Source organism: Podarcis raffonei, chromosome 2, assembly GCF_027172205.1.
Source record: "Podarcis raffonei isolate rPodRaf1 chromosome 2, rPodRaf1.pri, whole genome shotgun sequence".
Classification (NCBI taxonomy): Eukaryota; Metazoa; Chordata; class Lepidosauria; order Squamata; family Lacertidae; genus Podarcis; species Podarcis raffonei.
This window is the reverse complement of record NC_070603.1, coordinates 38999435-39071139: the sequence shown is the minus strand read 5'-3', so window position 1 is coordinate 39071139 and position 71705 is coordinate 38999435. Positions and strand designations below refer to the sequence as shown.

General features: G+C 41.0%; 2 protein-coding genes across 2 annotated transcripts; both read left to right on the top strand.

The window, feature by feature from the left end:
- The first annotated feature begins 13679 nt into the window (after positions 1 to 13679).
- On the top strand, positions 13680 to 38574 carry LOC128407577 (myosin-1B-like). The gene is made up of 39 exons (XM_053376087.1): positions 13680 to 13729; positions 17602 to 17827; positions 17923 to 18066; positions 18157 to 18313; positions 19111 to 19138; positions 19237 to 19354; positions 19446 to 19538; positions 21033 to 21096; positions 21213 to 21311; positions 21420 to 21523; positions 22292 to 22430; positions 22844 to 22962; positions 23135 to 23284; positions 24116 to 24286; positions 25403 to 25709; positions 25824 to 25903; positions 26738 to 26825; positions 27466 to 27583; positions 27927 to 28050; positions 28137 to 28273; positions 28374 to 28629; positions 29425 to 29667; positions 29771 to 29947; positions 30033 to 30178; positions 30284 to 30374; positions 30469 to 30858; positions 31350 to 31476; positions 32260 to 32378; positions 32611 to 32807; positions 33890 to 34073; positions 34184 to 34349; positions 34619 to 34743; positions 34900 to 35208; positions 35299 to 35502; positions 36311 to 36436; positions 36560 to 36730; positions 37429 to 37533; positions 37872 to 37967; positions 38384 to 38574. The coding sequence occupies exons 2-39, from the start codon at positions 17624 to 17626 to the stop codon at positions 38537 to 38539; spliced, it is 5832 nt and encodes a 1943-aa protein (XP_053232062.1). The 5' UTR covers positions 13680 to 13729; positions 17602 to 17623; the 3' UTR covers positions 38540 to 38574.
- A 4714-nt stretch (positions 38575 to 43288) lies between these two features.
- Positions 43289 to 70657, top strand: LOC128407578 (myosin-1B). The gene is made up of 40 exons (XM_053376088.1): positions 43289 to 43316; positions 43543 to 43583; positions 47146 to 47381; positions 47470 to 47613; positions 48246 to 48402; positions 49319 to 49346; positions 50107 to 50221; positions 50306 to 50398; positions 51354 to 51417; positions 51511 to 51609; positions 51711 to 51814; positions 52054 to 52192; positions 53451 to 53569; positions 53677 to 53826; positions 54424 to 54594; positions 55084 to 55384; positions 56630 to 56697; positions 57659 to 57746; positions 57842 to 57959; positions 58348 to 58471; positions 58557 to 58693; positions 59557 to 59812; positions 60251 to 60493; positions 60602 to 60778; positions 60864 to 61009; positions 61157 to 61247; positions 61336 to 61725; positions 62852 to 62978; positions 63456 to 63574; positions 64192 to 64388; positions 64733 to 64916; positions 65026 to 65191; positions 65882 to 66006; positions 66929 to 67237; positions 67324 to 67527; positions 68715 to 68840; positions 68933 to 69103; positions 69195 to 69299; positions 69418 to 69513; positions 70370 to 70657. The coding sequence occupies exons 3-40, from the start codon at positions 47178 to 47180 to the stop codon at positions 70523 to 70525; spliced, it is 5811 nt and encodes a 1936-aa protein (XP_053232063.1). The 5' UTR covers positions 43289 to 43316; positions 43543 to 43583; positions 47146 to 47177; the 3' UTR covers positions 70526 to 70657.
- Positions 70658 to 71705: the final 1048 nt, after the last annotated feature.

Below are 71705 nucleotides of genomic sequence, written 5' to 3'. Positions count from 1 at the left end.
CTATGCAATTGGCAGAGCATGTGGTTTATTTGTCCTGGGTGTGCTGATTGGCTGCCACAGTGAGCATTACTAGGGATGCACTGTACACTGTGTTCCCTGTTTGCTTGTACAGTGGTACCTCGGGTTAAGTACTTAATTCGTTCCAGAGGTCCGTACTTAACCTGAAACTGTTCTTAACCTGAAGCACCTCTTTAGCTAATGGGGCCTCCTGCTGCTGTTGCGCCGCCGCCGCACGATTTCTGTTCTCATCCTGAAGCAAAGTTCTTAACCTGAAACACTATTTCTGGGTTAGCGGAGTCTGTAACCTAAAGCGTATGTAACCTGAAGCGTATGTAACCCAAGGTACCACTGTATTCCTGTACTGGTGAGTATGAGCTGCTTTCCCCAAAAAGTGCTTGGGAACTCTCCTCTGGGTAGCAACTGGTAGGCCCTGTTTCCATGGCAATGACAGCTCTCTGTGTTTTGATGGCTTCTTTTCACTCCACTCAGCCAGCATTCGCCCCTTCAAGGGATTCATTGGATCATGAACTAAATTGGTGTAACTTATGCTGGCTTCCCCTAGTTAGGATCATGCTGTTAGTCCTCTGCCCTAAATACCTCAGTCAGTTATATAAGGAATCTATAATTTGAAAGCATTCAAACAACCCTGGACCAAACAGAGTTTTTAACTTTTTACCTTACAGAACAAGAACTCTTGGACATAAGACAACATTTTAGATTCATAATAAATCAGTGAAATACTTAGGGATTTTTTTTCCTGAAGAGTAAATGAACAGTGGCAGGCACTAAAATATAATACTTTGGGAAAAGAGATAAAGAAAGATGTGAAGAGATGAGAGTATCTTAAAGTATCCTTCTTGGGAAGGATTGCAGCAATAAAAATGAATGTACTTCCAAAGATAAACATATTTTCATGACAAAAATAAAATGAAATGGCAATAGATCATTGATTATTTTGTATGTGGGGGGAAACAGGAAAAAGTTTAAAACATTATGTATTAGTAGGAAAGAAGAGGGCCTTTCCTTACCAGATTAGAAGACTTAATTGTATAAGCTAATTGTATAAAATGAATTGCAGACTAGTATATTGAGAATATATATATAGGGAAGCGGATGGCGCTGTGGTTCAAACCACTGTCCCACTTGGACTTGCCGATTGAAAGGTCGTGGTTTGAGGCCCCACTACAGGGTGAGCTCCGGTTTTTCGGTCCCAGGTCCTGCCAACCTAGCAGTTCGAAAGCATGCAATGCAAATAGATAAATAGGTACCGCTCCGGCAGGAAGGTAAATGGCGTTTCCGTGCGCTGCTCTGGTTTCGCCAGAAGCAGCTTAGTCATGCTGGCCACATGACCCAGAAAAACTGTCTGTGGACGAACGCCAGCTCCCTCGGCCTGTAAAGCGAGATGTATGCCGCAACCCCAGAGTCGCTTGCGACTGGACTTAACTGTCAGGGGTCCCTTTACCTTTACCTTTTATATTGAGAAGAAAGTTTTTGTTTAGGAGAGTTTTTGTTCAGGATCCTCCAGCACAGTGGGGGAAACTGTGGCTCTCCAGAGTCTCCCATCTTCTGAGGAGGGACTGATGGAAGTTGAAGTCCAACAGCATATGGAGGCCACAGCTTCCCTATCCCTATCCTACAGAAAAATATATTTTCAATTAGGGTACCTGCAGCATGGCCAGGCAACTGCTAGTTACCCAGCACCACCTCCTCACTGCTTTCTCCATTGTAGCACTTCTGCTCCAACTAAGCTGCCATCACCTTCTCCTCTTCCCCTTTCCAGTCATATAGGGAGAGGTTCCACTCATGCACCTGCCCACTGGGAATGGTTATACCAAATGTCCAACTTCTGTAGCACAGGGGACAACTAACAATGCATTGTCATAAGAATAGCCCTGCTTGACCAGGCCAGTAGCCTGTCTAGTTCAGCATCCTGTTCTCAAAGCCACCACTCAGACGGTGAAATTCGTAAACCCAAATTTACAAATCCAATTAAAACATCCAGTCCTCGACCCTCTCCCCACTTTCTTCAGTTACTTATGTTATATATTTCCTCACTGCACATTCACTTTGTATCTACCTACCAGTCCACATAACACCAGTCTTGAAAGACCTACATTGGCTTGAAAGACTTACATTGAAAAACCTACATTGGTTTCCGGGCACAATTCAAAGTGTTGGTGCTGACCTTTAAAGCCCTAAACAGTCTCGGTCAGTATACCTGAAGGAGCGTCTCCACCCCATCGTTCTGCCCGGACACAGAGTTCCAGCACCAAGGGCCTTCTGGCGGTTCCCTCACTGTGAGAACCCAAGTTACAGGGAAGCAGGCAGAGGGCCTTCTTGCTAGTGGCACCCACCCTGTGGAATGCCCTCCCACCAGATGTCAAAGAGAAAACAACTACCAGACTTTTAGAAGACATCTGAAGGCAGCCCTGTTTAGGGGTTTGACAGACTATTGTATTTTAATGTTTCATTGGAAGCCGCCCAGAGTGGCTGGGGAAACCCAGCCAGATGGGTGGGGTATAAATAAATAAATAAGTTGTTGTTGTTGTTGTTGTTGTTGTTGTTGTTGTTGTTGTTGTTGTTGTTGTTATCCCTGACATTCTATTTGAGTTATTCTCACTGTACATTTTTATATCCGTCCTGCTAGTGATTTAAGTTCTTCAAATAATCAATACATTTCCCCCATTCTATAATAAAACATTTCTCTTCGTGATTTCTTAACTTTCTGGTAATGTCTTGCCATTTCCTACTGCTAACATACGATTGTGGTTGAGGCTAAGGAAGAGTAACTGAGCATCTCATATTACTGTAGTGGGTGCAGGGATGTTCTCTGCAAAAGGTCGAGAGGAATGTTCTTTGAGCTTCATAACCTTTGTACAATTCGCCTGGTGGATGTGGATGTTCAGTAGTAGTAGGGTACCAGTAAATCTTTACTTGAAAGTCAGTAAGCTTGTAGGGCCCTCCAGACCGCTAGTTTTGTAGTTTTGTAGTAATAATTGTGTGTGTGTGTGTGTGTGTGTGTGTGTGTGTATATATATATATATGTATGAAAAAAATATTTAGAGGTTGAAAACTGCTGTACTAATTGAGCCTTTAAATATAGTGGGAATCCTCTCCAGCATGGAAGCATTCAAGCCCTGTTTCTTCAAAGTACAACTACCACTTTCCCCATTATTATTAGGAGCTCATAGGCAAGTGTATTCAGGGGTCCTGTGTGAAACCCCTGCATTCTCAAAAATATGCTCCCTGTCAAATCAAGTGCTGTTCTCTGTGTGTTTTTGAGTCTTCCCAGACTACAAAGGTGTGCCCACATGGAGATTATAGGAAAAGAAGGAATTTATTAGAAAAAATAACATGATTTTAACAATAAAGCTTAACAGTATACATTTACAGCACTAGGCACACATAATGCAATATTCTAACACAAGCATGCATCTAACTTAGAACTCAGTAAAGCACTCCTGAAACTGTGTTTGTAGGTGATAGAAGAGCTGGGACCAGGCATTGAGCTCAAGAATGTATACCCAAAGTGATTTCAGATGTAATGACACTTGCAATGTGGAACTATTTATGATAATTATAAATATCCAGAACGCAGCAGCCAGACTGGTGACTGGGAGTGGCCGCTGAGACCACATAACATTGGTCTTGAAAGACCTACATTGGCTCCCAGTATGTTTCCGAGCACAATTTAAAGCCCTAAACGGCCTTGGCCCAGTATACCTGAAGGAGCGTCTCCACCTCCATCATTCAACACTGAGGTCCAGCGCCAAGGGCCTTCTGGCAGTTCCCTTACTGCGAGAAGCAAAGTTACAGGGAACCAGGCAGAGGGTCTTTTCGGTAGTGGTGCCCACCCTGTGGAACACCTTCCCATCAGATGTCAAAGAAACAAACAACTACCTGACGTTTAGAAGACATCTGAAGGCAGCCCGGTTTAGGGAAGTTTTTAATGACTGATGTTTTAATGTATTTTTAATCTTTTGTTGCAAGCTGCCCAGAGTGGGCGGGGTATAAATAAATCATCATTATTATTATGGTTATTTAACAGATAGATAAAGCTAAAAGATGCAGCAAATTTAATCTTAAACATGAAACCCATGGAGGGAGGGAGGTCCAAAGGTTCAAAAGAACCTTGTACTTTAATGTTTGAAATGGTTATGTTCAAATGTATAAAATTATGAAAAAACCTCTCTCTCTCTCCACACACACCAAAGTGATTTCAGATCTTTATTAAAATAGGATTACAGGCATAGACCCTTCAACAAACCTTAGGTTTTGAGATCCAGTGGCAAGTTAAAGATGTTTCTGAGGTGTGCAGAGAGGTTGCTCAGAGGGAGAGTAAAGAGAATCTTAGAGTGTCTTAAACAGGGTGCTCAGGGAGAGAGGAACAATGCTAAAACTTGGTTTTAAATAGGCTTGCAGGGGATCCAAAAGTGTGTTCAAGGGAACTGAAAAATAGCCAATGAGAAGGGATCAAAATGAGAGAACAAAAGCACATTGGATAAAATCTAGATGAATCCTAGGAAGTGGTGGACTGAGCAGGTAGTCAGTCAAGGGTGACCCATTTGGAAAGTTGACTTGGAGGAACAGTCCTCCTGAATGGATTTACTTTTGAAAATAATGACTAGGGCTTGAGGCTGGCTATGGCTTGACTCATCCTTGAAGAGTCATTGTTCTGCCTAGTTTGCATTTGCAATTCTATAGGATTCCCAGTTGGCTGAAAGTGCCTGTCTCTGGAGTCTAAAGCTGAGGCTTCAGGATGTCAAAACCTGCACCTGGTGTCTTTGGTTTACTAATCAATTATCCCGTTCCCATTACTGCTACCTAGCTTCCTGCAGGGAGGTCGTCCCCCCCCCCCCGGATCCTCATGATCTTATTAGCAAGAAGGTCAAGTGCAGAGAAATCCACTACATAACTGTACATCAGGTACAGTTTATTTATTTATATTCTGCACCTCCCCCTCTGGAATGGGACTCAAGGTGGTCTACAAACAAAAATGCAAAACACAGATAAAACAGAAAAGCTAAAATATACAAAATACCATCATTTAAAAGTAATTAAAAACTAATAAAATTAAAGCAAAATAAAAACAAATCTATTAAAAATACAAAAGCATTAAATAATACACACATATGGTAAAGAAATGGAAACATGAATAAGGCTGGCTTTGGTATTCATACATGTTTGCATAGGTGCAAGCTGGCTGCAGAATCTTAATTAGGTATTATGCCCTTCACCCCTGGAGCCACATTCCATTGTCTCTTGAGACAGACAGATGCCAGCAACAACAACAGCTATGCCCTTCTATATCTTCAGATGGGCAGAAATCTTCTCAACCCCAGTGGGCAAAACTGAGGTCCCTCATTAGAATAATTTGGTCATCACGTGGGATCTCACTTTCTTAGAATTTTTTCCAATTCTAGTAGCCATGCACATCTGGGTGGAAGAATTTTGGAACTGGAGAGTCTGTCTCTGGGCCAACAACCAAGCGGTGGTCAGGGCAATTGCGAAGCAGTACTTGTGCTCTGAACGTGTCATCAAGTTATCGTGGGTTTTTGTGCTGCAGTGCTTGCTGGCTAACATCTTCTTTTCAGCAAGTCTGTTCCAGGCCTTGATAACAGTATAGCTGATATTTTATCTCAGGGCTGGCCTGAGATATTTCAGGGCAATCACTTCTGAGCTCTGCCCCCTGAGGCTCAGATGCTGTTAGTCACCTTCCCAGAAGACCTATGGATCACTGGAAACATGTAATATAGAGTACGGCATTCTGTGGCAACCATGACAGCCTACACCTATGCTAGGGCCTGCTTTTCTTTTGAAACCTTCAAGGCGTGGGTCACAGTTCAGCCCTGTGCCTCCCTCACTGGGGAGACTGATGTTCTACAATACCTCATCTCCCTTAAGGAGAAGGGGCTGGCCATCAAGACCATGGCCTGACCCCTGCAATCACTTCCACATGCACAGGTTGCTAGAAGGTTGGTGCCGAGGTCACCCTCCAGCCCTAGACACTAGAAAACCTATCACTTATAACTGCCTTATGATTATTTGGAAAGTGCTGGTCACCTTTCCTTGGTCCAAATATGAGACCCAGCTATTCCAGGGGGCCTGTTCCTTGGCATTTCTTGGCACTCTATGTGTCAGGAAGTGCACCGCTGCCCCCCCCATGAGCCCAAGGGGCTCATGATAGGGGATGTGCACCTTTCCTACTCATCCCTCAGGGTTCGTGTGTGAACCTCAGAACCTCAGAAAACTGACCAGCCACAGTCCATCTGACCAGCTACAGTCCATCTGAAGGCCTCCTCCCACCCAAAACTCTGCCCTGTGATAGACCTCAAAAAATTCATTGATGCAAGGCCAGCCAACCATGGCCTGCTCCTAGTGCATGCAAATGGTTCTCGTCTGTCCAGGGGCCAATTCACGGCTGTACTTAAGAAGGCCATCTTCATGTGCAGGATAGACCCTTTAGAGTATGCCACCTTTCCTTCCACACAGGTGCAACCACCACAGCTTTCTGTTGATGTTTCTCCTTTGCCTGCACAAAATCCCTGGATCGGTGGTGCTCATCTGCCTACAGCCATTACACTGGAACTGCTGGTCTCACTCTTCCCTGTTGATAGTTTTCTGCTCAGGTGCTGGCCGCAAGAAGGTTTGGATTTGTTGCCACGGTATCATGCAGTGGGCCCAGGGGCACACATCTTCAACATCTTGGGGTGCTCAGTTTGGCTTGGATGACAGCACCCGTTTCACATGATTGGGTCAGAGGGGCATGCATTGGGATGATGCAGTGGCTTACATCTTGCTTCACAGTTTGTGGTTTGCCAGATGTCTTGGTGATACAGCTGGGGGGAAACAACCTAGCTGGCAGCCTCAGACCAGGTGGTCCTTCACTCAGTGCATCCCCAGATGTTCATCCTGTGGTTGGAGATGTTGGAATGGCAGCAATGGTGGGATGTTATGGAGCCTGCATGCATAAACTGGGCATGAAAAGAATGAATGGGACAGTGCTGTGTGTGGTGTTGCAATTTGGGGCTGGGTGATTTGGCACCCTGGTATAATGTTTGACAAGGCAGAACTGTATAGGTCTGATGTAGTGCACCTGCTTCCCATGGGGAATGAGGCTTGGTTGCTAGACACCGGTCATGAATACATCTGCCCTAAGTAGAGAGGCACAGCATGAGTTAGGAAGCAGCCAGCAGCAGGAAAGCTTGCATTTCTCTCAGACAGCAGATACGATGTTAGCAGAGGGTGGGATGAAGAGAAGTCAACTCGCTCAAGAAGCACAGGCAGACTCGGAAAGCAGGAGGGGGAGCATTTCCTCACTGGAAGAGGAGGCAATTAATCCTATGAGCCCAAGGAGTGGACGTATGGGAAAGGTATTAGACAGGAAACAAAACCAGAAATATAAGGGTTATAGGTTCAGATATTCTGCAGAAGCAGGAAGAACTCATCAGAAGGGTCAACTGAATCATAAGGTATGGAAGCTCCGATAGAGTGTCCAAGGCTGATAGTTTGTTTTACAATAAATCTTCCAGCTAATTACAACTTGCATGCTGTGCTATCAAGATGGCAGCCTGGGCTCCTGACAACACCTACTAGAGCCTATGTGATTGGTTGCAGATGTGAGTGGTTTGGTGGTGAGCTGGTGAGAGGCCAACTCGAGTGGCAGAAAAAGACATTGGGTTGGATCCTTAGCCCAGGAAAAGTGGGTGGGTAGAAGATCTGCCCCCCTCACCACTCGTCAAAGTAAAGTGCACATCATATGGGGATCCTTAAATCCAGGATTGAGTCTAAAAGCTTAATCAACCAGCAAATGTACAGGTTAATTCAAGATCCATGCCCAATGCCTATGCCAAAGCCTACTGACATCTGTAATCAGTAAAAAAATTCCCATTTTCATCCTAAGGCACTGTGTTGTATTCATTTCTACCTATCACATCTGTGACCTTGGGCTTACTGCGCCTGGGCCCATAATATAAAAATCAACCGTGTGACACTTGATGATCAGAATGGATCCTATGAATCCATCATAAATGTTTGCACAACAATTGTGCATTCTGCTGACCACATCCTCCATTTGGTTGCATAATTAGCATGGAACTGATGTATAAGCATTCCATGGCATTGTGCATACTGCCCAAGATGGTAACACATCAACATAAAACTGGAGCACACATGTCCACATGGATACTCCCTAAAGATTTGCACTAATTGCATATGCAAGGGGAGAATGCATGCAATTCTAACTGTAATGTTTCTGAAGAGGGTAACAGTTATGTGCCATCTGTATTGTGGTGCTGAATAAATGGGAGAAGGCATGCACGTATTTCCTTTTTTGAGCTTTAACATGTTTGCATTTGGAAAGACTCTTGAAGAAAGTTGAGAAGGAAGAGCTGTAGGAATCAACATAATCTTCATTGCTAACTGAACTGTGATGTGTCTCCCTTTAATAAGCTTTTAGGATGTGATAAATGTTCATCAGCTGAGCTTCATAACATGAATATTTGATCTATTTACTCCAGCGATTGCCAAGAATGTGTGGAAATAAATAGAAGAAAAGCAATCACTCCTATTAGTTGTTTGCAGGGTCACATGGAGTACTTGATTTTAGAAATGACAACCAGGATAGTTCTCTTAATCATAGCTGATCTCCTGAATCCCCAATCCTCAAGTTGATAATCTGTTTATGGGCACATCTTCTTAGTTCTTAAAACTCTAGGCCTTCTAGATGGCCCCTAGTTAAGGAACAATTCTATGCCTTGTGCCATTTTCAACAAACCCCACTAGGGTCTCAATAGTGGCCTTGAGGCCCATTACCTCCTTTACAGAGTGAAGCCACACTTCCAAAAATTCCTTCAAGCATGTGTTGAGATAGAAAACAATGATTCCGTGGAGCCTCCCATAGTTCAGGACCCCCACTCTCATCTGTTTGCCGAGTTTCTGTGGCAGAAGTCTCTTTGCCTATAGCTAGTGTAGTTTTAGCCTGGGGGATTGGTATTGTGCAGGGTCATTGAAAATAAAGGGCTGGGTTCATGGACCAATTAATCATCTAATCAGCAGTGGCAGCATCCCCCATAGTATGGTGATCCATACTGAAACTAGAGCTGACAGAACTATTGAGGGAACCCACATATCAATCTAGCAGTGGCTGATTTACATCCAGGTGCCTCGTGTTTGCAGTTCCATTCCTGGTTAGTAAGTTGTTACCTGTCCCATAAATGGCCAATATAGATTTCTGCTGCTGGCAGCGTCCTGTTTTTTTAGCCTTTTATGAACTGTAAGGATGGGGAGTACAAAGTTCTTCTTTTGGCTGACTTTCTTCAAAGTTAATTAATGGACTAGCAGGCGCTGGCTGATCTCCCAGATGCTGAGTCATTCCAGCAACTCCAATGCGGTATATAAAAAATTGGAAGATGGTGAATCATTACAGATAATATGAAAAGAAGAGTATGCTTCTCTCAACTTTCAACATTCACATGGCTCACTAGATAGATGTGTTCTGGGCAAAAGATGACCAATAAGCCATGCAATTTTAATTCCGAGATGCTCTTTCAAGGGATTAGTGACTAGTTCAAGAAGCCACTCAAAGCCTTAAGTCAGTCTGTCACACCTTTTTCTCACTCTGCTTTTTTACCTGTTTCAACACATTCCTGGAGACCAGCTGCCTTTGATCTTTTAGATTTTGTAAGTTTAATTGTTCGGGAAGCTTAGCCTGTAGCTATCCACTACTTATTCAGAAATAGCCCCTAAATCATGTCATACAGGCTTTTATATTACGGGTTGCTACAGTTCTCTCAGCTATGCTTAGGGCCACCCAGCACTCCTGGAAATGACATCAATCTCAAGCTACTTGCTGGGCTGATGGATGGAGTTGTGCCAAAGTATCGAAGGATGCCAGACCATGCAGTCAATCTAGTAGAAAATCTCATGGGGATTTCATCAGAACATAACAGCTGTATATCTGTACAATCTTTATATACAGGAGTCATTTTACATTCCCTACTCTGGAAGGAGTTAACCTCATTTTGGATTCATATATTGCCTTCAGCTCTTTAACATACAATGCTTTGGAGTAGGATTCATAGGTTCTTATATATTCATTGATTTAAACATAAAGATGATGCCCTAGTGTTTGTTCTTCTTTAGAAATTGGAGCCTTTGAATTATTTTCAAATGCTACTTCATCAAGCCCAGTTAATCTGCCACTTTTGTAAGTTTATCCACTCGTAATTTGAAGTGGTCTAAAAAGGAATCATGGCCACACCTTATTTTGAATTGGCACTGTTTTATTATTGGGTAATTGGCTCTTCCAATCTATTCCCTTGCCAGAGTAAAGAACACTTTAGTATTTATATAACCAGCCACCCATTAACTTATTCAGGTTTTTGAGTTTTTTAAATTATCCTTGCTGAAGGATTATATTACCCTTTAATGCCAGCATATTGAAGTTAGATTCTTTTTTATTCTGAAAAGCTTATTCAGTTGGTCCTTTTGACATGGGTACAATGTGATGAAGCCACAATGGGCTTATTTCTTAGACCTTCTGGTTGGCATTATAATTGCTTTGACATATTTTCAATATTTTCAACATCTGAAAGCTATTCACAAGACCAGTAACCATGAAAAACACAGTAAATCACTTCTTGTCTATGGGTTGATATATATGTCTGATGTTTGAAGCTATTTTATTTTATTTTATTTTAATTTTATTTTATCCAAATAACTTTTATTGGTTTTCATGTAAGTAAGGAAAAGAATGGAAGCCAAGTTTCAACAAAAGTGTCTATTCTTGAAGTGCCTTTAAATACCATTCTGTGGTGAGTAAGGCATCCTGATAGGACCACATTCCAAAGATTATTAATCAAGATTTCAATGGAGATTTCTATGGGCTGCTTCCAGAATCGGGCTATTGTTAGTTGGGCTGCTAATAATAATATTAAATTTAAATTTAAATTTGAGATTACGCAAGAGCTGAACTGGGTAGAAGGGATTCCAAAAATGAGTATACCACCGTGCAACTCCACCATGCATGAAAATATGAGCATATCTCCCCACAGCTTAGGGAATAGATGCTAGTGTTTATTTGGGCTAGATGTGATGGAGCCCAGTGCCAGCAAAATATAATTTTAAGAGAAGCCTCCTGCAAACGAGCAGAGAAGGTTTGTAGGGACGGGTTGTGCAAAATTGATTGCCATTTATTATCTGCAATTATGTTCCCTATGTCCCCCCCCCATATTGTACGGAGGCCTCCTGTATCACCTGCGTATTGTTCTAGAAGAATGCTATAAACTAAAGACGCAGCTCCTTTTATTTCATGTATTGATTTGTTACAGAGAGACTCAAACGACATAAGAGAATGAAGACCCTCCCTCTTGCATCCCAAGTATCTTGCAAATGTGCACAATTGAATAGATTGAAACCAGGTTAACTGGGCATCATCCAGTTTCTCCATGAGCTCATGCTTAGAAATTGCTTTATCTCTAGGCAGGAGGTCTCTTATCCAATAGACGCCTTTCTTCTCAAGTTTTTAAAATTGGCCATATTCATCCTCCTGTTGGAATAATGGATGGTCCAACCGTGAAGTCAATGGTGAGAGTATGGGGGCCAGAACTGAGTCCCATCAGCACTGCCTTTAAAAATGGGTTTTGAATTTTTCTCCACTCAGTCTGGGATAGTTTTAGGAAAGAAAATGCCCTTACTGACAGTGAAGAGGGAGGGGCCTCAATCTGTACCCATGGGATGTCATATTGTCCCCTAATCAAGGGGATCAGAGATTTAATCTGAAATGCTGCATAAAAGAGTCCTAGGTTGGGCAATCTGAAACCTCCCTTAGATCTATGCCTAAATAACGTTTTATAATGTATTCTAGATTTTTCCCCAGATGAAACAAACAGAATTAGCTTTTGTTGCCATTTTTTAAGCAGAGATGAGAAAATATGGATGGGCAAAACCTGGGGGGGGGGGGGAAGAAAGAAAATTTCGGAAGAGTAGACATTTTAACCACGGCTAGGGATGCGGGTGGCGCTGTGGATTAAACCACAGAGCCTAGGACTTGCCGATCAGAAGGTCGGCGGTTCGAATCCCGCGACAGGGTGAGCTCCTGTTGCTCGGGCCCAGCTCCTGCCCACGTAGCAGTTTGAAAACACGTCAAAGTGCAAGTAGATAAATAGGTACCGCTCCGGCGGGAAGGTAAATGGCGTTTCCGTGCGCTGCTCTGGTTCTCCAGAAGCGGCTTAGTCATGCTGGCCACATGACCCGGAAGCTGTCTGTGGACAAATGCCAGCTCCCTCGGCCAATAAAGCGAGATGAGCGCTGCAACCCCAGAGTCAGTCACGACTGGACCTAATGGTCAGGGGTCCCTTTACCTTTACCTTATCCTGCCAAGCCAGCTGAGATTTAAATGTTTCCATTGCACCAATTCTTGGGAAATATCTCTGAGCAGGTTTTTATAGTTTCAGCGACTAAGCTGTTTTAGATCTGATTTTAAATTGATACAAAGATAACTAAAGCCACGATGACCAATGCTAAATTCTGCTTGTGATATTAGTTGCTCACGAGTCATTGTGGGTAGATTAATTGGAAGAATGGCTGAAACTACTTTATTTTGTACACAACTATGTGATGCTTGACCACACGCACACAAATTCACAGTTATGCTTCTTATAATGTTTGGTGAAACTTAGCATGTAACACCCCCACCCAATGGCGTCATTACATGTTAACATGTTACTAGAGTTCACCAGACGTACATACTTTGGATGTACGTTTATAGCTTTGTGCTAAGCTTCATATATGCAAAAACATGCAGCCTCTGGTGTATTAAATGCACATCCAAAGCCACCTTAAGCAACTCTATGTCCAAGTGACCACATCAATCAATCTTAAGATGGCAACTCTTTCTTATGCCAAGAACAGCAATTCCAAAAATACTTATAATAACAATATAATTTTAATTAGTTTGGAGGATTAGAATTAAATTTGCAAATACTTGTTTATAAGCACTTCACAATAGGAAACATTATCAATCCCATTTTCTTCTCTTCCCACCCACCTATCCAAAACAGAACAGAACAGTGAGATATGAAAGCAATGCTCAGGAGGTCATTCAGCAATGACAACACCAGCAATAGCAATAGCACTCAAGAGGCCCTTGTGCCATACTCTGGCTTTCTTGAATAGCCCAGATTCTCTCCTTTAAGACCCTTGTGAAATTATTTATAGGGCATTTACTCACATAGTCTGTAGGACATCAAATATTTCTAATTATATCCAGTCATGTCAAATGACAATTATGCCTTAGCCAACTTTGCCAAACAATGCTTTACAGGGAAAGGTTAGCCAAAATGCCTTGAGTGAAGAATGGCTTGAGGGTGGGAGGACAGGGGCTGGTACTTGTGCTCATCCGAGAGTATAAAAGTGTCTAGGGCCAATTTGTGTTGTCCTTCCACAGATAGTTAATAGGTAAGTGTTGGGGGTGATTGTGGGGCTCTGGGGGGGGGGAGGTAGCACCCCTGAATTCCACTCATGCCAGGCCATTCCTTGTGCCTTTGCCATTAGCACAGGAGAATTGACTATGTCAAACGGGATTTCAGATATGCTCCTTTGCTTCCAGTCAGTAATTCATTGTTGGAAGACTCTTTGAAAAGTCACCAGTAAGAAGAGATTTGCACTTTTTGTTTTGCAGTACTGGCCGGTGCTGAGCCTGAGCACTATTCATTTCATATACCAGGAGGTAAGACTGTGATTGTACCCATTCTTGGGGAAGGGGGAAGAGGTTCAAAGAAAGTCTCCTTTTGGATCTGAGCTGAGAATACAGGTCCTGTGCCCCTTGCTAATTATGTACCACATGAAATATTGCATGGGTATTGTGTTCAGATTTTATTGCACAGGGTCCATGTTAACTGATCATGCAGTTCTGGCATATGAGGCATTACTAGCAAGTGCTCCTCCCCTCTAAGCACATGCTAGAAGTTCCAGCTTTTAATTGCCCTCTGTGACATTATCTGATACTTCCAGAGGAAATCTAATTGCAAAATGGGCAACCATCAAAGTGGGCAACAAGTTGGCATCCAGGAGAAAGTGAATTCTCTAATGAATACCACTCTTTGGCAATGTGTACTGGAGTAGACTAGCAGAAATAACACTGTGTTTGACTGTTCCTTTATTTCAGGTTTAGTTTTGAGAAATGATAGTGAAAATCATGTCTTGCCTTCTCATTTATTTACATTATTAGTTAATATTATAACATTGGCATCTCTTAACAAATTGAACTAAAATTTTCTAACTGGGACTGCTTGAGAGCTGCTTTATGATGTATATATTTAATTCCCCGAGAGCAGAATCCAAGCGGAAAGGAAGGTAATGTCTAGGGCTGAGCATGAACTTCCATCAGAATACAAAGGTTAGGATTTCTGATGTACAACCAAGAGTATACTCATCAATCAACAAGATAAGGGAGGAAAATGGAAGTTAACAGGGAGGGTGGCAGCTTAGTGTTTTGTATGAAAAGGTCCATGGTTCAATCCATGGCATCTTCAGGTAGCACTGGGAGAGATACCTGTTTCAAATCCTGGGAAGCTGCTGTCTGTTGGTAAATGTAATACTGAACTCGATGCACCAATGGTTGGGCTCCGTATGAGGCAGCTTCCTGGGTTACTTTGATGACTGGGGCTAATTACATGGAAGCAAGCAAGCTGGAAGGGACACGGGTGGCGCTGTGGGTTAAACCACAGAGCCTAGGACTTGCTGATCAGAAGGTCGGCGGTTCGAATCCCCGCGATGGGGTGAGCTCCCATTGCTCAGTCCCTGCTCCTGCCAACCTAGCAGTTCAAAAGCACATCAAAGTGCAAGTAGATAAATAGGTACCGCTCCGGTGGGAAGGTAAACGGCGTTTTCGTGCGCTGCTCTGGTTCCCCAGAAGTGGCTTAGTCATGGTGGCCACATGCCCCGGAAGCTGTACACCGGCTCCCTTGGCCAATAAAGCGAGATGAGTGCCGCAACCCCAGAGTCGGTCACGACTGGACCTAATGGTCAGGGGTCCCTTTACCTTTTTTAAACAAGCTGGAGCTAGGAGCCAAAGAAACATATTCAGCTAGAGGCAGGAGGATATAACAGCTTAAAACTAGAGCAAGAAATTCAGAGGGGAAACAAATTCAATATGTTCCTAAAATCTAGTTTGTCTTGCAAACTTTCAAATTCATTTTCTAGCTGCTTGAAAGTATTGGTGCAATCATGAAAAGAAATAAAACAGAGCCATTCACGACTGAGTTGAGGTGCTGTGCCAGAGTCGGATTGGACACTAGCACCGCTCAGCGGGTGCAGTGACCCCTTCTGCTCACCGAATGTGTGGGCAGGTGGCAGTCAGCGGGAGGCCCTGAAATGGTGCTTTCTGTGGGCTGGCAAGTGGGAGGGCCTAAGCTGGCATGGGATCCATTGGATCCCATACCAGACCCACTGCTGGCAAGTGCCCGCCCTCAGTCCCCCAGAGGGCCCAATACCTACAAGAGCTCCACAAATGAGAGGTCATAAAAGGATGTTGACAAGATGTTGCGCCTCCTCCCGCCACTGAAGGGTAAATTCAGGGAATATGGGCTAACATTTTGATGCCAACTGTGTTGTGTAGACACAACAACAACAGCAAGAACGTATGTTCATAAATGAGAAACAGTGATGCCACAATAAACATCCACTTGGAATCACCCTTAATTAAGACATTTTGGCTCTCTTTCAACCACCTGAGTTCCGTATTAGAGGGTACAAGTGGGACTTGCAACAAAGTATTACTGTAATTTCTCTTTTAGAATGAGCACTCCACCTTAGGCTTCTAGCCAGCCATTTACTCCCAGCAGGGCATTTCACTCTTCCTCCTCCCCAGCCAGTTTTCTGTTCCCCTTAACAACTGACACTTAACATTCTCACTGGCTTCTTTTGGAACTTTTTGGCTCCTTAGGTTTTTTAAAAAGCTCCCCTGCCCCACTTCTGCAAATGTTGATGTTCAACCAAGCATGCTTCTACCACCTTGTTTCCAGTGGCCATCTTTGTCACTAGTCCTGTTGGCACTCACCACCTGAGCTTGCTACCGGACTGCTGTGATGATGATGAAGTTCTGTGGAGTACCATAACACAAAACTTTCTGCAAATTGTGCCAAGGTGCCCTGATTACTTCAATACAGATCCTTCACAGATGTTGGCTGCCCCATTAATTCTGATAGATCGACCAATCCATAAATTTGTTCATTTCTTTGCTTGAATGAGTGGGAAAACTTAATGTTTGTTCTGGTTTTACAACTTCTAAACTTTGATGGATTGGCATGATCAATTTGGGGAATTTAAATAATGTGACTGTGGTTACCTACTAGAGCACTCAGATATAGCAGGGCCAGGGTGGGAGAGTGCTAGAGTTCTGTCTAGTAAAGTTGCATGGGATCAGTTCCAATCTGTTACCTCCAAGGATGTGGACAGGCTGCTTGGACGAGTGAAACCAACCACTTGTCTCCTTGATCCTTGCCCATCCTAGCTCATAAAAGTCAGCTGGGAACGGCTGGGCGCTGGGCTCCGTGGGGTGGTGAATACCTCCCTCTGTGAGGGAGTCTTTCCAGACTGGCTTAAAGAAGCAGTTATTAAGATTGAAGTTGAATCCCGGCAGGACAGAAGTACTGTTTTGCGGGGACAGAAGGTGGGCAGGTGTGGGGGACTCCTTGGTCCTGAATGGGATAACTGTGCCCCTGAAGGACCAAGTGCGCAGCCGGGGAGTCGTTTTGGATTCACAGCTGTCCATCGAGGTGCATGTCAATCCTGTGTCCAGGGCAGCTGTCTACCAGCTCCACCAGGTACAGTGGCTGACACCCTACCTGCCCACAGACTGTCTCGCCAGAGTGATGCATGCTCTGTTTTCTCCCACTTGGACTACTGAAATGTACTCTACATGGGGCTACCTTTGAAGTTGACTCGGAAACTACAACTAATCCAGAATGTGGCAGCTAGACTGGTGACCGGGAGTAGCCGCCGGAACCATATAACACCAGTCCTAAAGGACCTTCATTGGCTCCCATTGTGTTTCCGAGCAAAATTCAAAGTGTTGGTGTTGACCTTTAAAGCCCTAAAGAGCCTTGGCCCAATATACCTGAAAGAGTGTCTCTACCCCCATCACTCAGCTCAGACACTGAGGTCCTCCTCTGAGGGTCTTCTGCTGGTTCCCTTACTGCAAGAAGCAAAGTTACAGGGAACAAGCCGGAGGGCCTTCTTGGTAGTGGTGCCCTCCCTGTGGAACACCCTCCTTTCAGATGTCAAGGAGATAAAGAACCATACAACTTTTAGAAGACATCTGAAGGCAGCCCTGTTTCGGGAAGTTTTTTGTTTGATTTTTTTAATGTTTTAATATATGCTGTAAGACACCCAGAGTGGCTGGGGAAACTAATCATCATCATCATCATCATCATCATCATCACACCATAATTTCAAATATATTGAAATACTTAGAACCCATGTGCCTTCTCAACAATTTCCTCTACTTCTAAGACATACCAATTTTAGAAATGCAAAAGAATATATACAGTGGCATTACACAGCTGCAATTCTCATGTGGGCTGTCATTCTCTGTAACAGTGTTCTCTGCTAAGCTGCAGCCATGTCTTCGGACTCAGAAATGGCAGCCTTCGGGCCAGCTGCCCCTTTTCTCCGAAAGTCAGAAAAGGAGAGAATTGAGGCTCAAAACAAGCCATTTGATGCCAAAACATCAGTTTTTGTGGTGGATCCTAAGATCTCCTTTGCAAAAGGTGTTGTCCAGAGCAAGGAGGCAGGGAAAGTCACAGTCAAGAAAGAAGGTGGAGACGTGAGTAGAGAAACACCAACTGACATTGAAAAATTAGGAATATATTTGTCCTATTCTTTATGCTCTGTGTTGAATGGTCTCTTGTTTCCTTGCAGACTGTGACAGTTAAGGATGACCAAGTCTTTCCTATGAATCCTCCCAAATTTGATAAAATTGAGGACATGGCCATGATGACCCACCTCCATGAACCAGCTGTGCTGTATAACCTCAAAGAGCGTTATGCAGCCTGGATGATCTATGTGAGAACAGTTTAACATTTAGCATTGACTTGACAATACAGATTATTATTCCACAGAGAATCAGATTTACTATCCATCTTTTCTTTACAGACCTATTCAGGGCTCTTCTGTGTCACTGTCAATCCCTACAAGTGGCTGCCAGTATATAATCCTGAGGTGGTAAATGCCTACAGAGGCAAAAAGCGTCAAGAGGCCCCTCCTCACATCTTCTCCATCTCTGACAATGCCTATCAGTTCATGTTAACTGGTAAGTAGCTCAGCCTACCTCAAAGTGATTACAGAGTGACAGTTCCGCAGACTGAATCAACAACTTTTCCAGAAAGTCTCATGCATGATGGGGTTGCAGCTAAGAATTATTTCTATAGTCATCAAAGCTTAAAGGAAGGAAACCTCAACTCAACTGTCCTCTAAAAGACCAAAACCTAACTGCACCGTGACAACATTTCAGGGCATTCTTCTTTATTGCTTTGTTAACTCTTCATGAGCTTATATGTAGTTTTAGAACTATTTAATAGTTCAGTATTTTCTATAGCAGGCTTGCAGTTGGAAGTAAAATGCACAAGAGACATCAGGATTATAGTGAAGAGCAGTAAGATGTGAATTTATGGCATGCATACTGAAATAAGTGTTGGTTATGAATAATAACTGATAACAAGTCAGGTTGTTTTCATTCTTAATGGATGTATGGGACTTTAAAATGAAAAGAAGCATTAGAAAGGGACCATCCAGATTCTGAACAATCGTAGCTTAAAATTATCAGGCTATCCTAGTGTATTTTAAATGAATATTCCTTATTTCAATAATTGGGCTCATCCACATTTCCACTTATTCTGTGTGTCTGAGCAGTTTCCCCCTTGCCCCATTCCTTTCCCAGGGAAAACCTACTCTTTAGTGCTAAATCAGAGCAAATGTTAATCCGGAGAAAACCTGAACAGCTGTTTGCTTCAATTGAGGGCTAAAGCATGGTTTTCCCTGGAGGAAAGCAGTGGGACAAGGGGAGATGTGGATAAGCTAAGTTACACTGTTGTTTCTTGATTTTCCTAGATCGTGAGAACCAGTCCATTCTAATCACGTAAGTATGCTTATGATGAGTATGATTCTAGTCAAAGCAAGCTTTGTGTGCAAAGCACTGTTTGACAAAGTGGTCTTTCCTTCTGTTTTTGTTGACAGTGGAGAATCTGGTGCTGGAAAGACTGTGAACACAAAACGTGTCATCCAATATTTTGCCACAATTGCTGCAGCTACTGATAAGAAGAAGGAAGAACCACAGCAAGCAAGCAAGCTAAAGGTGAGTTGTATATCTAAGAGGAAGCTAACCTTTCATTTTTGTTAACTGCTGTAGTTACGAAATACATAACTTTGCAATAACACTTTTTCAGGGAACACTAGAAGATCAAATTATCAGTGCCAACCCTTTGCTGGAGGCTTTTGGGAATGCCAAGACTGTGAGGAATGACAACTCTTCCCGTTTTGTAAGTCTGGCGTTCAGAAGTATGTTTAAGAGTGTACCAGTGAGACAATTTCATTAATTAGTTTTGTGATATTTTTCCTAGCATTGGTTGAAAATAATCAGGGCCAATGTAGTGCAAGAAATAAAGTGTTGGATTTGGGCATGAGTTACCCAGCCACGAAGATCACATGAATTGCTTTAGCACTTTATTTCTTCATGCTAATTCTGTTTTACACAATTACTGTGATAACAATAAATGGATTAAGAATAGTAAAGCCCTATCTAATGATAGCTAAAGATATGATCACAGAATGTATTAGAAGAGGAGAAGTATAAAAGATTACACTTTTCTTTCCCGAAGAAAATATTTAATGCCCTTTTTGTGTGGACATATAGTGTTTTGCTTTATACACAAGCTATGTTTCCATCTCAAATTCATGAAGGACACAAAGCTCTCAGATCTGCAAACTTCTACTGCTGCTGCCATCTGCAAATTATTCAAATTATTTCAAATTATTCAATACCACCACTGCACAAGGAACAGGAAAAAAACAACATGGAAATCACACAATCCCCTTACAGATTTGTATGAAATGGATTGACAAGTTTTGGAAAGCCTGCAATTTGATTCCTGAGTAATATTGATGGGGCATGGGAGAGTCAGCTTTGTGAAAGTGCAAGAATGTTAAACTTTGGGTGCTCCAGGAAAGGCTTTGCTAAATAAATGTGGCTAAGATTCAAAAGGAAGCTCAAGTCAGTTCAATGGCTTGCAATAGTGCAGAGGACGTCAATTTAATAAATGCACATTCTGTATAACGGTATAACACAACCAAGCTAGTCTTTGTCATTATTCATTAAACTTTGTACTTCTTAGCCAAATTAATGGAATGAAAATAATACAGAACTCTAAGTGTTAGTATATAGCCAGCATTTAAAAACACACTGTCCTTTTTGTCATATATAACGCTACTGAAGCGAGCCACATTCTGTTTCTCTTATTATAAACAATACCATCAATAAATTGTGAAGCTTCTCTATCACATTCAGGTCACAGACATTTTGTTTCTGAGTGACAATTGGGTTAATAAAGTATTTCCCCTACACTTCTTAAATTCTATAGAATTTGATATTATTAGTGATATCCAACTAAGCCATACTCAGAATAGAAACAAGGAAATAGATTTGTTTGAGTGGGTTTTACTTTGCGTATGACATATCATTGGGTAAGTCCCCATATGTCTGCATGATAATAATAATAATAATAATAATAATAATAATAATAATAATAATAATAATAATATTAAAAACACAATGAAAAGGAAGAACCAAGACATTGTACATATAAGACATTTATGGTTCTTCCTTTTCATTATGCTTTCTTAGTGGTGGCTGGTGTACACCATTTTTGTCCCATCAGAAGTGTATAAAATCAATAGAATGGCACTGTGCAGATATCGAAACACATGCAAAACATGGTTTAAATGTGTTGTAATTAAAATGCCATTTCCCCCCATAGGGTAAATTCATCAGAATTCACTTTGGTGCTACAGGAAAACTGGCTTCTGCAGACATTGAGACATGTAAGGAACTTTGCTAGACGATCACGCAGTCTCCTTTCCTTCGTCTTTTCCTTCTTTCCCTCCCTCCCTCCCTCCCTCCCTCCATTTTACTTAATTACCCTTAATTGTGTTGCCAGATCTCCTGGAGAAGTCCAGAGTTACTTTCCAGCTGAAAGCTGAAAGAAGCTACCACATCTTTTATCAGATCACATCCAACAAGAAGCCAGAACTGATTGGTAAGAAGCACTTGTTTTGGTGTAGGCTGCTGCTGCTAAAATCTTGTGTTGATGCTTGATTATTCAATGGATGAAAATAAATCTGTATCTTTGCTTCTCCTTATTCAGAGATGCTTCTGATTACTACCAACCCATATGACTTTCACTTTGTGAGTCAGGGTGAAATCAGTGTTGCCAGTATCAATGATCAAGAAGAGTTGATGGCAACTGATGTAAGTAACTTGTAGAATGGAATATGTGAAATTTGATCAGATCAGTTTTGGGCTGAATTTATTCAGCAGAAATTAGATTTCTTGGGGTGATGAACCCTTGCTACAATTTATTTGGTGGGGGGAAGCATTCTAGAAATGCTGGGGGTCAGGAGTCTTACTAGAAATGGGAATGATAGCAGCTTCCCCTCTCCCAATCTCTCCATTAAACATAGTCTTGTTGCCATGAGTAGTATCAGTGGCTTGCCTTTTTTTGGTCAGAATGCACCCTTGGAACAATGTCATGATGTGTGTGTGTGTGCGCGCGCATGTGTGCACATGTGTCTATGTAGGAGGCCAGCAGAGGCTACAGTAGTGGCATCCTTCCCACATACCCTTGAATTTGCCACACGTAGCAACAGCTTTCCTTGATGTTTCCTTTCCTTGACATTTCTCCCTTGGAAAAATGGTACATCATGCTTTAGTGTTGTTTGAAGAGCATTCCCTCCCCCCCTCCCTCCCCCCCCTGTGTGTGTGTGTGTGTGTGTGTGTGAAATAATAGGCCCCTCATGGCCAGTGAGGCAGACCACAAATACCCCGCCAACAGAATGCCCCAGAACACTACACCATGACATGTTGTTCCAAGTGGGGCAATGTGAGATGAAACACAGGCCTCTAATTGCCAAAAAGGGTCACTCAGATTCTTTACCTCCTTATGGAGCAGCAAATTTGAAAGGCCAGTTGCAGTCAATATTATATCAGACAGAATTTTGACTTTGATTTGGTTGATAGGAAGCCATTGACATCCTGGGTTTCACTGCTGAGGAAAAGACAGCCATTTACAAGCTAACTGGAGCTGTAATGCACTATGGGAACATGAAGTTCAAGCAGAAGCAACGTGAGGAACAAGCTGAGCCAGATGGCACTGAAGGTATTTGGAAGACATGTGGCAGGATACTGAGATTTTCCAGAAAGAAGGGGCTTGCTCTATAGAAATTTGTATTAAAAATCCAAAACAAATTATATTATTATTGTTTATTAAAGTTATATATTGCCCTTCATTCGAATTCACAGGGGGGTTCATAATAATAATAATAATAATAATAATAATAATAATAATAATATAATCTTTAAAAGGCCATAGGTAGTTTAATCAGCCAAAGGTCAAATGATTAACAGCAAGCGATTGAGGTGAATGCTCATTGTTATATAGCCATCCCATAAACAAATAAGAACAAATGCTCAACAAAGACCAGGCACAATCTGACCACCACATGTAGGTTGTCTGGAGAAGCCTATAATATGTATTCCAGGGCTGATAATCTCTCTCATGTCTATGCTTAGTTGCTGACAAGGCTGCCTACCTCATGAACCTCAATTCAGCAGATCTGCTGAAAGCTTTGTGCTACCCCCGCGTCAAGGTCGGCAATGAATATGTCACCAAAGGCCAAACTGTCCAGCAGGTATATGCCACATTAGCTAAAATGCATGGTTTGACTTAACTATCTATGATTCACTGCCTTGATAAGAGGTGAATCACATATCATTATATCAACCATTGATTTCACTAATGATTAAATCAAACATATTTCTCTGCTATCAATAGTAACTCCTGCTGTTATCTTGTCTTCTTAGGTGTACAATAATGTAGGTGCTCTTGCAAAAGCAGTCTATGAAAAGATGTTCTTGTGGATGGTTCTTCGTATTAACCAGCAGCTGGATACCAAGCAAGCGAGACAATACTTCATTGGTGTGCTGGACATTGCAGGCTTTGAGATTTTTGATGTAAGGAAATAGGGAGAAATTAAAAAATAATAATTGTAAAGCACTAGAGAAACAGTGTTTTGTATCGGCCAGTTCAAAACTGTATTACATACTGAAGTGTGACTCTGGCAGCTGAAACATTTCAACTTATACAAGTTGCCATTCAGTGAAAACATGGAGCATTTTCCTATACCATAAAATGTGTAACAAATTGTAATTAATCTCAAAGAAAAGGCAAACTGATGCCTTCATAGAATCATAGAATCATAGAGTTGGAATAGACCACAAGGGCCATCGAGTCCAACCCCCTGCCAAGCAGGAAACACCATCAGAGCACTCCTGACATATGGTTGTCAAGCCTCTGCTTAAAGACCTCCAAAGAAGGAGACTCCACCACACTCCTTGGCAGCAAATTCCACTGTCGAACAGCTCTTACTGTCAGGAAGTTCTTCCTAATGTTTAGGTGGAATCTTCTTTCTTGTAGTTTGGATCCATTGCTCCGTGTCCGCTTCTCTGGAGCAGCAGAAAACAACCTTTCTCCCTCCTCTATATGACATCCTTTTATATATTTGAACATGGCTATCATATCACCCCTTAACCTCTTCTCCTCCTCTTCAAAGTGTTTCAGCATGCTTCACAATACTAGAAGCCACATACCATGCAGGAACTGAAACACTCAGAGGATTGAACTGAACCATACAAATGAGGCTGAGAAAAAGAACCCATACAAGTCTAGTTCTGTGGGCAAATGCCTGCAGGAAAGGAAAGAAAAGTGTCAAGCTGCTGTAGGGCTTGGGGGTCACTTGGATGAGTCAATGAATGTTAGTGAAAATGTCTCTTGTATTTCTGCAGTACAACAGCCTGGAGCAGCTGTGCATCAATTTCACTAATGAGAAACTGCAACAGTTTTTCAACCATCACATGTTTGTGCTGGAGCAAGAAGAGTACAAGAAAGAAGGAATTGAATGGGAGTTCATTGACTTTGGAATGGATCTGGCTGCCTGCATTGAACTCATTGAGAAGGTATCTTTCGCAGTATGAATACTTGGTATGCTCTGAAATGTTGAAGTTACATAGGAGAACATGCATGCAATTTGCAGTCCTTTCTTAAGTGCACCCCAGCAGAGGGGTTGCAGGAAACTCCAGTGTATTGAACATTGTACCATGAAAGGAAGTGGGTTGGATGTGGCAGGTGATTGGATCCTGCCCAAAGAATCGTATACTAAATCTTCACAGTTCTAGACTCTGGGGCCTTCCATGCATTCTTCTTTCATGCAATAATCATGCAATCGTAACTCAATTTATTGGAACAGGATGTAGATATAGTGCCAATTTAGTAGCACTTGGTTGCATTGAATCAAATTTCCCCACAACTGTATAAGAAAAAATGATTTTTCTAGACCAGCCTATTTATTTTGATAGCATCAAGTGTGTCCGTGGTGCTTCACAAAGAACAGGCCTGGCAGCCCTACTCTAGGGAGTTTACAATCTAAAAGCAGACACAAGGAAAACAACAGAAGGTGGGGAAGGGGAATGGAGACAGGTGCAAGCAGAGGAAGACTATATTACTGTTACTCATACTTTAGCTTTTTAATGGTATGGCATTGTCAATAGAGGCTTGTTCTAAAGCAGGTGTGGGGAACCTGTGGCCCTTCTGATGTTGCTGGACTCCCACTGTCATCAACCCCAGCCAGTATGGCCAAGGGTCAGAGATGATGGGAACTGTAGTCTAAGAGCATCTGGAGGGCAATAGGTTGCCCTTCCCTGTTCCAAAGGTTTCATGGGCATGATAGCAATGGGCCAGAAATACTCAGGTGGCTTCTTTCATAGGGAATATTGTTCAAGAATAAATAGAAATAGGGTATACACTCTCTCATAGTAGATATTTGCTGAGATTATCCAGCAGGATATATTATGGAACATGTCTATCCATATGTACCTTTTTGGTTGTAACAATTGGTTTGATCTGCAAGTGGTGTAAACCTGTATTCCAGGTTTTAATGGGACTTGTGCTTGCATATTTGAACCCAGTTCCTTCTCAACTTCTCTGCCCCAATAGAAAATTCTTCATGCTTTCCCAAAGGCAAGTGTTTCCAAAAGCTGACTAAGCAATCTCTTTATTATTGTTATTCCTTCCAGCCAATGGGCATTTTCTCCATTCTGGAAGAAGAGTGCATGTTTCCTAAGGCAACTGACACTTCTTTCAAGAACAAGCTCTATGACCAGCATCTTGGAAAATCTGCTAACTTCCAGAAACCTAAGCCTGTGAAAGGCAAGGCTGAAGCCCACTTTGCTCTGGTGCACTATGCCGGCACGGTGGACTACAATATCACTGGCTGGCTGGAGAAGAACAAAGACCCTTTGAATGATACGGTGGTGGGTCTGTATCAGAAATCATCCATGAAGACTCTAGCTTTCCTGTTTGCTGATCGTCCCGTAGATGCTGGTAATCAACCCTCTGACTAATGTATACCGGTATATAAAGAAACATTTATTCTAATATAAAAGTATTATTTAATAAATCTAAGGTCCATTTAATATTTTTTCATGTTAATTTTAGATGGTGGCGGTGGCAGTGGTGGCAAGAAAGCTGCTAAGAAGAAGGGGTCTTCCTTCCAGACTGTGTCTGCTCTTTTCAGGGTATAGTATAATCTTTATAACGCTTTTCGGTGTGTGAATTTAAAAGTGCTTTATGAAATGCCTGTATTTGTCAGTATTTGTGTACCAAACCATTTTGGATCTTCTGAGAGATATGCTGAATCTAACTGAATTCATGGAATAGTCTTCTTTTCAAAAAGTATTGCCACAGATTTAAAATACATGCCCACATCCTTCCACATAATTCAAATATGAACAAAGTACAGTATGTAAAATATCCTTGACTGCTCTAAGTCTCTAAAAAGAGGGGATCAGTATTGAATACAAAGGCAAATAAATCTTTATTGAAATGCTTCCTGTGTTACTTTGCCTAAACGATGTCTCTGCATGCTGCTGTGATATTTATTAAAGGAAGAAATATGGAATGTGGCCCTCCAGGTGTTGCTGGACTAAAACTTCCATCATCCCTGAGCACTAGCCATACTGGTGGGGATGATGGAAACTGGGAATTCAACAACATCTGGAAATTGACAGGTTCCCTACCAGGGGGACTAAGGATTAATTCCAAAGAAGCAGTATACACTTAAGGGAGCTCCTCCCCTTAACAGCATACAGATAGTACTTTATTTAATGGTATGCTCCTAATGTCAAAGAAATAAGCTGCTATTAAACCTGAACAGCAACTTGTTTAACAACCCAAACATCAAAAGCAAGCATTGACAGTGGATGTTAGGAGCTTGAAACAACCTGATTTTTTAAAATCTCTGTTACATTTGATGGTGCTTCCCCACCCCTATTTGCATGCACTTGTCTCCTCTGCATGCAAACATCCCTTCTTTGGACTTTTGCACCAAATATCTGCTTCTGGTCCCACAGGAGAACTTAAACAAACTGATGTCCAATCTGAGAAGCACTCATCCCCACTTTGTGCGCTGCATTATTCCCAATGAAACAAAAACACCTGGTAAGGCATACAAATAAACAAATAAAGCAGATGTTACTGTATTTTTAGCAACCAACTATCACACAATTTCAGTGGGGAAAGCCCATTTAGTTTCGTATTAAGCATTAATCCAAGTCTTGCACAACATGCAAACTTTGAGAAAAGTATAATGCAATGCAACACAATGGATCAGTTTGGTTTTTACTTGGCATGCACGGCAAAAGGAAAACTGCTAGCGAGACATTTCACAAGTACGCCATTAAATTTTCATTTCATTAAAATTTGATTGCTTTTTCAAAGCCTGTTCTGATCATGGTCTAATTTGTCGTGTTTGGATTTCCTTCTGAATTTTAAAAGTAATAGTAGAATATATTTAGCTTGTAGTTCTAAATACATTCTCCACTCCATGAAAAATGTGTAAGGTCCCCCTCACTGTTGATTATTTATATGAACATACCCTAGCAGTCTAAAGAATGCTCCTGTGTCCAGTGTGTTCCATGAGGGAAAGCATATTTAACTGAGCTTGTGTAAGAGAAGGCTTAGTTTTCTGTGCCTCAGGTGTTCAAAATATTGAGAAATCTGAACAGGAATAAATACATATAAGTGCAACAGCATTTGCCCTTACAAAATGGTGCTAATTCCTCTTTGATTTTTTCGAAAGGTGCAATGGAACATGAACTTGTACTGCATCAACTGAGGTGTAATGGTGTGCTGGAAGGCATCCGCATTTGCCGAAAGGGATTCCCTAGTAGGATCGTTTATGCTGATTTCAAACAGAGGTTAGTTTGGCCCTCCTATAGAGCTCCATTCTGTACATTTCACATCTCATATGCTTTCTTGACTTTATATAAAAAAACCCTTCATCATAAATTCAGTTAACAGCAAGATTATATTTATTCAGCGTTGATGTATATCCCAGACTAGATAACTCCTTTGAATCAAGTGTTGTTTTCTCAACATGCTTTGAATGTTTTCAGAGATCAACAACTATTTTATAATAATTCATTTTTACTCAATCATTCCTTGGCAAGTTTTTGGAAACTAATATCCACAACAATTTGCTATTCATGAAACTAGTGAATTTAATGGCAAGACACCAGCATCTTCTGTTTTCTCCAACAGATACAAGGTTTTAAATGCAAGTGCAATTCCAGAAGGCCAGTTCATTGATAGCAAGAAAGCATCTGAAAAGCTTCTTGGATCTATTGACATTGACCACACCCAGTATAGATTTGGACATACCAAGGTATAAACTATCTCTGATGCAAATACATTTTCTTTAATTAGGACAAGGTTGCATTTGTGACATTCTGCAACCTTTCTTTTCTCCAGGTGTTCTTCAAAGCTGGCCTTTTGGGTCTTCTGGAAGAGATGAGAGACGACAAGCTGGCTCATCTGATAACACGTACACAGGCTATGTGTCGTGGCTTCTTAGCAAGGACAGAGTACCAGAAAATGTTGGAAAGGAGGTATAGCCCTCACAATTATTTAGAAAAGCACTATCAGAAGGCCTGATTTGGTTGCCCTGCTCTACATGCCATTTAATATGAATCTTAACTTTGTTGACAGAGAGGCCATCTTTACTATTCAATACAATGTCCGTTCATTCATGAACGTCAAGCACTGGCCCTGGATGAAGTTATATTTCAAGATCAAGCCCTTGCTAAAGAGTGCTGAATCAGAGAAAGAGATGGCCACCATGAAAGAAGAGTTTCAGAAAACTAAAGAAGAGCTTGCCAAGTCAGAGGCAAAACGAAAGGAACTTGAAGAAAAAATGGTGTCTCTGATCCAAGAGAAGAATGACTTGCAGCTCCAAGTCCAGTCTGTAAGTGTTATTGGTGCCATTAATTTGATTTTATTCTTGATAAAATTTAGGTAGAGGAATGCACACATTGTAGGGAAAGTACACTGTGAATATTTGGGGTTATTTAGGCTATCCCCAAAATATGGCGCTGTGTGGGTGGGTGTACACCATACAATCTGGCACTGAGTATAATATATAAGACACTATGAAGACTGCATTTTATTCATGAATACACATATGTAGGTCTATCATACAGCTTTTTGTTTTCACACCAACATTTATATTGGATAGTTTATTTGTCCATATAAATGGAAAATCCTTTCTGAAATGTTTTTAGGACACATTCAGCCCAGTTTATTTATACCTACTGTGTGAAAGACTGAGAGAAAGGCAGTGGGGAAGCTGACGTTGTAATTACAATTATGTAATATAAAAAACACTCATGGAAGGAAAACAGCATTGATGATCATTTGGCAACACTTTGCAACTTGTTTCTTGAGTCTGGAAAATATTAGTAAAGTCACCAGCAAACGCTACTGTCTGAGGAAACATTACAGTTGCTTAGACATGATAGGAAAATGAATTTAATTCACTTATACAAATACAATTTCTATACAATTAATCACAGATTAATATAGATTAAAATTTTCAGAACACAGATTACATTCAGTAGGAAAATCTACCCAGAAATCCTACTGAAATCCTACAGAAATGAAACATGGATTATTCTCTGGAACATTACCAGTACTGTTATTCGCATTTAGAAAGTGAAAATACTGGAAAGACATTCCTTTTACATGCTACATTTTTCCCCAGGAAGCTGATGGCTTGGCAGATGCAGAGGAGAGATGTGACCAGCTGATCAAAACCAAAATTCAGCTAGAAGCTAAAATTAAGGAGCTGACTGAAAGGGCAGAGGATGAGGAGGAAATGAATGCTGAGCTGACAGCCAAAAAGAGGAAACTGGAAGATGAATGCTCAGAGCTGAAGAAAGACATTGATGATCTGGAGTTAACACTGGCCAAGGTGGAAAAGGAGAAGCATGCCACAGAAAACAAGGTAATGGTCACAATGTGCTCAGCTCTGCAACCAATAGTCAGAATGTTGTATTATCATTCCAGGGTGGGATGATACATTGAATCTGTTTGTTCATTTCTAAAAGGTGAAAAATCTCACTGAAGAGATGGCAGTCTTGGATGAGACCATTGCCAAACTGACCAAGGAAAAGAAAGCCCTCCAAGAGGCCCATCAACAGACCTTGGATGACCTGCAGGCAGAGGAGGACAAAGTCAATACTCTGACCAAAGCAAAGACCAAGCTGGAGCAGCAAGTGGACGATGTAAGCACCATCACATGCAGAAGAATAACTGTGGGGTAAAGGTAGCATTAGAGTGACAAAGTCTTTGTCCCTTCTTTGTCTTTAGCTTGAAGGGTCCCTGGAGCAAGAAAAGAAGATACGCATGGACCTGGAGAGAGCCAAGAGGAAGCTTGAAGGTGATCTGAAGCTGTCCCAAGAATCCTTAATGGATTTGGAAAATGATAAGCAGCAGCTGGATGAAAAGCTGAAGAAGTAAGTAAGGTTTGCTTCTGGAAGACCTTTTAGGAGGTCTCTATAGAACCCAACTATTATTATTTGATTTGGGCTCAAAAAATCCTTGTGTTTTGTTGTGAAAAGGAAAGAATTTGAAATCAGCCAGTTCCAAAGCAAAATTGAAGATGAGCAGGCCTTGGGCTTACAACTTCAGAAGAAGATAAAGGAGTTACAGGCAAGTCAAGCATATATCAGATCCATTGTGACTATGAAAACTACTTCCTCTGAGAATATATTGTGAGTGTTAATGGATTCTTCTCTTTCTCTAGGCCCGTATTGAGGAACTGGAGGAGGAGATTGAGGCTGAGCGTGCATCTCGGGCCAAAGCAGAGAAGCAGCGGGCTGATCTCTCCAGAGAACTTGAAGAGATCAGTGAACGTCTGGAGGAAGCTGGTGGGGCAACCGCAGCTCAGATTGAGATGAACAAGAAACGTGAGGCAGAATTCCAGAAAATGCGCAGGGACCTTGAAGAGGCCACTCTGCAGCATGAAGCCACAACAGCTGCTCTCCGCAAGAAGCATGCAGACAGTGCAGCTGAACTTGGGGAACAAATTGATAACCTGCAACGTGTGAAACAGAAGCTAGAGAAGGAGAAGAGTGAGCTGAAGATGGAGATTGATGACCTTGCTAGTAATTTGGAATCTGTCTCCAAAGGCAAGGTATCATATAGCAATTTCAATATATATATTGCAATCACAAAATATACATATTGGATTTACATTTCTGTAGCTTTATACAGGATTGGAGTGAGGTAATTGTAATTTAAAAAGAATTTCAACTTCTGTGGGGAAAAAAGAAAAGTAATTTTTATTACATTAGCATCTCTATCCATCCATATATAATGCTGTTTCTATTTAATGCTGTTTCTATTTGTAAGATGACCAGATTTTATTCCATCTCTCTCTCTCATATATATATATATATATTCCTCATTTCCCCCCTTAAATAATGCATCACTTATTCAGGACTCCTTATTACATATTATTTTTCATTATTCAAGACATTCCCCATTCTTCAGTGTTATATGCTTCTGGACTTCATTGTGGCTCTAAAACATATATGAAGCGTCCATTCTGAATACTACAAAGTGTTACAATATGCAAAGTACAATGGTGTTAGTTGATATGGTTCTTTCACTGTACACCTATAGGCTAATTTTGAAAAGATGTGCCGCACCCTAGAAGATCAGCTTAGCGAGCTTAAAACAAAAGAAGAAGAGCATCAACGTTCCATTAATGACCTGAATGCTCAAAGAGCTCGTTTGCAGACAGAATCTGGTAAGATGCTTAAACAAATTTCTAAAATGCTGGAGATATTTGTGAGAAGGACATGGCTTGTTCTGCAAAAATACAACTATGGGTGATATTTCCCATTCCGTCCCCAATTCAGCGGGAGTGGTGGTTGTAGCTCGGTTTGGTGGTTGCATGGAGAGATGGTGCTTCAGCTTTTGCAGGACAGGAAGGGTGATTTCCGGCCTCTCACAGATGGGCTGAAGCCAGGAGAGCCTGCAAGGCTTCAGGAGCCAATCGGTGCATGAGCTGGGCTCCTGAGAGGTGGGGCCTTGGAGCAGCCCTGGGGGAAGACTTCACCCTACCAGGTCCACTCCAGATAAATAAAAGGAGATGTGTGGTGCAGGGCCCAGGAAAAATTGGCCATTTCTTCCCACTACTTCATAGCAATCTTGCAGGTAGAACAACCTTGAAGGTGGAAGAGGCATTGGGCTGGATCGGGGATCCCCTTAGATGGGGATGCCCTTAAGAGTCCTTAAAGGGCAGCACTTCCCATCCAGATACCTAATTCAGTGGCTGAAGAACCACACCTATGAAAATTAATACACTTAAGTCCATAGATTTCAGCAGGTCTTCTCTTATTATAACTAATATTGAATATCACCTTCACTTTTTTACTACTTAATATGTCTACTGTGAACACCATCATTGTACCAAATAATTGCCAAAACCTATGCAAAAATGATTAAACCTTGGAGATTTCAGATATTAATTTTAATATAATTTTTCAATTTACTTATGTTAAATTATGTTATATATTCTCTACTTCAGGTGAACTCTCACGACAGGTAGATGAAAAAGATGCTTTGATTTCCCAGCTTTCCAGAGGCAAGCAAGCTTTTACTCAACAAATTGAAGAACTGAAGAGACAACTTGAGGAAGAGATAAAGGTGAAAATTTGGAATCAAGAATTTATTTCATCGTCTGTTATAATGCCAGAAACACTGGGCAGCTTTTTTGTCACAGATTCACTACTGCAAGAATTGCCTCACCTGCATAATTATTTATGTTTTATACATTTCATTCTCTGTGTGCTTACTTCATCTTGTGGACTGGCAATTGTATGTGCTGAAGCCCACTCCGAATATTTACATAATCTACAATTCTATGTTAATTCTATAGGCCAAGAATGCACTGGCCCATGGTTTACAATCTGCAAGACATGACTGTGACCTTCTTCGGGAACAATATGAAGAAGAACAGGAAGCCAAGGCTGAGCTTCAGCGTGCCCTGTCCAAGGCAAACAGTGAGGTTGCTCAATGGAGAACTAAATACGAAACTGATGCCATTCAGCGGACTGAGGAACTGGAAGAAGCCAAGTATGTGCAATGATGTGCTTAAAAGGGTGTTAGGAAATACCAAACAAATAGTTGTGAGAGAAGAATTAGAGAACTCCCTCCATTAACTGGAGCACCATTTATAGGTGGAGGACCAGAACAATTAACAGAAAGGACACATTATTATTATCTGGGCTTAGCCTGAGTATGAGATAGTTCTGTGAATTTATACAGTGGTCTATGGTGTTATTCAACACTGCATATCATCATGTTTATCTTAAATCTTCATGTTTCCTGAAGAGAGGTTTGGTTTTTTTTTGTAATCTAATGAAACAGCTGCATACAGCTGAATCTAATAGCTCCTCAATGAGTGCAATGTTCACGGTATTTTCAGATGCAGCAGGAAGAAGACAATATTTTTTAATGTAGACTGAATTAGAGAAAGCAAGTTATATTTTTATCAGAATCAGTGTACAGAATAAGTCACACATTGGTTTATGCTAGGCTCAGAGTAGGGATGTACTGCAATTTTACATGAGTCACATTTTCACTGGAGCAGAGGCAGAGTCGCTTTGATCATGAGCATCTATGGCAATTTCCAAGTCGATAACTGCATTCTGAGGTGTGTGTGTCCCCCAATATTTGTGGAACCTCTTCCTGCCACTGCTGCAGAAAGAATGAGTGAATGTAGTGAATCAAATTCCACAACCAATTTCTTTGTTTCTTTGTTAGATGTGCTTTCTCACAATGTCAACGTAAATTGTACTCACAAATTCCATGGGAAAGAAAAAGTCACCAACATCAATTCTGCAATAAATTATTTTAGGTTAAGTTGCAAGGCATTTAGTGAATTGAATGACTTAAGCCAATTTTGCACAAGGACATTTTGAAAACAATTGAAAGCAAAAAATTTCAGCAACTTGTATCCCTAGCTTAGAGTGGTAGTGAGAGATGATTACATTATTACAATGTTATGTGTTAACATGGAAGGAAAAGATGATATGTCAAGACAAGGTTTGAAAGGAAAAGCGAATTTGTATTATCAGTATGCACTGAATACCTTTCAGCCATTTATTATCATGGATAATTAAGAATCACTAAGTGTTGTAATCACATTCCTCTAGGAAAAAGCTGGCTCAGCGTCTGCAGGATGCTGAAGAACACGTAGAGGCTGTGAATTCCAAATGTGCTTCCCTTGAGAAGACAAAGCAAAGGCTACAGAATGAAGTGGAGGACCTGATGATTGACGTGGAAAGGTCCAATGCAGCCTGTGCAGCTCTAGATAAGAAGCAGAAGAACTTTGATAAGGTATTTTTTGACCATAATTTGAAAGAAAACTCAGCACATTGCAACAAACCCTCAGGTACACATGAACACATTTCTTATTTCTTGTGTTTCTTCTTTCTTGTGTTTTGCAGATTCTGGCAGACTGGAAACAGAAATATGAGGAAACACAGTCTGAACTGGAAGCCTCCCAGAAAGAGGCTCGCTCTCTCAGCACAGAGCTCTTTAAGATGAAGAATGCTTATGAGGAATCCTTGGATCACTTGGAAACTCTGAAGCGTGAAAACAAGAATCTCCAGCGTAAGACCATAGTCTCTGCCTAGGCATTCTTCCAAGTTTGGTCATTTTTTTGTAGTAGGATCCTTCCACTTAATTTGTATACCATTATTTTTTTCATAGCCCACTGATAGATTCATACATTCAACTGAAAACCATTCACATGAATGGCAAAAGTGTAATGCTAATTATTAAATGATTGTTGGGTTCTGAATTTGTACTCCATACACAATCCAGTGTACAGATTGTGGATCTGCTCTCTCTGACTGACATTTTAATGTGTAAACCAACAGAGGAGATTTCTGACCTCACGGAGCAGGTTGCTGAAGGAGGAAAAGCTATCCATGAATTGGAGAAAGTGAAGAAGCAGATTGAGCAAGAGAAAAATGATCTGCAGACTGCTCTAGAGGAAGCTGAGGTGAGTACACTATTATGCACATAATTATTTTGTGGCATATATCAGACAAAAAGGTTGGCAATGCTTGCACAGTGCATACAAACTAGTGGTTTTTAGTGTTTCCTATTGAATAAACTTTCAGACAGTGAGTCCATGGTATGGTATTCTTGTTTTAAGGCCTCACTGGAACACGAAGAAGGCAAAATCCTCCGTATCCAACTTGAGCTCAACCAGGTGAAGGCTGACATTGACAGGAGAATTGCAGAGAAGGATGAGGAAATTGATCAGCTGAAGAGGAATCACCTGAGAGTTGTGGAGTCCATGCAGAGCACACTGGATGCTGAGATCAGGAGCAGGAATGATGCCCTGCGGCTGAAAAAGAAGATGGAGGGAGATCTGAATGAAATGGAAATCCAGCTGAGCCATGCCAACCGCCAAGCTGCTGAAGCACAGAAGAACCTCAGGAACACCCAAGGAATACTCAAGGTACATATATATTTCTGTAATCAGGATACAGTTGTGATTGTTATTGTGCAAAGAATGGTCTCACAATAATATCTCAATATCATTTTTTAGGACACCCAGATACATTTGGATGAAGCTATAAGGTGCCAGGAAGATCTGAAGGAGCAAGTGGCCATGGTTGAGCGCAGAGCTAATCTGATGCAGGCTGAGATTGAGGAGCTCCGTGCAGCTCTGGAACAGACAGAGAGGGGCAGGAAAATAGCAGAACAGGAACTTCTGGATGCCAGTGAGCGTGTGCAACTCCTCCACACCCAGGTGAGCTTCTAGCTTGTAATGGGCACATAAAATTCTCTAAGCAGAAGATGGTTCAGGTAAAGGGAAGAAGCTACTTCTGTTTTTTGAAATGGCATTGTGTATTGCCCACCTGTGTCAAAACTCCTGATATATATGTGTCCATCTCTTTTTGCAATGTTGCTGACTCCATTTTCTATTCCTTATGAGCATACCTTCATGATATGGTCAAGTGCTTCCAAAGGTAAAGTAAAGGTAAAGGTACCCCTGCCCGTACGGGCCAGTCTTGCCAGACTCTGGGGTTGTGCGCTCATCTCACTCTATAGGCCGGGAGCCAGCGCTGTCCGCAGACACTTCCGGGTCTGGCGAGCCAGCGCAGCACATGGAACGCCATTTACCTTCCCGCTGGTAAGCGGTCCCTATTTATCTACTTGCACCCGGGGGTGCTTTCGAACTGCTAGGTTGGCAGGCGCTGGGACCGAACGACGGGAGCGCACCCCGCCGCGGGGATTCGAACCGCGACCTTTCGATCGGCAAGTCCTAGGCGCTGAGGCTTTAACCCACAGCGCCACCCACGTCCCTCCAAATGACTTCATCAATTAAGTCATCTCCATGTTTGTTAAGCCTGAATCAATGCTATAAGAAATGGAATGTAAACATTAACTTATAATTTGAGAGCTTTCTTAAGGGTTGAAGAAGGCTCCAAACATTGCATTTGCTGTTTTCTAGATAACCAAGAATGCCTCCCACACCAAAGAAACATGAATTTCATGCTGAATATATTACGGTTTGCGGCTAATAGTTAAATGTCAGTTTTATAATTCTTATACAGAACACCAGCTTGATCAACACCAAAAAGAAGCTGGAAACGGATATTGCCCAAATCCAGAGTGAAATGGAGGAGACAATTCAGGAAGCACGCAATGCAGAAGAGAAGGCCAAGAAGGCCATAACTGATGTGAGTTTGGGGGATTTTTCTTTGGAAATATTTCCCTGATTATACTTGGCGTGCATGGCTTTCTGATTAATAATAATAAGTATAATAAGAATAAGAATAATATTTTACTCTAACTATTAATAGGCAGCCATGATGGCAGAGGAGTTGAAGAAGGAACAAGATACCAGTGCACATCTGGAGAGGATGAAGAAGAACCTAGACCAGACTGTGAAGGACTTGCAGCACCGTCTTGATGAAGCAGAGCAGCTGGCACTGAAAGGAGGGAAGAAACAGATCCAGAAACTGGAGGCCAGAGTGCGTATATCTCATAGAGGAACGGTTTCTCCATGCATTTTGAATCTTGAATAATCATTTCCCACACTTTCACGTCTTCACTCCCTGCTTTGCCCGCATAGGCAGGAGACATACCATCTAGGAGAGGTACTATCTGAAAGTTCGGAAGGCAGCAATGGTAGTAGTAGTTTGCTTTTTTATATATTCTTGATGCCTTTCTTCTGGGAGAAAGTCTCCCCTTTGCGCACAAATGCCCATTCTCTCTGAAAACTACACAGAAGAAACTTTTCCCTTTGCTTCAGTTATTACTCCTACCTCCACACCAACCTCAGACCTATTTGCATATCTAGGAACCAACACTAGTAACCATGTCAAGTAACCAGAAACACACAACAGACGTTGGGTGACAGAGCAGGACTTGGGGAAACAGGGGTACATATTCAGTGTCTGAGAATTTGGAGGGGCTCGTGGTAGCATGGCCACAGGGATGGGGCAGCTCAGGTAAGGAAGCTGACAGAAGATAACGCTCTAAGTTGCTATCAGAGGAATGAAAAGGGTGCCAAGGGAAAGATGGGACAAATGTACCTAGAAAGTTTCTACCCCTTCAGCTACAGCTTATCATTACAGCCATATTTCCATACACATCATCATGATTTAGTGAGTAGCACTTGGATTAGAATACCAGCTAAAATGCAGAAGCCTTTGTTTTTGCATTTCAGGTTCGTGAGCTGGAAGCTGAGTGTGAGAATGAACAGAAGCGCAGTGCTGAGGCTATAAAAGGTGTACGAAAGTATGAGAGAAGAGTAAAGGAACTGACCTATCAGGTGAGAATAGAGACTTCCTTTTATCTAGGGTTGCCATATTCCCAAAAGTGAAAATCCGGGCAAAGTTGCTGAGCTTTTCTTTTTTTGGGGGGGGGTCCCAAAGTTGTTATTTGGGAACATCTCTCTCCTCCCCCCCTCACCAAATTAAGTTTTTAGGCTTTTAAAAATATTTTAAAGCATTTTTAAAAATAAAAATCACCCTGCTTGCCATAAAATCTGCTCGGAAGCCATTATTAGAACCTGATTCCCGGACGTATGGCAGCCCTACTTTTATCTGAAAATGTCGTAGGTACTTGCATGTGAGTTCACACTCTCTTCTCTTACTTTTAAACATTTAGGCTGAAGAAGACCGGAAGAATGTTCTGAGACTCCAGGATCTTGTAGATAAATTACAGCTCAAAGTGAAAGCATACAAGCGACAAGCTGAGGAAGCTGTAAGTATCACACAGAACATGGTTCAAAAGTTTTGCCTTGTATGTATTGCACCAGCACACAAAACCCTACTGAATAATGAAGTCTAGTTTTGAGCAGAACATGTTTATATCACATACAAATATTTTGAATTTACAGCATTTCTCATAAGAGAATTTATACACTGCTCTTGTGCACCCAAGAGGTGAAGACCCCATGGAGCTCTGCGCATTCAGGAGCTGCCCTACTATGTTAATATTATAGAATTAGTCACATACTTGCAATTTTAGCTTTAAATTGAATTGTATGCCCTTCAAAATGGCCTGAGAAAAATTAGTACATGCTATGTGTCTAGTTTGCTAAGAATTCAATCTGGTGTAGGCTGAAAAGCAGGAAGGACTTATTTCTGCCATTTTCATATCTCTCTGTCTGTTATCAGGAGGAACAATCCAATGTGAACCTTTCAAAGTTCCGCAAGATTCAGCATGAGCTGGAAGAGGCTGAGGAGCGGGCTGACATTGCTGAGTCCCAGGTTAACAAGCTCCGGGTGAAGACCCGAGAGGTGCACAAGAAAGTTGTTGTAAGCGAAGAATAAGCTCAACAAAGAGATGTAGAGTGACTGAAGAGAAGCACAAAATGTGAAGCTCTTTGCCACTTCCTGTAATTAATGTTTATTCCCCTCACTGTTTAGAAAATAAAGATGGTAGATTCCTTTGCATACTAAATATGGACATGGCTTTTCATTTTAACTTATTAGTAAGTATTAGAGACCTGGAAGGATTCTGCATTTCTGGTAACAGTCTTAACTCTGCCCTATTGTGCATTCAGTTGAACACAGTTCTCAGTTTCATGAATATACCGGTATATGTTGACTCTCAGAAACATTATTATATAATCAGTGAATCACCATGAAATTGAAGTTTACTTGCAGTTCACATTAAGCCTTAGTTCTTATCTTTAATCACTTTGGGTTTCTCTTCATGAAGCAAAGGCAGAAAATGAATGTTAAAATAAATGAGCAAAATCTTATATGGTTAGTTTAAGTAAATGGTAACAAAGCACATTGTCATTGTTATATTGAGCCCAGCTGCTGAACACCAAATGGGATGAACAGGAAAATGTGCAAACATATATTGCTAAACAAGGACCTAAAATACTGTTTTTTGTTTTACAAGAAAGCACTTTCTTGAGATGAGTGTATCAACTATTTCTGAACTGTACTGTGCCCTCTAAACTAAGAATGAACCTAATGAGCACTGAGGCTTAACCATATGCAACTCTATGCTGGATTGTTGCAATGCTGTCCAAAGCGCTGTCTTGTCCTTGGGACAAACTGTAAAGATCAAGGCAGGTTGCCAAGTATGCAAAGGTTCTAAATAAACCTTTCACCTCGTATGTAGTCATAAGATATCAAATTCAATTGTATGGAGCTATTAAATCAACAGGTGATTTTGGGTTATAAAGGTAAAGGTAAAGGAACCCCTGCCTGTGCGGGCCAGTCGTGTCCGACTCTAGGGTTGTGCGCTCATCTCACTCTATAGGCCGGGAGCCAGCGCTGTCCGCAGACACTTCCGGGTCACGTGGCCAGCGTGACAAGCTGCATCTGGCGAGCCAGCGCAGCACACGGAACGCCGTTTACCTTCCCGCTATAAAGCGGTACCTATTTATCTACTTGCACCTGGGGGTGCTTTCGAACTGCTAGGTTGGCAGGCGCTGGGACCGAACGACGGGAGCGCACCCCACCGCATGGATTCGAACCGCCGACCATGCGATCGGCAAGTCCTAGGCGCTGAGGTTTTACCCACAGCGCCACCCGCGTCCCTGATTTTGGGTTATAATATTTTTTAAATCACTGATCAGTACTATGAAAAGTCATGTTAAATAGATTCATTTAAACAAATAATATCAAGAGTATGTTACTTAGTATTCACATCATAATGTTATAGCAAAAGGATCAGCTCTAAATTGAGCACTCTTTTAGGGGTTTATTATCTGGTTCCAAACTGAAAATACATACAATGCAAATGATATGAACCCTGGATGTGAGTTAATTAGGAAGTAGCACACAAGTAAAGTAGTTCAGAATAAATTGCATGTATTTGTGCAAAAATGTAAATTAACACAACCTATACACTTTGAACAAATATTACTGGTCAGAACAGGACTTTCAATTTCCATCCAGCTGTCCCCTCCCCCCAGCTTCAGAGAGCCCCCCAAAGTTCCACAGTAGATTTTGGGAGTACATAGTGGGCTGTAGTGGGGAGAAGGTGAAGGAGAAACCTTGTTGTGTGGTGGACACCAGTTCACACTATGTTGAATCTCACCTAACATCTAAATATTGGGTTTCTGGTAAGTCTACTGTTAAAACAAATATATATAAAACTGGGATTTCTTGTCAAAAAAGTTTGCCTTGAAAACATAAAATATTTACCAGAATGTCTGGAAGGAAGTACAACAAACGTTATGCAGAGCAGACTACTGAACTACCAAATACTATAACTGGAAGGTATTTTGCTATAGTGTTTTAAACAGTATGATAATCACACAAAATATAATATACCTCTCATTCTTTTTTTTGATCAATTACTAACTCACTGGATTTTAATTCTGCTTCTGGTTTGGGCCTATATAGGACATACATGCTACATATATAGGAGTATAAGTATACATTCTGTGTCAAGTGTTCTTAAATTTGAAGGCAGCTGCTGATTCACCTATCACAACTGTTCTATACTGTATCATTTCATATGTTGGGTTTTTTCAAGTGGGGGTTGGTGGTGCTGCTAATTCACTGTGCAGATAGCATAAACTTGGGGGGGGGGCTCTTTGTAATAACCTTGTACAAGAAGTCTGTAAAAAAGGGAAGAAACTTCTAGTAGTTGCTAATTAAATAGCTTTTCCATAGCAAATAGTTAATAGAATCCCTGAAAGACCCTAGAAAAGACATTATTTATATCACCAAAAACATCTGTACTTAAAACTACCTGTGCAGGGTCTGCAGCAATCACTGGTGATTTATTACTTAACAGAATTTATGCTTAAGTAATATTTGTATTTTCCTATAAATTAAGCATTTAACCAATAAGTAATTTTCATCTGTAATTGCTTTGTTTTAGCAAATGCTTAATTTTTTTTCAAAGTTGTTGTTCCTTTTCATCTTGAAGCTACAAAAAAGATTTTTGCTCCTTCCATGTAGTTCTGGATATTGTTTTACCATCTTCTAAATCCTCTCCAAATTGTTTGCATATCAAAACTGTCACCAGTATCCAGGCTGAGGATCATCTAATACCAAGCAGTGCATCGTTGCACTCTCTCCCCTCTCCCAATCTAAATTATACCAGCACAAATCAAACAGCCATTGGTTGCACATGTGGGCTTGAAACAAAATACACAAAACTGTAAGAGAGGTCCTTTCCACTTGTTTGACAATATGGTGTTATTGTGGTTTATGTGGAATGTGCAGTCCTTGGGTGTGCAAGAAATGAGAAACCATCTTAAAGCAATTATTATGTTCACTACCACAGAACCTAAGTCCTATAATGCATGTCTCCTAAGCTCTGGGATATGTCCCCAGTGACCAAGTCATGTTACAACTTTTAGGGGGTGCTCATAGATTTTGATTAAGGTCAGGGAATGGAACAAAATCCCTGGGAAACCTATCCTTACAACTAAATGCCACTCATAGCTCAGTGGTACAGCTCCTAGTTAACAGCTATCGAAGCAGATGAAAAAAGACAGGAAGGAGGGACTATTGAAGGCCAAAGGTAGGTGAATGTCAAGCATGAGGGATCTACTTCTTTTCCCTAAAACCTCAAGGTCCACCAACTAGAATCAAGTGAAAAATAGTGGCTCAGAAAGAGGGCAGATGCACACTTAGAATTGAAGATCAGGACATCTCTGAATTCAGCATAGTACGTAAATTTGCTTTCAGTTCCAGAAATTTCCACGGCCTTTTTTTGGGTGGGGGGGAGGAGTAGAAGTTGTGATTGTTGAATAATAGCAAAACAGAAATCCTTGTTGATCTCCTACACTTCACCCAGAGATTAGCCTGTAGATCCCTAACTACTTTCTCCTCATCGCTGTTGTAGGCACCCTACTGGCCTTCCAAACCCGAACTCCTGGCCTTCCAAACAAGCGGGCAGTGGCTAGATAAAAATGGAAGCAAAAGGAATAGTTCCTAGATTGGGTAAGGAGAGTGCAGTGGGGTGATGTTAGGCTTCCTCAGGTATACATCTGGGGAAGAAGTTAAAGGGAGAATGCAATACACAAATAAGGACTTGGAATAGAATTATATCCAACTGTGGCGTCCCACTTGTGCAAAATATTTCTGCATGTGCATGCAAATGGGACTTACTCTTCCACCCCCCCCCAAAAAAAACCCATTTCTCTGGATGGTTGCAGGACATTTTGGAGCAGATTATGGAATTAACAGTGTTGCAGATGAAGGAGAAGTCCCATTTGTATCCACTGGTGCAACAGTGGATCTCACTCATAGAATCTTCAATGCAGCATAAGTGCCTCAGGATTTTTACGTCCAACTGACAGCTCATTCACTTTTCTGTCACTTTCATCTCCTTCCCAACAACCTTTGCCTTTCAAGACAGGAGTTACCCTTCACAGCCTCTTCATTTGGACTCTATTGCAGAGCACATGCTCTCTATAACTAAAATTCTAGTCATGGTCCGGAGGGTTTATGAGCACAGTAGTTGTCCAAAATGGTAATCATAGAAGGGATGCCAAGAGTCTTAAGCCTCCAATTCCTTACCCATCATCACGTCTGTTTATCCCTGTCTGAAAATAGTAGACAGAATTCCATATTTTCATCAAATGATTTTAAATGCTTCAAGATTTTTGAGACACCAACATTTGCTGTAATAAATTTTGTCAAATTAGTTTTTCTAGGTTTTTTTTTAATGTGTGTATGGTGCTGGTACTAGTGAGGAAGTTATTTATCATTTGTGCTCTGCTTAACCTTTTAATTGTTTAGCATTCCTAAGTGCAGATAAATTATTTTAAAAAATAAAACCTAACCTAAAAAACAATAATAAATCGTGGGGCATGTTAACAGTGATTTTCTATTTGGATAATTTCACTGAAAATATAAGAAGCCAGTGAGTCCTATAAAATATTTTTAGATATGAAACAAGCACTTGTAGCAATGGAGTGTCTTGAATATTTCTAATCTAAATATATCCAAGGATAATATGAGTAAGAATGATGCTTGCAGTCAGCTTTGCCAAAACAATACTTTGCCAGAAATAATTGACCTGACCTATGCCAGAGGAGGTGCTATTCCCTGAGCAGACCTTATAAAAGAGTTCCTGGGACCTATCTTGTCTTTGATCTGCCTGCTCTCTGCATACAGCTTCAAGGTAAGTCATGTGCAGAAACAAGGGTTGCAGGGAAGGAGTAGAGGCCTGAAATTCTTCACATCCCAAGTCACTTGGTCACCTCTGGAACTAATTTATATGTGGATATTCAAACCTGCCCTGGAATTCAAACCTGCTCTTTCATCTATTTCTTCTCTCTCACCTATTCTTGGAGCTTTTTTGGCAGCAATTAAAAGAGGTTCATCTTTATTTATTTATCTTTTTTCAGTGGTGGCCAGCCTCAAGCCTGCATATAACACCTTGCACAAGGTAAGCATGCTAATCCCCATAGCATATCGAGAGTATAATATAAAGTATAAATGCTCTTGAAAAAAATATATTTATAATGCAATTTATGCCAATACTAGTTACGTGTCAAAAATATAATTTGGAAACTGGAATTTTTGTACAGTGGTACCTCGGGTTAAGAACTTAGTTCGTTCTGGAAGTCTGTTCTTAACCTGAAACTGTTCTTAACCTGAAGCACCACTTTAGCTAATAGGGCCTCCTGCTGCCACTGCGCCGCCGGAGCACGATTTCTGTTCTCATCCTGAAGCAAAGTTCTTAACCTGAGGTAATATTTCTGGGTTAGCGGAGTCTGTAACCTGAAGCGTATGTAACCTGAAGCGTATGTAACCCGAGGTACCACTGTATAGATGAATTAATGTAGAAAAAGAAATGCAAATGTGCAATTTCAAATTAGTGATGATAAATAGGAGAGTCAGAGTGGTGTAATGGTTAGAGTGTTGGACTATGACCTGGAGACTAGGGCATGTTGAATTTTTCAACTTTCAAATCCCCCAAACGAGGGGTGCTAAAAAGTTGCAACATGAATTCAAAAGATATTTTGGTCACATGAGAATTGACCAAGAGAGTGGCCGACACCTGGCCACTCCCTTAAATAGGCTGGGGGTGGGCTGCTTGCAGCCCCCAAGCCCCAACCTCCGATTGGCTGAGGGGGCACTGCCCACCCTTATCTGAAGGCCCAACGTGGCAGTGCCGGCCATCCCCTCCCTCGGCTGCCCTGAAGATGGCAGCTCCCTGAACCCACCACAGCTGCCCACCTGGAGTCCTAGGTGAGCGGATATTTTGGCTAAATTAATATAACTTAGCGTAGCTTGGTAAATAAAATGTGTGTAAAATTATAAAGAAATCATTAAAAATGGTTTCCAAGTACTTGCAGTCATATTTATTTATATATTATACATATTTTACACTACCTGACACTTTCAGAAGGTAAAATTAAAATTCTTTGGTTTCCCCGAGAACAGCTTATTTCCTTCTTAATCAAATGTAGACTAGCCAAGCTAAATGTTGTCCAATCACAAATATAGCTGATTTGAATTCCTCATACCCAAAAACATATTTTTAAGACCCATCACTGAAGAAATTTGCAAAAACTAAGCTTCACCCCCTAAAATGGCACACCTTACTGGGAGTCCAGGGTTCGAATCCCACATAGCCATGAAGCTCACTGAGGGACCTTGGGCCAGTCACTGCCTGTCAAGTCTAACCTACCTCACAGGGTTGTTATGAGGATTAAATGGGAAGGAGAAACAGATACATCACTTTGAGATCCCTGGAAGAAAATGTCGTACAGAAATGGAATAAATAAATAGGTAGGTAGGTAGGTAGGTAGGTAGCCCGAAAATGCGTAACTCAGAAACCTGTAGCACAAGTTTTTATTGGAACAAAAGTCTGATACTTCCATCACTTTGAGATGCTCAATAGTGTTTCAATCTCTCACACTGGATCTAGATCTAATAAGGAAGATGTATCAGTTGCTTGCCCAACCTACATTCTAAATGATTCTTCACTTGTAGACTTGGAGCAAGATGATTTACTTTTCAAATTCCTGGTAGGACGCACCGGGATTGTTTAAACACCGAAAGCTAAAGAAGGTTGAATTTTAATTAATGGCTGCAAATACTGGGAATTGCATTTCCCCCCACCCAAAAAATGGTAGAGCTCAAAAAGAATGAAATACAAAACTCTTTCCAGAGAAAAGCACAGGGGAGAGTTGCTTGCCTTTCCTACATAAATTTCAGAGTTCCTTCACTGCTTTCTTCCTGTCTTATCAGAATAATTTGCATACAGTGGTACCGCGGGTTAAGTACTTAATTCGTTCCAGAGGTCTGTTCTTAACCTGAAACTATTCTTAATCTGAAGCACCACTTTAGCTAATGGGGCCTCCTGCTGCTGCCGCCACACGACTTCTGTTCTCATCCTGAAGCAAAGTTCTTAAGCCAAGGCACTATTTCTAGGTTAGCGGAGTCTGTAACCTGAAGCGTCTGTAACCTGAAGCGTATGTAACCTGAGGTACCACTGTATAGCCAAGGTAGATTCACGCACGAGGCAAGGCAAGGATGCAGGTATCCATAGGGGCAGCACCTGCTGCTGCTGTGGTGGCAGCGATGGCTGTGGCACACCCCTTGGCGGCTGGCTCTGCAGCCTCCTGAGCAGCTCCTGCTGGTCTCCTCTTACCCCTAGGGAGTGGGGCTGCCTTCTGATGTTTTCTGAGCTCTGCACCTGCCTAGTGTGATTCAGAGCAGGCCCCTTCCCCACCCCCATGGCAGCTTTTGATTCCCACTTCAACTATTGGGTAAGGGTGATTTGATCCCCAACCCATTCCAGTTGTAGATCTTAACCCTGCCCCCCCCCCCCCCGTTCCCAATGTAGATCTTCACTCACACCTTCTTTCTTGGAAGGAGGCCGTACACCATTTTGTGGTTCACCTCAGGTGCCAAAATGTCTTGTGCCAGCCCTGCAAATATGCAAAAGGAACATTTGCTTCTGAATGCCAGTTGCTGGAAATTGCAAGTGGGGAGAGTGCTGTTGCAGTCAGGTCCTGATTGTGTGTATCTCATAGGCTGGTGAGAGCAAGATGCTAGAATAGATGATCCTTTGGTCTGATCCAGCAGGGCTTGAATTAGATGTACCCAAAACACATGTTGTATGTCACTGAATTCTTGTCTTCCAGAGTAATGCCCAATCTTCATTCTCTATTCTGCTATTTTCTTTATTAGAAATAGAATTGGCTTTTTGCCTCCTAAATTCTCAGTATACAGGGTCCTGCTATATTGTTTACATTCAACCAATACTACTATATACAGATATAGAAACAATCTAGCCCAGGAGTCTAGTCTATTATGTCTTGAAGTAGCTCTCCATGGTCTTCCCCATATTTTCTCTTAACTGGAGACGCCAGAGATCAAACCTGGGGCCTTCCTTATATAGGCAAAGCTTGTGTTCTGCCACTGTGGCTAGGGTAATTTTCCAGGCATACAACCTCTGCCCAATGGAATGCTTGGTACTTGACACAGTAGGATCTTGAGCTCTACAGATCAGCATATGGGATATAAAAGTCTCATAAAAGCAATTTTTCATGTGTCATTGAGTAGTGGCCACAGAAAGTTATATACCCTGAGAGAAGGAAACCGACAATTCATCTTACTAAAGAGGAATATGCGTTCACGTGTGCACTTCAGGGTTTTGCATTCATGCTGTTTTCCAACCATTCCAACAGAGGAATACAGCCCAGATGCCAATTTGTTTGTGCATGCAAATCAGATTCTCCTCACTGAATTAAACTGGGAAGCTCTTGAGTGTAGGGTGCTCTGTATACACAGATGTTGTATCCATATTTTTTCTTCCTTTAAATGAAGCTACTTCCATAGGAAGAAAGGAAGCATTGGATGCATCCTGAAAGACGTATGCATGCATAAGCAGTTACTAAATAAAGGTGATGGAAGGTTAAAAACAAAAACAAGTTAATACCATTGAAAGGATTATATTGATCCAATAACACGATGGAACATTTTCTCCCGTTTAGTGTTGTTGAGCTGCCTTCTATAAACTGCAGCCATGTCATCAGACGCGGAGATGGCCATCTTTGGGCCAGCTGCCCCTTTTCTCCGGAAACCAGAAAAGGAGAGAATTGAGGCCCAGAACAAGCCCTTTGATGCAAAGAATTCAGTCTTTGTGTCAGATCCTAAGGAGTCTTATGTGAAGGCCACTGTCACAGCCAGGGAAGGAGGGAAGGTCACAGCCAAGACTGAAAAAGGAGAAGTGAGTAGAAGACAACAAATGCATTGTTATAATTGCCTTGCCTCTACTTTTTAAGATGCCATAAACTTGCCTTTTGTTTCCTTGGCAGTCTGTGACTGTGAAAGAAGACCAAGTCTTTTCTATGAATCCTCCCAAATATGACAAAATTGAGGACATGGCCATGATGACCCACCTCCATGAACCTGCTGTCCTGTATAACCTCAAAGAGCGTTATGCAGCCTGGATGATTTATGTGAGTACAGTCCTTGTCTTTTATTTTTTTTGCTTTCTGCTAATGCAGTGTTGTGGTCTCAGATTAGGTAGATCTGTGTGCTAACCTCCAAAGCTCTATTGAGACCTCTGTGGATCACCTCCCTTTTTCTTCAGTCCAGCAAGCGATAGGAACAGGCTGGCTTTACCTTTGCTCTTTGAAGTGATTGTAGTCTCAGCACCATTTCTCATAAGAATCAGGAAAAGACGTGCAATAATTTTATTAAAACTTAAAAAGTTTTACTATTATCCTGTTATAATCTTGTTTCCTTCTTTGTGATTAAACATTTGTTCAGTATTTGGGATTTTTGAAGAGGACATACACTTGATTTTTAGAAATCCAAAATCTGTCAAATAACAATACTGATATAAGAACGTTGCAGTTTTTATCTTTCTCCTTACCATTTATGGATAAATTATATGTTTGCCAACTTTTAGTTTGGCTGGAAGTTTTCAGAATTTAAGTCTATTTCTTACTTTATTTCCATTCATGCTTTTCACCCTCTAAAAGAAGGAACTACTTACATATTTTCCACAAGAGCAAAAGAATATAACAGTATTAATAGAAATATTACTACAAGCAGATTAATTGAACTAGTTCTGTTCTTCTTCCAGACTTATTCAGGTCTCTTCTGTGTCACTGTCAATCCATACAAATGGCTGCCAGTGTACAACCCAGAAGTGGTAAATGCCTACAGAGGCAAAAAGCGTCAAGAGGCCCCTCCTCACATCTTCTCCATCTCTGACAATGCCTATCAGTTCATGTTAACTGGTAAGTAAGTGAAAAGCTTTGGGAACAAATAATGTTTTCCTCAGAGGACCTCAGTGTCCTTTCACAATGTTGGATTAGTGCTGGTGACTGCATTCTTTATTCTGCTAATAAAATCATGAAGCTCACTCTCGCCACCATCTCCTAGCTTAATATGCCTGGCATTATGTGAGGATAAAAAAGCCGAGAATTGGAAAACACTGGCACATAGTGAATATGCTGTGCAAAGAGCACTGTATTATGTTAGAGGCTTAAACTGAAGATTTTGTGATATCATTTTCTCTTTCTTTGTTCATAAGCCTTTCCTACCTGCCAACACAGTTTTGGCTTCCCTAACATCCAGGATCCAAAACATATAGCCAATGAGGTGTTTGGATTAGGGATGGAGCAGAAATGTATTTGGCCTGCTGGTTAAAGTAAACCAACGTAATCCATAGGTCCTTGATTTATATGCATGTTAGAATGCAGCTATCAATCAGATCACACAAAATGAACACAAAAGTATGTATTTTACATTAAAATGCATGAAATAATTTGGATTTTGGCATAAAAATAATCAAAAAGGCTTACAAAAATGCATATTTTATGGAAAGAATGTGTTTAACATGTATAAAAGGTATTCAACTTAATGCATTTTTGCTCATTTTAATAAAGAACTGCAAAAATCAAAAGTGGAACAGAACAGAAAGGCTGATCTACCCATCCTTAGCTTAATGAAGACCACATAGAAACCATTTTCTTAGGATTTAAAATACGTGAGACTGGGAGTTCAGATGATACTTAAAATTATGGGGTTCTACTCCTCATGTATTCTTGGACAGATGTAGGTGCTTCTACACACACACACACACACACACACACACTGCTTCATATTATTTTAAAATTAAAAGTAACTTTTTAAACAATTTAATATTTTCAGATCGTGAGAATCAGTCTATTCTGATCACGTAAGTATCCTTTCTAGCTTTTTTATGTGCAGACTTTTGAAATGGAAGCAGGGTGCTGTCATTGTATTAAGGAAAAATCATCCCAATGCTTAACATGGGACAAAACTATATTCATAACTTAAATGGCATAATAGTCATAGTTCTAAGAAACTTTGGAAACTGCAGTTCTGCAATAGGAGCTACTCAGCAGTTTCCAAGATTTCTCATGAAACTGAAATTCCGAAGTCTGTTTGGGAAAAGCCACAGCAGTTAAACTAGTATAAAACCAATGTAAGTTTAAAAGTCCATAGCATATAATTATAACCATTAGAGCAGACGTGGCTAACTCTTGGTCTGGGGGGACCTGATTTGTGCTGTAAACAAATTTTGGCAGGGGTGACTTAAAAAGGGGGAAATTAAAATAGACCCAGCACAGGGATGGATGGAGAAATTTAAATTTCTGAATGAGATGTAAATCCCTCCCTCCCCAGTCATCAGATCAATCCTTTGATGACCAGGGAGGGGACAATAGGCCCCTCCTCAGCTGATCTACAAAGATCACCTGACGAGAGGGAGGCTGTGTGTATGCAACAATGTGTGTGCAAGAGTGTAGTAGGATGGCCACAGCTACTTTTAGCCACATATTTGGCTAGTATGCAGTCCCTGCAAGGTTGACCAAGAGTAAATGTAGCTTCAGGCAAAAAATGTTAGTCACTTCTGACCCATTGTTGAGAGACTTTCCCCTTGACTATTGGTTTCCTGTCCCACCTTTCATCAACAGTGGAGAATCTGGTGCTGGAAAGACTGTGAACACGAAACGTGTCATCCAGTACTTTGCAACAATTGCAGCCACAGGGGAGAAGAAAAAGGAGGAGGCCACAGCAGGCAAAATGAAGGTAAGCTTTGTGTCACAAAAGGATGAAATGTGGTTTTGATGCAGTCTCTATATAATTAATCTTACATACATACATACATTGCAGGGTACCCTTGAAGATCAAATCATCAGTGCCAACCCCTTGCTGGAGGCTTTTGGAAACGCAAAGACTGTGAGGAATGACAACTCCTCACGTTTCGTAAGTCATCTGCAGAACCTGAACATAATAGTTGGCCTTTAAGTGTAGTGCCTTATCATCATACACAGCAAATCTGTAGTAACCTATTTTTGGGGGACAGGAGGCGGGCAGGTGTGGAGGATTCCCTGGTCCTGAATGGGGTAACTGTGCCCCTGAAGGACCAGGTGCGCAGCCTGGGAGTCATTTTGGACTCACAGCTGTCCATGGAGGCACAGGTCAAATCTGTGTCCAGGGCAGCTGTTTACCAGCTCCATCTGGTACGTAGGCTGAGACCCTATCTGCCTGCGGACTGTCTCGCCAGAGTGGTGCATGCTCTGGTTATCTCCCGCTTGGATTACTGCAATGCGCTCTACGTGGGGCTACCTTTGAAGGTGACTCGGAAACTACAACTAATCCAGAATGCGGCAGCTAGACTGGTGACTGGGGGCGGCCGCCGAGACCATATAACACCGGTCTTGAAAGACCTACATTGGCTCCCAGTACGTTTCCGAGCACAATTCAAAGTGTTGGTGCTGACCTTTAAAGCTCTAAACGGCCTCGGTCCAGTATACCTGAAGGAGCGTCTCCACCCCCATCATTCTGCCCGGACACTGAGGTCCAGCGCCGAGGGCCTTCTGGCGGTTCCCTCCTTGCGAGAAGCAAAGCTACAGGGAACCAGGCAGAGGGCCTTCTCGGTAGTGGCGCCCACCCTGTGGAATGCCCTTCCAGCAGATGTCAAAGAGATAAACAACTACCTGACATTCAGAAGACATCTTAAGGCAGCCCTGTTCAGGGAAGTTTTTAACGTGTGATATTTTAGTGTATTTTTGGTTTTTATGGAAGCCGCCCAGAGTGGCTGGGGAGGCCCAGCCAGATGGGCGGGGTATAAATAATAAATTATTATTATTATTATTATAACCTATATGCAGAATCTGCCTCCTAGAATTTGTAATTGCCTATCTTTTCCTTTTTAAAGGGTAAATTCATCAGAATCCATTTTGGTGCCACAGGCAAACTGGCTTCTGCTGACATTGAAACATGTAAGGGCTCCTTCTTTAGATGAACTCTTTGTTTGTTTGTTTGTTTGTTTGTTTGTTTGTTCATTTCTTCATTCTATTTCATTACCTTGCCAGATTTGCTAGAGAAGTCCAGAGTTACTTTCCAGCTGAAAGCTGAAAGAAGCTACCACATCTTTTATCAGATCATGTCCAACAAGAAGCCAGAACTAATTGGTAAGAGGCATTTGTTATAGTGGCTGCTGCTGCTGTTGCTAAAATCTTGTGCTAATGCTGGATTATGCAATGGATGAAAATCTGTGCTTCTCTTTATTCAGAGATGTTGCTGATTACTACCAACCCATATGACTTTCACTTTGTGAGTCAGGGTGAGATCACTGTTGCCAGCATCAATGATCAAGAAGAGTTGATGGCAACTGATGTAAGTAACATAGAATGGAATATATGGAATTTAATTAGACCAGTTTTGGGCTGAATTTATTCAACAGAAATTAGATGTCTTGGGGTGAGGCATTCTAGAAATGCTGGGGTTGATGATGTGTGTCTGCGTAGGGTGGGGGGGAAATCACAGTGCACTAATAACCGAAATGCTCTTCCTCCAAATGAAATGGTAATTTGAAGGGCCAGTTTTTGCTCAGCATTTTAACTTTTGATTGATAGGAAGCCATTGACATCCTGGGTTTCACTGCTGAGGAAAAGACAGCCATTTACAAGCTAACTGGAGCTGTAATGCACTATGGGAACATGAAGTTCAAGCAGAAGCAACGTGAGGAGCAGGCTGAGCCAGATGGCACTGAAGGTATTCACAAAGTATCTCTGTTATGGCATTATACTTGGGGCCCTAAATACAATATGGATTGTGTGTGGATATGAAGCAGCAATTTACATAGTCTATTAATAAGGTATTGTTCTTTATTATGACTATTTACCTCACTGATTAACAAACATGTTGTTAGGTGGCCAAATCTTAGAATCATAGTATTGTAGAGTTGGAAGGGATCCCAAGGGTCATCTAGTCCAACCCCCTTGCAATGCAGGAATCTCAACTAAAGCATCCATGACTGATTGACATCCAGCCTCTGCTACAAAGCTCCAAGAAAGGAGAGTCCATCACCTCTCAGAATCTACTCCACTGTAGAACAGCTCTTACTGTCAGAAAGTTCTTCCTGATGTTTCTCAGAGTCTCCTTTCTTGTAATTTGAATCCATTGTTTTGGGTCCTAGCATCTGGAGCAGGAGAAAACAAGCTTGCTCCATCTTCTGTGCAACAGCCCTTTAAATGTGAAGATGGCTATCATATCTCCTCTCACTCTCCTCTTTACCAGGCTAAACATACTCAGTTCCCTCAACCACATAAGGCTTGGTTCCCAGACCCTTGATATCATCTTGGTCGCCATCCTCTGCACATGTTGCAGCTTGTTAATATCTTTCTTAAAAGGTGTTGCTCAGAACTGGATACAGTACTCCAGGTGTGGTCTGATCAAGGCAGAATAGAGTGTTACTATTACTTCCCTTGGGGTGTATGGAGTCTTTGGGGAGGGGTAGTACTTCTGGTTGGGGACACATGTTGCTCCTTCTGGGGTAGTTTGTCCTCCTTTGGTCCCCAACCTACACTCCGCTCTCACCTGTGGCTCCTAGAAGCTGTCAGCATGCGACAGCGGCCACACCCCGAGAACAGCTTTGACTGGCCAGCTAAACCAGGTGAGGATAGCTGATAGGTCTCAAACCCTTTGAAAGTTAGGGTCTTCCCCTGCATGTGAAGACAGACTCCAGAAGATTGAACGTTCAATACCAATAGTGGGCCCAATGGTCAAGAAGGCGGTTACTGCATGTGCTGTAGAGGGAAGTAAGGGACAAATGGGGCTCATCAACCTGGGAAACCATTTGATTGATAGTAGTGTAAGTGAAACTGAACAATTTAGAAAAGATTCTGAAACCTATATAATTTTGAGGTTAATGATTGTCATAAGTAGAATCTATGTCAGACAAGCAAAATATATTTTGATAAATTATGGTCTATTTGTGCTGATAATCCTTTCTTCTTATGTTTGTGTTCAGTGGCTGACAAGGCTGCCTACCTCATGAACCTCAATTCAGCAGATCTGCTGAAAGCTTTGTGCTACCCCCGAGTCAAGGTCGGCAATGAATATGTCACCAAAGGCCAAACTGTTCAGCAGGTGAAAATCTATGAAATGCTGGATGCACCACTTGATTAACTACTATTCCTCGGAGGTTTGGTCCTCTGCTTTGTATATTAACTCCAGTTTGTATCATGTTATTCTAGGTGTATAATAATGTTGGAGCTTTGGCTAAAGCTGTCTTTGAGAAGATGTTCTTGTGGATGGTTGTTCGTATTAACCAGCAACTGGATACTAAACAGCCAAGGCAATACTTCATTGGTGTGCTGGACATTGCTGGCTTTGAGATCTTTGATGTAAGTGAATGGAACCTTGTCACAACGAAGGTGGATCCCCACTCCCCAGGTCTTTTAAAATCTCCTGGAATGTTCCTTCTGAAATAACCTGGTCAGCTTGTAGCACAGGATGCCAATTCTCACAACTGTACTGCAATGGACTGACTGGACAAGCTTTGCAGGTGGTAATAACTCATCTAAGTAGCACAGATTCATAATTTCAAAAGATAGCTAGTATACAGGGAAGTCTTGAGAAAGTGTTACTAGAGAATGATGAGGTCCAGGATAGCTCCAACATTGCAGAAGGACCTCAGTGAAGCTGACAGTACACTTAAAATGGGTAGGGATGAATACACAGAAGTTCCTCTGACCCCATTAATATTACTTCTATTTATAGCATTTTTCTTCATCTGTTAGGTCCACCTATGTAGTATATTTAAACCAAGTTAATGTCTAACGGGTGGAATTCTTTCAATCAGGTTAAGGGTAGCTTAGGTAGACATGTAGGTGGAAAATAAGCATATGGGTGGAAAATATCATGAAGTACTGTACCTAGAATTGAAAGTGGGTCGCACTGAGTTGTACTCTTTAGAATAAATGTACTCTTTCCCCCACTAGTACAACAGCCTGGAGCAGCTCTGCATCAACTTCACCAATGAGAAACTGCAACAGTTTTTCAACCATCACATGTTTGTGCTGGAGCAAGAGGAGTACAAGAAAGAAGGAATTGAATGGGAGTTCATTGACTTTGGAATGGATTTGGCTGCCTGCATTGAACTCATTGAGAAGGTCTTTTAAAAAAGTTTTTGTTAATCCTGCATACAATGTAATTAAGCAGTCTTTAAAGTTTGAAAGATGTGTCCTTACTTTAAACAACAAAACAGCCATTTTATTTAATTTAAATTCATTCTTATAAAATAGTATTTGCTTGCGACATAAAAATAACGGGAAGAGAGAGGGTCAAATCTGCTTCTTAGTGTCTCATGTAAAAATGCCTTGATATGGCATTTTAGAAACTCTTGCCATACTCAAAATACAATCATTCAACAGGAAGCCTTACAGAACAATTCTTGACTGTCATTGTGCAATGAAATCCCAACCTTAAGTTACATATTTGCAGAAAGAACCTCTTGCTTTATTTCCCCTCATTAAAATCACAACACGGTGGCTGGCCAAAAAAACCTATCCCTATGACATTTGCTTGCAATAAAATATGCTAATATTACAAGCCAACAGCACACAAGTTATAAAATCTTGCTTTCTCTCTGCTTCTTATAGCCAATGGGTATTTTCTCCATCCTAGAAGAAGAGTGCATGTTCCCCAAGGCAACAGACACTTCTTTTAAGAACAAGCTCTATGACCAGCATCTTGGCAAATGCAAGAACTTTGAAAAGCCCAAACCTGGCAAAGGGAAGGCTGAGGCTCACTTCGCCCTGGTCCATTATGCCGGCACTGTGGACTACAACATCAGTGGGTGGCTGGACAAGAACAAGGACCCCCTGAATGAAACAGTTGTAGGACTGTACCAGAAATCTTCAATGAAGACATTGGCCTTATTGTTTGCAGACCGCCCTGCAGAAGGTAATTCCTGCTGCAATTTGCAATTGGCTCATGAACATAACCCTGAATAGGAAGGAACCTAAGTTCAGTAACAGCAACCATTTACTGGGAGTGCAGAAACACCATCTGCATATGGCAAAACCCAGTCAGTCTGGTTGAAGATTCAAGAAGGGCTAAATCGCACAATGATTTTAAACCATCAAATGTTAAACCATCAAATACTTTGCATACACATCATACATTTAAAGCACACATGCAAGAATCCTGGGAGCTGTAGTTTAAGGATGCTAGGAATTATAGCCCTGTGAAGGGAAAATTACAGCTCTCAGGAATCTTCTTTTTTTGAGAGGGAAGCAATGTACTAGGAATGTATGGTGTGTGCGCAATTGCAGCTCCTCTGGCTTTTTCTGAGGACCACTGAACTAACACTTCAGCATATCTCTGTTCCAAATATTATTTCACATTCACCCATCACTTGTCTTTAAATAATCGTACAAGAATCATAACCTTCCAACCATCAGAGTAAATATGGTGACAATATATTATTGTGCTTAGGTCTGGAAGTCCCCACCCCCACCCGCTTACTGGGAACAGCATTTGCAGCCTCATTGCAGCAGCAGGATAACACAGGGTCACATTCTGGTGTGGTTGTTTTCCTGCACCTCTCATGTAGGGAACAATGAGGCATTGCAAAAGTCAAGAAGCCAACCAGTATTAGTCTGGGCTCCCTGTGAGCTGGATTTCCAGAGAAGACCTGAGTGAAGACTTTGCCCGTCTGGGTCTGCTCTGGGAGTATTTAAGAAGCTGTGGCAGGGTGAGGGTTGACCATTTAGGGGGTTACTTTGAACTTGCTGTGGTTGTTTTTTGTTTTAAAAAAAACCAGTTGCTGTTTTCAGAGCCAGGAAGGCATTTGTGCTATAGTCACTTGACAGGCCAGGTCTATGGGTTTTGCCTGCCTCATAGCAATCGTCAAACTTTATGGTGGAAGAGGGAGACCCCTAAACAGTTGGAATGGTTCATCAACCAACAGGCAAGCTGATTGATCTTCCTGATAAATGCCAAATGCTTACACCAAACCTGTTGCATCTGTAATCAATAAAGTTGTCACCTAATTTGAATCCAACACACTCTCCCATCCTTGTCCTTGGTCTGTGCACTCCACTGCTGCCTCACTGAACCTACAGCCACAAAGGTAGTTTATACAGAAGAATAACACGTAAAATCCCTGATGTATATGTTTTAATTATAATATGTTTTATTATTATTCAGAGGGAAAGAAGGCTGCAAAGAAGAAGGGTTCCTCATTCCAGACTGTCTCTGCTCTTTTCAGGGTATAGTAAAATCTTGGCTTAAGATATTTGTAAGGGGAGAAAATTCTGATTTCATAGGGCTGCCATACGTCCAAGTTTTCCCGGACATATCCCGGATTTGGGCAGCAGAAGTGGCGTCAGGGCGGATTTTCGCGGAGTCAACAAAATGTCTGGGGAAACCCAGACGTACGGCAAACAGGGCGATTATTTGAAAGAAATGCTTTAAAAATCCTAGAAAAGCCTGTCCCTTTTTAAAGAATATTTTGGGAATATAGCAACCCTAGATTTCACAATCACAGAACACCAGCATGCCTCTAAGCACAAGAGAAACGTATTATAGGTGAAGGCTGAAGTTCTGTGGTAGAGTACATTGCCTGCGTACAAATGACCCCAGTTTTGATCTTTGCTCAGGAAAGACTCTAGTCTAAAATCCTGAGGAACTGCTACCAGTCAGTGTAAACATTACTGTGCTAGACAGACCAATATTCTGACTCCATAGAAGGCACCTTTGTATGCTCTGATAGATCCATCAAGAGTTTAAGAGTCCAAGACTGCTTAGTCCTAGAACAGAAAGCATGCAACTGAGCTTCTTGGAGAATGGGCATGATAAATAAATTATACAAAACACTAGGTCACTGCATTCTAGTCTAGCTGAAGTCTCACAATGGTCTATGATCTGGAGATTACCAAGGCAAACTTGAAAGTGCCCAAGTCTTTATCACTAGAATAGTGCACAGTTTGTGAATCGGACAAGGATTATTTTTTGAAAAACCCACCTAGGTATCTAGGAGCAATCCCAAATTGTGCTCTCAATTTGTCAGAGGAAGTATGAGTCCAATCAGGTTAACCACACACCAATTTCATAGAGGGTTTTCACAGTTTTTCTCTAATTTTTCTTACTACCTATGGAAAATTTAAAGGAAGTTTTGCATGTATATGTGTGTGGAATTTGTTAACCAGGCTCTGACTTCTAATTCCACAGGAGAACTTAAACAAACTGATGAGCAACCTGAGGAGTACTCATCCACATTTTGTGCGTTGCCTAATCCCCAATGAAACTAAAACCCCTGGTAAGACACAGAACTCTACTTTGATTTTTAAAAAGAAAGATGCGATGCACCAGTTGGATACATTTTGGTACTCATATCTTCTCTTATTTTCTAAGGTGCCATGGAGCATGAACTTGTATTGCACCAACTGAGATGTAATGGTGTGCTGGAGGGCATCAGAATTTGCAGGAAGGGATTCCCCAGCAGGATTATTTATGGTGACTTCAAACAGAGGTCAGACTGCCCCCCAATTATTAACCTACTGGTTGTTTGTAGTTGTTTTGCCCCCCCTCCCCATCAATAGTTTTGAGTTGCTTTTTGACTGTTTCTAATATTGCATTATAGCAGTTAGCACCATGTTTGGACAAAAGGCTTAAGGGGGGGAAATGCCATCAGTGACAATTAATAGTCCTTGCATGAAGAGATTACAAGAAGGCCCCAGTTAAATTTAGCCTCAGTTAAATTTTACTAGTCTCCCTGATTTAGGTAAATGGCCATTAGGAATAATATTTGTTTAAACATTTACAATCAGATGCTAAACCGGATGGACCATTGGTCTGACCGAGTTCCATGAACATGGCATCAAATCATAAGCATCTTTATCTTCCACTTCTTCTAACAGATATAGAGTTTTAAATGCAAGTGCCATCCCCGAGGGACAGTTCATGGATAGCAAGAAGGCTTCTGAGAAACTTCTTGGATCTATTGATGTTGACCACACCCAATATAAATTTGGCCACACAAAGGTAAATTTACTTTTTATTACAAGACTGTAATATTAAGAGTTTGTTGAGACAGTGACCAATACTTTGTAATATTTTCTTTTCCCAGGTCTTCTTCAAAGCTGGCCTTTTGGGTCTTCTGGAGGAGATGAGAGATGACAAATTGGCACAGCTGATTACACGTACACAGGCTATGTGTCGTGGCTACTTAGCAAGGGTGGAGTTCCAAAAGATGATGGAAAGGAGGTAGAGTTTTGCCATCTGTAATAGAACTCATGACCACACTGGCCTATCATGTTAATATGCCCTACATAAGGATTACAAATAATAACATATATAAAATACTCTTTGGGCTACTCTCCAAATTCTGGGGCAGATTCTATGTAAAACTTGTAAGAAGTACAGTCATACCTTGGTTCTCAAACTGAATCCGTTCTAGGAGTCTGTTTGACTTCTGAAACCATTCGAGAACCAAGACACGGCTTCTGATTGCCTGCAGGAGCTTCCTGCAGTCAAGTGGAAGCCATACTGGACGTTCGGCTTCCGAAAAACATTCAAAAACTAGAATACTCACTTCCAGTTTTCGATTGTTCAGGACCTGAAAAGTTTGAGTTGCAAGGCGTTTGGCTTCTGAGCTTCCACTGTATACCTTTAAAAAGGACTGTGTGTGAAGTGGCACTAAGTGGCAGTTCTCTTAACATTTATTAGGTTTGTATTAAATTTGAGTGTAAGAAGTATAAAAATAAAGTGACAGCTATGCCAAAGAAGCATAATGAAATTTGAACTACTTTATAAAATAGTCCTATTTTTGGAAGCTTTATTTGATAAATTTCTTCATATACCCCATGTGCTCCTGAAAATATCAACCCCTTCTTTATAAAGAAAAAAAATATTCATTTTTCTTACTCTTTCCTTGAGATATAAACCTACACTTACTCCCAGATAAGTGTAGTTAGTAGTGCAGTCTAAGACCTGTTTTGCAACTGGACAAGAATTGGACAGTTCATATTTTTTATTAGGAGAGTCACAAAAGAATTTCATTAAACACTTTGATCACACTGTTGTCGTTTTCATCATCAAGGTTTTATTTTGTTGTCTGGTTGTTACAGAGAATCCATCTTTACTATTCAGTACAATGTCCGTTCATTTATGAATGTGAAGACTTGGTCTTGGATGAAGTTGTACTTCAAGATCAAGCCTTTGCTGAAGAGTGCTGAATCAGAGAAGGAGATGGCCAACATGAAGGAAGAGTTTGAGAAAACTAAAGAAAGCCTTGCCAAAGCAGACGCCAAAGTGAAGGAACTGGAAGAAAAAATGGTTTCTCTGATGCAAGAGAAGAATGACTTGCAACTCCAAGTCCAATCTGTAAGCATTCTTGGTAACAGACATTTTTCATCACTCTAGCATAGTTTAGGTAGAGGAATTCAGAAATTGCAGGAGAAATGTGGCTATGTTTAATAAATCTGTATATCTTATATACATACTACATATCCTCTACGTAATTGTTCACCACAGTCAAAATTAAATTGGACATAAGTATTTTTTTACACATATATAGTATACTGGTGAATATAGTTTATTTTGGCATTTGATATACCAACATAACCAGTGTCTATTAAAGAGTGATTTACTTGAACACTGAAAAAATATGGACTTGAATAGCTTAACAATTAGTTTTAAAGGTGAGGCCATGTGCACATTCCTTTGTGTAAGTAGATTCTGTGCAAGAGATCTGCGTGTGCATGAACTTCTTAAGCAGGAAAATAATATTATTGCTATATGACATATGTATTCCCTGTATAGGAAGCTGATGGCTTAGCAGATGCTGAGGAGAGATGTGACCAGCTGATCAAAACCAAAATTCAGCTGGAAGCTAAAATTAAGGAGCTGACTGAAAGGGCAGAGGATGAGGAGGAAATGAATGCTGAGCTGACAGCCAAAAAGAGGAAACTGGAAGATGAATGCTCAGAGCTGAAGAAAGACATTGATGATCTGGAGTTAACACTGGCCAAGGTGGAAAAGGAGAAGCATGCCACAGAAAACAAGGTAATGATCACAATGTGCTCAGATCTGCAACCAATAGTCAGAATGTGGTACAGTATTGTCACTCCAGGGTAGAATGATACATTGAATCTGTTTGTTCATTTCTAAAAGGTGAAAAACCTCACTGAAGAGATGGCAGTCTTGGATGAGACCATTGCCAAACTGACCAAGGAAAAGAAAGCCCTCCAAGAGGCCCATCAACAGACCTTGGATGACCTGCAGGCAGAGGAGGACAAAGTCAATACTCTGACCAAAGCAAAGACCAAGCTGGAGCAGCAAGTGGACGATGTAAGCACCATCACATGCAGAAGAATAACCGTGGGGTGAAAGTAGTATTAGAGTGACAAAGTCTTTGTCCCCTCTTTGTCTTTAGCTTGAAGGGTCCCTGGAGCAAGAAAAGAAACTTCGTATGGACCTGGAAAGATCCAAGAGGAAACTTGAAGGTGATCTGAAGCTGGCCCAGGAATCCACAATGGATTTGGAGAACGATAAGCAGCAGCTGGATGAAAAACTTAAGAAGTAAGTATGGTTTACTGTCTAGAAGACCTTTTGGGAGCTCTCTATGGCACCCAGCCCTCTTAGGATTTGACTCAAAAACAAGAAAATCTTTAATAACAAAACAAAACAAAACAAAACAAAAACAACTTTGTGTTTTGTTATGAAAAGGAAAGACTTTGAAATCAGCCAGCTACAAAGCAAAATTGAAGATGAGCAGGCCTTGGGCTCCCAGCTTCAGAAGAAGATAAAGGAGTTACAGGCAAGTCAAGCATATATTGACTCCATCAAATGAAAATCAGTTCATCAGGGAAGTCTCTGAGTGTTAATGGCTGCTTCTCTTTCTCTAGGCCCGTATTGAGGAACTGGAGGAGGAGATTGAGGCTGAGCGTGCATCTCGGGCCAAAGCAGAGAAGCAGCGGGCTGATCTCTCCAGAGAACTTGAAGAGATTAGTGAGCGTCTGGAGGAAGCTGGTGGGGCAACCGCAGCTCAGATTGAGATGAACAAGAAACGTGAGGCAGAATTCCAGAAAATGCGCAGGGACCTCGAGGAGGCTACTCTGCAACATGAAGCCACTGCATCTGCTCTCCGCAAGAAGCATGCAGACAGTGCAGCTGAACTTGGGGAACAAATTGATAACCTGCAACGTGTGAAACAGAAGCTGGAGAAGGAGAAGAGTGAGCTGAAGATGGAGATTGATGACCTTGCCAGTAATATGGAGTCCGTTTCTAAAGCAAAGGTATACTGCAGCAGTATATACTTTCCTTTAGCTTTACCAGGTGGAGGCACAACATACAGAATTCTCAATCTTACATGGAAAGCCAGTATGCTGTAAGGTTGGAGAGTTGGACTATGTCCTGGGAGACCAAGGTTTGGATTCCCCACTCAGCCATGAAGCTCAGTGGGTGACCTTGGGTCAGACCTCTCTGGGTAGCTTCTTAGCCTAATCTACCTCACAGGGACAACCCTGTGAGGACAAAATGAGGAGATGAAAACCATGTATACCACATTGAGCTCCTGGGAAGAAAAGGTGGTATATAAATGTAATAATAAACACATGGTTTGGGGATATAAAGAGATTGATACGTGGGTTACAGTAGCACCCATTCAAGTACCTAAAAGCAAAAGCAAAATACTCATATTAAGCAGATTGAACAGTGGATAGTATATTGGATTTTTATGTAAGAGAGCAGCTTCTAAGTTTTTTTTATAGGTCTACAAAAACACTTTATTTATACCTTAAATCTACAAAATGTGCTTAGAGCAAATGATCCACCTGGCTCATGCAGGGACAACCAGACGAGTGTCTGGAGTAGCTGTCATTTGGTGCCATGTCTATAATAATATTGAATTTTTTATTTATAAAAATATTTGCGTAAAGTAATTTCTTTAAAAAGAAATTCAAAGCAGTTTACAACAATTCGAAATTACAATTTACCAACTATTACAGAAATTATTCCATAATAGCAAACATGTTTCCACTGCGTAAAGCATGGTCACCTAAATAAGCACTATCTCAGGGCTGTTGTGATAAATGTTATTTATCCCTGCCCCCAATTTCCTTATACTTCTTCCCAATGTGTATCATACTATAATGTGACACTGCTACAGTCAGATTATTTTGATAAATTATGTGGGGAAATGGAAGAGGAATTCACTGTAGCACTAAGTGAACTGCTTATTCAGTGCAAGCATTTCTGCTTGCCATCCCTACCACCACCCTGAACCAGTTTGAGGGAGCATGCACAGGTGGACAGGGGAAAGCCCTGTTGTGCTAGTGGAGGTCATTGTGCTGGCAGGGCCAGTGAGTTAAATCTGGCCTCAGCTGTTTTATATAGCTATACACTTTATTATTTCACATCTAGGCAAATCTTGAAAAGATAAGCCGCACTTTAGAAGACCAGCTTAGTGAACTTAAAGCAAAGGAGGAACAGAACCAACGCACTATTAATGACCTGACTGCTCAAAGAGCTCGTCTGCAGACAGAAGCTGGTAAGAAACTGAAAGTTAATTATTTAATGCTGCAATTCTTAAGTCCAAAGATTGCAAAGTATCAATCTACTTTGTCTGTACTATCCAATTGAATCTTAACTGCACACAAGTTTAGGGCAACGCTTTTTCCTTTTCTCGCAACACGATTTCATTATGAAATCTGATTCTATGATTGTTTGTTCGGAAGTAAGTTTCTCCAGCTGCAATAGGACTTGTTAGCAAACGAGTGAGGTTTATCTAAGTGTGGCTAATTTATAACTACTAAGAAAAATATTTTATGAATAGTGAACATGATTAATCTATTTGTTGTTACAAATAAATTAATGCATTTGTTGTTATAACCATCAAGGTCATTTCAACCACCGCTTAAAAAGAAATATGTACATACTATACAAAATATACATAGATCTATACATACAGTAGATACATAGATAATATGTACCGGTATATATACCATTTAATCCATTCTCTTTTCAGGTGAATACTCACGCCAAGTTGAAGAAAAAGATTCACTGATTTCTCAGCTGACAAGAGGCAAGCAAGCCTTTACCCAACAGATTGAGGAACTAAAGAGGCAGCTTGAGGAAGAGATAAAGGTGTGTATTTTGTTCAGCATTGCAAGCCCTCTATCACAGTTCTAAACAACACAGGGCCTCTTTATCCTATTCAGTTATTGACACCCATGGGCATTCTGCAGAAATCCTAATTATTCTCATTTCAGAAGCTCTAAGGTTGCTCAGGAAACTTCTCTAGATATCTCCCTATGGTTGTCTCTCTATTATTTCATTCAAATGGGCAAAAGATTGCATGTGCTTACCTATCTTAGGCTGCTTGCAAACTAGGCATTTATTCTGGTATAGCTATGATTTGTTCACTCACATTTGAAGGAACAACCACATCATGACATCAACATTAAATCACTCTCTTGTGTTTTCTGCACAATTCTTCCATCTCTTTGGAGAGTCAGAAAAGCTGACTTTGGGAGCAAGAGCAGAATACTAGCATAATAAGTGGGATGTGGACAGGAAGATGTAAAACTGAGGCAGGGATGACATGCTGGAGATGCCCTGTCTTTCTCCATTTTTTGTGTATTTCCTCAGGGCAGCTAAAAATAAACATTAAAAATACAAATGCAATAGAAACTATGCAACCTAACAACAGACATGGGTAACACCCTGACATTCATAACTACTAAATTCTTTCCATATTTCAGGCCAAGAATGCACTTGCTCATGGTTTGCAATCTGCCCGTCATGACTGTGACTTGCTCCGGGAGCAGTTTGAAGAGGAGCAGGAAGCCAAGGCTGAGCTGCAACGTGCCATGTCTAAGGCCAATAGTGAAGTTGCTCAGTGGAGAACCAAGTATGAAACAGATGCCATTCAACGCACAGAAGAGTTAGAGGAAGCCAAGTAAGTACAAAAACCAAGAGCAAGGGAGATAAAGGGAACTCAAAAGTAGAAGAAAGTATGCCATTGTGTAGATGGAATTGGGGGAAATAGTTATTTGTATTACTCAGTGAACAGAACAGGTCACTGAGTAATTTGTGCTAGGCTCAGAGCAACAGATATATTGTAATAATGCAATCATATCAGTGTTGACATGGAAGGAGCTGATGACATGGCAAGACAAAGTTTGAATGGAAAATCAAATTTGTTTTTGAGACCATTCTCAGTATGCATGGACCATTCTCAGTAAGCCATTTATTATATTGGATGATTAAGAATCACTAAGTGTTGTGATCACATTTCTCTAGGAAAAAGCTGGCTCAGCGTCTGCAGGATGCTGAAGAACATGTAGAGGCTGTGAATTCCAAATGTGCTTCCCTTGAGAAGACAAAGCAAAGGTTACAGAATGAAGTGGAGGACCTGATGATTGATGTGGAAAGGTCCAATGCAGCCTGTGCAGCTCTAGATAAGAAGCAGAAGAACTTTGATAAGGTACTTTTGACCATAATTTGAAAGAAAACCCAGCACATTGCAACAAATCTTCAGGTACAAATGAACACATTTCTTATTTCTTGTGTTTCTTCTTTCTTGTGTTTTGCAGATTCTGGCAGACTGGAAACAGAAATATGAGGAAACACAGTCTGAACTGGAAGCTTCCCAGAAAGAGTCTCGCTCTCTCAGCACAGAGCTCTTTAAGATGAAGAATGCTTATGAGGAATCTTTGGATCACTTGGAAACTCTGAAGCGTGAAAACAAGAATCTCCAACGTAATAACACTTTTTCATAATAGGTGCAAAAAAACTGTGAAGTTCGTTTTGCAGAGCTGAAGCAATAGATCATAAGGATGGGATATCTCATACAGTCCTTCTCCCCAAAGCTAGAATAGACACCTGTGTGCATAAGAATTCACAATGAGTGTCTTCACAACATGCAGTTTTATTATGCAGTCTTCACAAGGCTTATGAGGAGCTTTACATCTTAGGTCATTAGGTGTTGTATAAAATTAAAAATAAAATAGGTCTAACCCACAGGGATGCAATCTAAAATTATGCCAGTATGGCATAACAATTAGAGTGCTGGACTATGACCTGGAAGACCAGGGTTTGAATCCCCACTAAACCATGAAGCTCACTGCGTGATCTTGGGCCAGTCATCATCTCCTAGCCTAATCTACCTCAAATGGTTGTTGTGAGAATGAAATGGGGAGGAAAAGAACCATGTACACAACATTGAGCTCCATGGAAGAGACAGGTGGTATATAAAATGTAATAAATAAATTAATATAAATGAATGAATAAATGAATAAAATAATGCTAGTACTATAATAGTTCACTCCAAATAGTGGAGCTGGGATGAATAACTGAAATCCTCCTTCCCAAACCTTCCTACATCTGTTTATTATTAGTTGCATAAACACTATTAATCTCCTTTCTCCTTTCTTTGTGTGAAACTAACAGAGGAGATTTCTGACCTCACGGAACAGATTGCTGAGGGAGGAAAGGCCATCCATGAATTAGAGAAAGTGAAGAAGCAGATTGAGCAAGAGAAATCTGAACTGCAGGCTTCTCTAGAGGAAGCTGAGGTAAACAATACAATTATGCATAATGAAAAGACACAAATTATTGATCTGTAATACTGTGAAATAATTGAAGAGGCAACCAGAAGGATGATGATAAGATAAGAACATTGCTGGATCAGATTGAAGGTCCATTTAGTCCTTTTTACTTGGAGGTCCACAAGCAGGGCATGAAGGCAATAGTCCAATCCTGTTGTTGTTCAGTGTCACAAATGGGACCTGCAACAAAATGCTGCAATGTGGAGTTCTCTTGTTTAGTATTTCAATCCATCGGTCAGCAATGCCTTCTTCCATTCCATTCCATTCCCTGCCCTTCAGCCATCAACATTCTGTGGTCATTGAGCAAGCTCTGCTCTCTTGTAGGCTGCTTCTGAGTCCCACCCTTTTTTGTACTTCTGCAAACATTGCTGTTCCCTCAGATCTTCTGATACTTCCCTCTTATGTGCAGATGGTACTGTTTTGGCTGAGTAACTGTTAGCACTCATGCATGGCCATTGGAAATAGAAGCATTATTGTATGCTTACTGCTATTTTTTACCCCATCCTCTTTTGATGAAGTGGAACATTTACACCCTCATCCCTTACAGATGCTCCCCAGTTCTTGTCAGCTTTCCCCCAAAGGTCAGTTTAAAAGCCACTCTGTGACCTTTAGAATTTTAAGTACCAGCTGTCTAGTTCTATTTTGGTACAAGTGAAGACCATCCTTTAATTCAGGTTCAACTTATGCCAAGATGTCCCCAGGTCAAGTTCTGAATACCTAGTTGAACATGCAAAAGGTAGCATTTCTGAGATGGCTTCCTTTGAGTATGGAAATGTGGTGAATACACTGCTAAATAGTATATTCAATATAATGTTGAGCGTACTTCAATAAGGAAACAGCTGCCAAATTAAGTCCATTATTAACAGCTGTCATAAATGGTTTTCTTAAGGCCTCACTGGAACACGAAGAAGGCAAAATCCTCCGCATCCAGCTTGAGCTCAACCAGGTGAAGGCTGACATTGACAGGAGAATTGCAGAGAAGGATGAGGAAATTGATCAGCTGAAGAGGAATCACCTGAGAGTTGTGGAGTCCATGCAGAGCACACTGGACGCTGAGATCAGGAGCAGGAATGATGCCCTGAGAATAAAGAAGAAGATGGAGGGAGATCTGAATGAAATGGAAATCCAGCTGAGCCATGCCAACCGCCAAGCTGCTGAAGCACAGAAGAACCTCAGGAACACCCAAGGAATACTTAAGGTACATATATATTTCTGTAATCAGGATACAGTTGTGATATTGTGCAAAGAATGGTCTCACAATAATATCTCAATATCATTTTTTAGGACACCCAGATACATTTGGATGAAGCTATGAGGAGCCAGGAAGATCTGAAGGAGCAAGTGGCCATGGTTGAGCGCAGAGCTAACCTTATGCAGGCTGAGATTGAGGAGCTCCGTGCAGCTCTGGAACAGACAGAGAGGGGCAGGAAAATAGCAGAACAGGAACTTCTGGATGCCAGTGAGCGCGTGCAACTTCTTCACACCCAGGTGAGCTTCTAATATGTAATGGGCACACACAAGGACATGGGGATAAGCCAGTGGGGATAAGCCAGATGTAGGCTCTGCTCCAGAAATAAAGAGATTGTTGCTAATGTGTAAATAGGCAATTAACCTACTCATCACCACACAGTCTCTTTTTCTCATCATATTAAGAATCACTACTGTCAAGGGACATGAAGTGGATGTTGGTACTCAATTAAGACCTTGAAGGGAACTCATTTATTTATTAAGCATGTTTTTAGCAAACCCTTTAGCCAATAAATGTCCCAGAAAAGTTTACGTAAAATCAATAACAAACAAAATAGTCATAGGAAGGTGATTTACAAGGCATGACTCGAGAAGAAAAAGGCATAAGGAGGGAAGAGGAAAACAGGCACCAGTTATTAAAGTAGCATAGTTGTTATAATGACCAGATAGAATGGAAACAGTTTAGTAAGAGGAGCCAAATGAAGCTGGTCTCCTCATGGAGTTGATGTAGTGGTCCTCATTTCTATGTTTCCTTCTGATGCTGCCTGATAGAATGATAGTTGCTTGGCAGCAACCTGATGAAATAACCAAGTAACAGTTGAGGGTAGGGATGAATGAATCTTTCTGTTTTGATTTCTCTCCGTTTCTCACTTTTCCAATCTTCAGTTCACTAAGTTTCCTCATCAGTTTGTATTTTTAAAAAAGTAACACAAAATTTGTATTATTATTATTATTATTATTAGAAACAATAGCAGCAGCATTTTAGTGTGCCTTTCTCTTAATATGCACATTTCTGTATGCAAGCAATTTTCCCTAATATAATACATTTGGTATGTCATTCTCACTGATAAATGCATCTTTATTCACACATCCTCAATATGTTTTTCTGCACACATTTTTTGCATCACAAACTTCAGAGAAGGGCACATTTTGAAATATAGATGTATTTAAGTTTTACGCATGGTTTCAGGATGTGTGAATTAAAATGTAAACCAAACCAAATTCCTTTCCCATTCCCTAGTTGAGGGAGGGAGGAGCCCAACAGAGCTGGTTTCTGCATCATAGGTATGCTGGGGAAATGTTTGTGGCTCATTTCTGAGCACCTGCAATTGTACTCAGCATCATTCTTTTGTACAAAATGCAAGCAATGTGCATGACATATTTAGGCTTGGTCCTTTACGAAAACTATGATCTCCCATTCTATATAGAATACCAGCTTGATCAACACCAAGAAGAAGCTGGAAACAGACATCTCACAAATCCAGAGTGAAGTGGAAGAGACTATTCAGGAAGCACGCAATGCAGAAGAGAAAGCCAAGAAAGCCATCACTGATGTGAGTTGGGCAGATTTTCTTTTGAAACTATAATCCTGCTTGCAGTTGGCATGGCTGGTTTCCTAAACTGGGGAAAATTTCTCTATTAATAGGCAGCCATGATGGCTGAGGAACTCAAGAAGGAACAAGACACCAGTGCCCACTTGGAGAGGATGAAGAAGAACCTGGACCAGACAGTGAAGGACTTGCAGCATCGTCTTGACGAGGCAGAACAGCTGGCAATGAAGGGTGGCAAGAAGCAGCTCCAGAAACTGGAGCACAGAGTATGTATTTCTTGTAAACAAGTTCACTCAGTTCTACTTCTTGAACAAATTGACCAGCTGGACAGCTAATGGCTAATTCCATTTTCCCCAGGTACGTGAGCTGGAAGCTGAAGTTGAGAATGAGCAGAAGCGCAGTGCCGATGCTATCAAGGGTGTGCGCAAATATGAGAGACGTGTAAAGGAACTAACCTACCAGGTGAGGACAGATATATTTTTTCTGCATCTTTTGGAGGAACTGGTAAAAGCATTTTATAATCAGATGTACTCATGTTGTTTTCTTTTCTTTTGTGAAAAAAATATCCTGCTCTGTCCAGTCTGAGGAAGACCGAAAGAATGTTCTTAGACTCCAGGACCTGGTTGACAAGTTGCAGATGAAAGTGAAAGCATACAAGAGACAATCTGAAGAAGCTGTAAGTATTATTCTGAACTTGCTGTAGCTTGAGCTAGAATTATGAAGGTAAATTTGATATAGCAAAGGTTTCATTTCTATCAATAAGTAGAAAATGAATTAGTCTCCATGTGGCAGAATTAGTTGCATGAAACAAGGGAATTTCACATAAGTGAGACTTATGTGAGAAAAATTAGCAGTGGATTGTGCCCTCAGTAACATGAACCCAAATTTTCATAATGGGAAGATTGCAGAAACCTTGCTCATATTGTTTTTAAGAGGAGAAGATCCTTTAGCAGTCTGAGTAATTAAAGCAATACGAAATAGCAATACAGTGGTACCTCGGGCTAAATACTTAATTCGTTCCTGAGGTCCATTCTTAACCTGAAACTGTTCTTAACCTGAAGCACCACCTTAACTAATGGAGCCTCCTGCTGCTGCCGCGCCGCCGGAGTACAATTTCTGTTCTTATCCTGAAGCAAAGTTCTTAACCTGAAGCACTATTTCTGGGTTAGCGGAGTCTGTAACCTGAAGCGTATGTAACCTGAAGCGTATGTAACCCGAGGTACCACTGTAGTCACTTTTGCATACCACTTTACTGTACACATTGCAGTTCACAATAAAAACTGTGCATTTCTGTAGTCTATTAAAGACATTATCATCTCCTATAATAGTATTAAAGTGGTAATATACTGACCAATAATATCATGGGCAGGTCTGAATGTACAAAGAACAGTCAAGCTAAACTAACCAAGGTTTGGCATTATGTCCAAATGCTGCTACTGAGATTTATGCTTTCTCCTACCCTCAAAATCATTTATACTATTTAAGTGTTAAAAATCCAGTACCTAGATTCATATATTTTTATCCATTTTCAGGAGGAACAATCCAATGTGAACCTGTCTAAATTCCGCAAGATTCAGCATGAGCTGGAAGAGGCTGAAGAGCGGGCTGACATTGCTGAGTCCCAGGTTAACAAGCTCCGGGTGAAGACCCGAGAGGTGCACAAGAAAGTTGTTGTAAGCGAAGAATAAGCTCAACCAAAAGCTGTAGTGACTAAAGAGAAGCGCAAAATGTGAAGCTCTTTGTCACTTTTGTAATTATCTTTGTTCAGTTTCTAGAAAATAAAGATTGTAGATTCCTTTGCAAGATGACAAAAAAGATTTTATGTGTTGCTTTTCTATACAGTACTATTCTTTTCATAGCATTTCATGTACATCATAATTTCTGGCTAACCAAAGCTTTCTTAATTTCAGTAGTATAATTATTGAACTGGAGGAGAAGTCAGTATAGATCTTATTGTTACCATTCTTTTGAGTCAGACAGTTTTGAATGGCGAAGTCCCTTTTTTACTCCAGTTGGATTATTCTGGGCTAGGTGGTTTAAGTCTGTAATCCTAAATTCATTTCCTTGGGAGTCAATTCCATTGATTTCACTGGGACTTATTTCAAGCTAGACATGGTTAGGATGGTGGTCCAAAATCCAAGCAGGGAAGCTTAAGTGGTTTGTGGATCAAGCACTTGGTTTCCCTTTGCTTCAGTCACATTTGAGACAAATTAAATGGATTAGTACTCACAAATTTAAACATTTGAACAGGTATCCCTAAAGGAAAACAACTTCAAATGCCTGACTGAGCTGTGTACAGTCAGCTCTACTCTACAGATGATGATGATGATGATGATGATTCACCCACCTTTCACCCTAAGGCCCCAAGGCATGTTACAACAATTTAAAATACAATATTAAAAACAGTGACCACAAACAGTGACACAAACTGTTACATCCAGTGAAGTTATTCAACAGTGATTAGTAAGTCTTTCCTCATCAGATAATGACAAGCATGCATGTTTTGAAATTTCACAAGAGAACAAAAAAAGGTACAGCGTTCTTAGATTAAGCTGCAAAATAAATATTTTCTGGTGGAGAGGGGGAAACTCCCATTAAAACTTGTAATATATTGGTTCTTCACCAAAGAAAGTCAGTCAGGATGAGAAAAGAACTTCAACTTTATTTTTTTTTAAAAAAAACACCTTTCAAAACACCAGCAAAGTGAACACAGAAGATAAATATCAAAGCATCTTGGAAGTAAGCAGGGATAATAAAATATGACATTTATCCTTTAGTATGATGCTTTCATCTATCATGGGTTGAGCCCATACCTTCCAGTGTTTCTCAGATGAAAACAGGGATGTTCTAGTCTGCATTCCTGCATTT

What these genes read in the sequence shown, in the direction of transcription:
- LOC128407578 (XM_053376088.1), top strand. Translation starts at nt 47,178, where the DNA reads ATGTCATCAGACGCGGAGATGGCCATCTTTGGGCCAGCTGCCCCTTTT. An exon ending in CAAGAAGCCAGAACTAATTG is followed by an intron (nt 51,610 to 51,710) that starts GTAAGAGGCATT and finishes CTCTTTATTCAG; the next exon opens with AGATGTTGCTGATTACTACC. An exon ending in GCATTGAACTCATTGAGAAG is followed by an intron (nt 54,595 to 55,083) that starts GTCTTTTAAAAA and finishes TGCTTCTTATAG; the next exon opens with CCAATGGGTATTTTCTCCAT.
- LOC128407577 (XM_053376087.1), top strand. Translation starts at nt 17,624, where the DNA reads ATGTCTTCGGACTCAGAAATGGCAGCCTTCGGGCCAGCTGCCCCTTTT. An exon ending in AGCAAGCAAGCAAGCTAAAG is followed by an intron (nt 19,355 to 19,445) that starts GTGAGTTGTATA and finishes ACACTTTTTCAG; the next exon opens with GGAACACTAGAAGATCAAAT. An exon ending in TGCAGCTCCAAGTCCAGTCT is followed by an intron (nt 28,630 to 29,424) that starts GTAAGTGTTATT and finishes ATTTTTCCCCAG; the next exon opens with GAAGCTGATGGCTTGGCAGA.